Source organism: Lethenteron reissneri, chromosome 30 (assembly GCF_015708825.2).
Source record: "Lethenteron reissneri isolate LAM-NWPU_2019-01 chromosome 30, ASM1570882v1, whole genome shotgun sequence".
In the NCBI taxonomy this organism is placed as follows: Eukaryota; Metazoa; Chordata; class Hyperoartia; order Petromyzontiformes; family Petromyzontidae; genus Lethenteron; species Lethenteron reissneri.
This window is the reverse complement of record NC_083808.1, coordinates 7,336,506-7,408,594: the sequence shown is the minus strand read 5'-3', so window position 1 is coordinate 7,408,594 and position 72,089 is coordinate 7,336,506. Positions and strand designations below refer to the sequence as shown.

At 42.3% G+C, this 72,089-nt stretch overlaps 2 protein-coding genes across 4 annotated transcripts in view; both read right to left on the bottom strand.

Moving 5' to 3' along the window:
- Positions 1 to 20,466, bottom strand: part of LOC133349480 (dual specificity tyrosine-phosphorylation-regulated kinase 2-like) — a 25,847-nt gene extending 5,381 nt beyond the window's left edge. Inside the window, exons 1-4 of one of the 2 annotated variants that reach the window (XM_061562966.1) lie at positions 20,161 to 20,466; positions 19,776 to 19,976; positions 7,635 to 8,555; positions 3,320 to 3,728 (exon numbers count right to left, since the gene is read on the bottom strand). In XM_061562966.1, coding sequence (XP_061418950.1) covers positions 3,320 to 3,728; positions 7,635 to 8,555; positions 19,776 to 19,916 — 1,471 coding nt within the window. In that variant the 5' untranslated portion in view covers positions 19,917 to 19,976; positions 20,161 to 20,466. Of the gene's footprint in view, positions 1 to 3,319; positions 3,729 to 7,634; positions 8,556 to 11,330; positions 11,441 to 19,775; positions 19,977 to 20,160 lie in introns of those variants that run through there. The other variant, XM_061562968.1, reaches the window with a different exon arrangement.
- Positions 20,467 to 27,953: 7,487 nt separating this feature from the next.
- LOC133349479 (hyaluronidase-2-like) lies at positions 27,954 to 65,966 on the bottom strand. Of its 2 annotated transcripts, none has more exons than XM_061562965.1 (7): positions 65,788 to 65,966; positions 49,870 to 49,955; positions 37,594 to 37,742; positions 36,308 to 37,192; positions 35,037 to 35,126; positions 34,393 to 34,594; positions 27,954 to 33,503 (listed from the first exon to the last, which is right to left on the bottom strand). In XM_061562965.1, the coding sequence occupies exons 3-7, from the start codon at positions 37,714 to 37,716 to the stop codon at positions 33,301 to 33,303; spliced, it is 1,503 nt and encodes a 500-aa protein (XP_061418949.1). In that variant the 5' UTR covers positions 37,717 to 37,742; positions 49,870 to 49,955; positions 65,788 to 65,966; the 3' UTR covers positions 27,954 to 33,300. The 2 variants fall into 2 exon arrangements, with proteins under 2 accessions (XP_061418949.1, XP_061418948.1); XM_061562964.1 differs by having other exon boundaries at positions 37,594 to 37,738.
- Between the last annotated feature and the right edge of the window lie 6,123 nt (positions 65,967 to 72,089).

Below are 72,089 nucleotides of genomic sequence, written 5' to 3'. Positions count from 1 at the left end.
TTATTTCCCTTCTACGTGACTTTACTGAAAGAACCAAGAAGATTAATCCCTGCAGTCACGAAAGCTTTAAATCGAAGCGCTTATGCTTATTAAGCCCATGCTGCCAAGTTGCCAGCTGAAATCAATCTACGTATACGCACTTTGTAAAATCAGAGAGGCATCTGTGCGTCATTCCTGAAAACGCATTATCTCAAAATGAGTTAAAGGGCGACCTTTTAAGTTTTTTGTAGTTATTATCAGAGAACACACTGTTCGGTATGGAGTCAGGGGCAATGCATGGTTCGAATTTGTGATATCCATCTCGGGGCGATGTATCTATCGCTTCGGCTCACATCAAAGGGAAACACCTCACTGCAAGATATCCCAACAACTGCAGGAGCGCAGCTATCTTGAGAAAAAGATTGCGAGATTAACGTCAGCCTTGTCAGCCTCACATGTGTGAGTTTGTTTCATGAGAGCCTAAAATTGAGCGCAACTGCATTGCAGGGCTGAACGAATCACTTACACCCAAATATTCTGGTCTGCGTGGCTTCAGTTACCGACTTCATAACAAATTATGATGTATAACTGTAAGTCAGTCGTGTCGAAATCGGCACGTTTTCCTTCGCGAATTTACAAAAGGTAATTTCTGCATACGGAGCCGTGGAGAGAATCCGTTCATTCGCGAGAATTGGGCCTGCGTTAATCACATTTGCGATGCATTTTAAAGATACTCTGCAGCTTTCACCACACCGCAGAATCGTGTTAGTGGTGGCTTCATGCGTATTAATCCAGAATGTGAAGTGAACTCGCTTTGATCCTGTTTTTTTACTGTAAAATAACTTTGCCAGGGGGGGAGCAGATGACTGAAATCCACAGAGACGGGGGCGTTGGCAATTCCTACATGGAGACCTCGCTGTCAGAAATGCTCTGTGCTCAGCACACAGAAAAAAATAGGACACGGGGTGATGTCATGTACAGAGAGAACTAGGAATATTTAATTGTTTATTGTAGAGATAGTGATACTACTAATTTACAACCATCTGTTATAATACACTACTGGGCTAAGGCTTCTTCATGCCTTGTTAATTCGGTTGTTTGACCATACTTCACCACGCTGGTCAGTGCGTATTGGTGAAGGATTAGACGTGTACATGCTTCTGATATCACCTCGCCACTGACGTTAACAGTGATGAAAGATTAAAACGCAGGTCTCTGGATTGACAGCGCAATGTGCTAACCATTGTGCCACTGCTCCACACTATGCCCCTTTTTTATCAATGAAAGCCTCATTGGGTCTTAAAACTTGTTTTTATTCCATTCACGAGTTAGTTGGACTATGGGAGAAAATTAGAATACCTAGAAACCCATGCATTCAAGGAGACAACCCTCAAACGGTCACACAGATGGATTAAATCCATTGCTGTGTTTAAATTTTCCTGGCCACCTCACAGGCCAATTTTTTATATTTCATGTAACTTTTAGTCACTATTATGGAATTAAAATTCTCCAAATCAAAAACCTGGCAATAAATCGCAAGATCAAACCTCCGCTAAAGCAGAGGGCATCTTACGTATTTTTGGGGACGCAGTCTTGGTATGTGTGCGTTACTTCGACGTTACTCGACGTTTAATCACGTGTATTCGTGTGTGTGTGTGTGTACGTATCGATATCTATGGGACCTTTTTGCCAGTATCAAAATGATGGGGAAAAAATGAGAATAGGCTTTCACCTTTCTGGCAATAAAACAGGCGTTTCGATGTTCAAACGCCCAATAGATACCTATTGCGAGGTATCAGGTATGCATTAACCACACAAACTTGTGGCAAAACATACAAACAAGTGTGCTCTGATTATACTATATGCATTGGTTTTGAAACCGATTGGCCTACACCAGCGACAGTGTGTATCAAGTTTGTCAACGTCAGCATTAGGAAGACAGGCATCTGGGTGTGCATGGCGGTGGTCCCACCACCATCTCATCCGTCACACCAGTCATAATATCTCCTAATTTTCAAGCTTGCGTACCGTACCACGTCGTCGTCCACTCATTGACATGCTAATTTTTTCTCTGCCCCCTCCCTCTCTCCGCCCCTGCCCCCTCTCTATATTTAAGGCCTCGTCACAGAGACGATCCCTCTCTCTTTGTGCCGATACGCGCTCTCTCTCTATGTATCTTTATGATGTCTGTCTGCTTATATGTCTGTCTATAGTTTTCTGGTTAGATTTTTGTTGCTATTTCCTTTATACCTGATGATGATTGTTTGTGTTGCAATCGAAACGTCGTAGTATGCTATTATTTAATTTATTATTTTATCTTTATACGTGACTTTACCGAAAGAACCAAAGAATAATTCCTGCAGTCACGAAAGCTCAAAAATTAAGATAGTCATAATACACGCTGACGACAAACACCTGTCCCACCAGACTACACGGCCAGACAGGACATCTTTAATATGCATGCATATGCTGCCCACACATTATTGTGGGACTGCCCGTATACTGAAACATTACAAATCTTTAACGCGCTGTAAATAAAATATAATCTAAAAGAAATGTGAGTGCGTCCTGAACTATAATGTTGCTGTGGAATCTTGGCCAAAACAACATGAAGCATTGATCGAAATCTGCTCACAACACAAATGTAATTCCTCAAGAGAATAAAACATCGCCTCACATATCACAAGTGACATGATGATTAAAGACACGACGATAAGAGGTAGGTTAAGAGAAGAAGCATCTGAGTGCTAGCTGACACGTAAGAAGCCAAACTAAGTTGATACGGGCATTGGGTGAGAAAGGGTTCAGATCAGATTTTTCATGAAGTATTTTGAAAAAGATTAAGAGGGGCAAGGGAATTGAGGGCAACCAAAATGAATGTGGCTGGACTGTCAGGCAGAACCTGAAGACAATTGGGGTGAGATTGGACCAAGGAAGGAGCACTGCAAGAGACTGGAACAAGATGGACGAAGCTGACAAAGAGCCCGACCCCAGCTAATGGCAATTCAGGGAAGTAGGAGAATAGCGCGTTGTATGCCTGCGTGCACACACACACAATGCAATATTATTCTCGCACTGCACGCGAAGAAAACGCACAGATACATTCTGCTTGTATTCTGCATGTTGGGAATATTGGGTAGAAGACAATAAAAATATAATAACTTTATCGGTACCGAGGCTCCCACAAGGCCATGCAGCAGGTGCGTGCGGCACAGTTTGGCGCCAGCTATCCTACAGCGTGGTCGTGTCGCTAGCCCTGCAACTCGCACACATCTCAGAACAGGAAAGGGTTAACATCATTCCACCGCGCTCGCACGCTAAGAGATGCGCGCGACCTCACCCTTGAGGGCCGTGGTCCAGTCGCGGCTGGAGGGGGGGCCGCGCATCTTCCCGCGCCGCGTGCGCCCCCCGTTGAGCACGACGGAGCCGCCGGGCAGCGTGGTGATGGTGCAGTAGCGCGGGTGGCCCAGCGAGCTGAAGAACTGGCGCGCGCGCTTGCTCTGCTCGAGGAGGCGCGCCGGCGGGGAGCCGGCCAGCTCCATGGCGCAGGCCAGCTGGTCGCCCTCGTCCTCGCCGGGCAGCAGCGGGCTGCCCGTCAGCAGCTCGGCCAGGATGCAGCCCAGGCTCCACATGTCGATGGGCAGGCCGTAGCGACCGCCCAGCACCACCTCAGGTGCACGGTAGAAGCGCGACTGGATGTAGGTGTACACCCGCTGGTGCTCGTAGCAGCTGGAGCCAAAGTCGATCACCTGCGTGGCAGGGGGGGGGGGGGTTCCGTCACACGCACGCACACACACGAAAGTCCGATTAGCTCGTTTATCAAATTCATATTTATTAAAAAATTGTGCTCGTCTTGCAAAACACTCGCAGACCAAGCATATTTGCAATCCAAGGTTTTACTGTTATAGGAATGTTTTCAGATCCTATAGGTATCGTGGATCATGCGGGTAATAGGGTCATGGGTAATAGGGTCATGGGTAATAGGGTCACGGGTAATAGGGTCGTGGATAACCGGAGTACTCCTGTCATAGCAATGGGCGGGCAAAGGTTTGACCTGATTTTGTCATGGTGAATGTCAAATACAAGCGTTGTGTCTGGCAGCTGTGTGTGTGTGTGTGTACACAAGCTTCACTTGCTGTGGGAATTAACGTTTGTTAACTTTGCCACCATGCCTCCGCGGTTGGCTACGTACGGTGCAAAAGAAGTTCAACGTACATATACGCATGCATGAGCTGCGGTGGTTAATAAAGAGCAAAGCTCGGATGTCTCAACGTTTAAGTGATCGATTATCCGTCCGCTGATTTGTCGGTCAGATGGCTCGAGAGTAGTCGTGGAGAGAAATATCTTCGCCTCTGTTCCCGTGTGTGCCACTGGATGGGAGGCAATGGGTGTGGCTTGATGATGTCATCACGATAATCAGCTGATGATGTCATCACGATAATCAGCTGATGTCATCACGATAATCAGCTGTGCCAAGGTGTGTGTGCCTTGTAGGGGGTTTCCCACATTTGGCGGGCAGTATGTGGTCCTGAGTACAAGCAAAGAATTCTGCACCACTTCTGAAAAAGAAACTGCGTGATAAACCTCACGAACGGCCTCATGCAGTTCTGAGCCCTTGCTTTTGGCTTGCTCGTTGTTTTGTCGGTGTTGTTAAAGTTCTAGAAGCTCCCACAGGACCCAGCTGTTGAGAGCAGCAAAAACATTTAAATAAAGAATATGGCGGAGTGGGATTAAGTCACCTGCACAGGCTTGCAGGTGACTCAATGTTCGCCGAAGGAGGGTTTGAAACACACCCCCCCGAGACAACTTGGCACAGAAGAGATTGGCAGCGTCATAAAAAAATGGGAAACACGGTTAACAACTGATGAATCACGAGGAGCTGATGTGCGTCGTCTGCATTTCTAACCACCGCAAAAAAAACTCTTTCAACACACCTGCATTAATCACAGCTAGATGTGCACGGTGAATACGGAAATGTGAGGATGATATATTCACACCTAATGCACCTAACAATATAAAAAATTTCGATTTAAAGCTTTCGTGACTGCAGGGATTCATCTTCTTGGTTCTTTCGGTAAAGTCACGTAGAATGGAAATAATAAAATAATTAAAATAAAACATAACAAAATAATTCTCACGACGTTTCGGCCACAACGCAAGCAGCCGTCCTCAGGTGAAGAACAGGTCTCAAAAGAACAGGTCTCAACAGACCTGTTCTTCACCTGAGGACGGCTGCTTGCGTTGCGGCCGAAACGTCGTGAGAATCATTTTATTATGTTTTATTTTGCGTTGTGGCCGAAACGTCGTGAGAATTATTTTATTATGTTTTATTTTTATTATTTTATTATTTCCATTCTACGTGACTTTACCGAAAGAACCAAGAAAATATAAAAAATATGCATCTCATGTCCATGTAAATTTCGGTTAGATAGTTCAGTGCTTGCTAATGCTGATAGAAGATTTCTAAGGTGTACAGCAGCATTAAGTACTTAATGTCTTGTATTACAAAAACACCATTACATATTTTGCAAGAAGATTTTGATGAATAATTCATTTCATTACAGCCCTTTGCCAATCCACTTCTGGATGTAGGCCTCTCTGTGCCATGTCGGACACAGGGGTTGTTTTCACCATATTTCACCGCTGTGTCGGTGTGAGTGGGTGAAGTGGTTGGGGCAGCCAAAGACTCGTTCAGTTATCAATGTTGGCTGTGGCAGGTCACGAGGTTCATAGCTGAGTGCGATAACTAGTGCTCAACACTCCAGCCCTTGATCTGATTAAGCAGATATTTATTCCTCAATGTATGTGACACATACTACAGGTGATTCGATAACCCAATGAGCAACATGATTTTCCGTCTCTGTTGCTAAAGCCGCTTGGCAATAATCTCAACATCCGTGCTTTCAAAAGCCGTAATTTGTGGTCAGCGGTGTTCTTGTTTGTACGGTTAGAGAATAAATCGAGTTGAAAGTTGCGTTGTATTATGGTCAAATGACCTTGAAAATGCTATTTGGAGACACACCATGTTTATCCGAGATGACCAGAAAAGACCCCAGTAACGTAGGACTTGTATGAATTATAACATAATCTATTGAAGTGCACAGTTTCCACTGACGGTACATTATTATTTCGGCAGTAAAGGTGTAAACGTACTAATGAATCATGAGCATCGTTGCAATCTCCCAAGATGGAAAACACATGAATGACTTCTGGGTCCCAAGACACTTAATTTAATCCGCGGCTCATACAGATGACGTAAGTGGGTTAAGGAAAATTTGCAATTATTCTGTAATGTGACCTGGGCTCGCGTGACACCCGACTAATTTTCGGCATTCAACCCCACAGGCAACGCTGACGTAGCTCACGATTAGTCATTTCACCTGGGATGTCAATACGACGGAATAAGAGGCAAGGAAATTTTTTTCAGATGGCCAAAGGTAATTTGAATATTACACCATCCCATGATATTTTCTTCGGAATTGGTCCAGTCATCGGTTGTGGTGTCTGTAAAGTTTCCTCTATGATGCACACTAATATAAATACACTTAAATACATGATCCGGTGAAATGTACTTGATTCTATATAATCAAAATAGTTTTTGAATTGAATGCATTTTTCACATCTCATAAAAAACTGCTTTTTGATCTAGAATTGAATAACAATAATCATTTCTTGACTTGAAGCTTTCGTGACTCATTCTTTGGGTCTTTCGGTAAAGTCACGTACGACGTTTCGATCACAACACAAGCGGTCGTCATCATTTTCCTGATGACGATCACTTGTGTTGTGATTATTTTTGTTATTTCTTTGAACCTATCTACGTGACTTTACGGAAAGACCCAAAGAATAATAATCATTCCCACGTCAATGTCTTTCCAAAGCCTCAGGACTCCTTTTAAGGAGAGTTCTGTTTTGGATACTTGGCCACGTTCCTACTAGTTTTGCAAGGCACCATCATAGACTACCCTAATGCATTTGTGTGAGATTAATGCTTTTGCCAAGAACATCTGGTAGCCCAGCAGCATTTGTATAACAAGCCTGACTTGGCTGATGAGCTCCAGAGTGTTTAAACCAGTCGAGTTTGCTTGCTTGAACAAATGCTGTTGAATAATATTGGTCTGAAAAGCCAAGAGGTCGATGGACGAAAAACTATTTTTTTTGTTTAATTATAGGCATTGATTTGAAAAAATTCCAACACGTGGTGTTGGTACTGGTGGCTTAGACAGCACCGCTGAGATTTTGGCTATCAGGCCCTGCGTCTCCGTACGTGTGCGTGTGTCTCACGTGGGGAGCGGTAGTGCAGCGGTTAGCGCGCTGCAGTATGAAACCGGCGACCGGAGATCGATTCCCGCTCACCTTCAACACCAGTGACGATTATCTGTACCTGTCCTGGGCCTCCCCTAGGTCGACTCAGCCTCAAATAAGTACCCGGTTGCGGTGTGCAGTAACTATCGCTACTGGGGACACAAAGGCGGTCGGGCGTGGTGCTAGCCATCCACCCCCGTTGTGTGCCGTACCGGCCTTCACAGGTGCCACTCGCTGACAGTACTTGCCCCTACAGTCTGTTAAGGCTATATGGCTGACGTTTGTCTTTTGTGCGTCTCACTCTCCATCTCAGGGAGCTTCGTAATGCCCGAGCACCGCACGCGCCGCACCTTGATGCCGCTGCGTCCCTGCTGGCGTAGCAGGATGTTCTCGGGCTTGAGGTCGCAGTGGATAATGCGGTTCTTGTGCAACGCGTTGAGGCAGAGCAGGATGGAGTGCGCAAACTTGCGCACCACCTGCAGGCTGAAGCCTTGGAACTTGTTCTTCTTGATGAGCTCGTAGAGGTTCATGCTGAGCAGCTCGAAGGTCATGCAGATGTGGTTGCGGAAGTTGAAACTCTCGAGCATGTGGATGACGTTCATGGTGTTCTCCTTGTCCTGCTTCTTGAGGTGCTCCAGGATGCGGATCTCCTCGGCCGCCTGCCGGTGGAAGCGCTTCTCGTTGCGCACCATCTTGAGCGCCACGTACTGGTGCGTCCGGTGGTCGTAGGCCTTCACCACCTGGCCGAAGCTGCCCTTGCCGATGACGCGCAGCACCTCGTAGCGGTAGGCCACGTGGTCGTGCGGCACGTGGATGTACGAGCCCTGCTCGTCGTCGAAGCCGTTGTTGTTGACGCCGCTCAGCGTCGCCTGCCGCTTTTTGGCGCTGGGCCCCACGAAGTACACCTCGTGGTAGTTGAAGATCTCGTGGTGCTCGAACATGCTCAGCCTGTGCATGTACTTGCGCATCGCCTGCTCGGGCGACATGGCCGTCGAGTGGGGCTTCGGGGAGCCGTCGTCCGGACGCGGGGACCCGGGCACCGCGTCGTGCTGCGTGGCGGCCGCCGCCGCCGCCGCCGCGCGCAAGCAGCTGCCGAGCGCGGGCCGCTCCATCTGGAGGCTCTTGAGGCCATTGGCGAGGCTGCCGAGGTCGGAGGCGAGCAGGCCGCGCTTGGCATGCGCGTCCTCGTACAGCGGCTGGATGTGCACCGGCCGCGGCATGCCGGAGAACATGTGATCCGTGAGCCTCGCGTTGTTGTTGTTGCGGCCAACCTGCGGGGAGGTCGAGAGAGGGATTGGGAGAGGAAAGGACGATTTAAATCGAGCCCTGCAGCTGTCCATTTAGACGGTTTAATTTATTTACAACTAAACTACAAGATGCCCCAGATGTCTTGTGACCCCCATTTAATTCTCTAAAAACTTTAGATTTTTTTTAAGCAAGATGTATTTAACACAGAAATGAACATGCAATGGGAAAATATGTTACGGGTCACATCTTTGCCCGTTCTTTCATCATCATCATCAGCCATGGTCAATCCACTGCTGGATGAAGGCTTCCTAGTCACCACGCCTCTTGATCAAGCGATGCAGTAGCCAACTTGGCACCCGTGCGTGAGCTGATTTCATTGCTCCATCTCCTCGGCGAATTTTACATTGGATGCATTCTATTCATTCTGGATGGCACTGTAACGATATTAAACATTGGCCTCTATCCCTTTTTATCTTGCCAGGGTGCCACTCAAAATGTAAGTTTCCTATTATGAAGATCACTGCTTCCTCGATGTATTCATTTGCCTTTGAAACTGAACCACTGCAAGTTCAGTGATAATCCCTCAATATTTACTGGCTGTTCGATGGAGTTGAAAAGTGCATTACAGTCATTATATGCATAGGTATAGTGTACGCATGGATGCAGAGAGGAATAGAGGATTCCTGAGCAACCTGCATATATTAACATATTATATTGAAAATTTTGCTCCAAGGAAACTGACACTTCCATTTCCCATACGCACACTGAGTGGTACCATAATCTCGCTGAGACTTGCCCATCTTTAGGAACATGAAAAATCTATCTGTGCATCATCCCACAAAGCCATGTCCATGTTGTCGGATGACAATAGGGCGGCTACCGGGCCCTCTGGTTTCGTAAACACGTACACCTCCTGAAGGTGTGTTGAGTAAACAACAATATGCGCAAGCACGCACACACACAAAATACAGCCGAGCCCTAAGAGAGAAACTTGAGCACGTGTTATTTTGTTTAATATTGTGTCACGTACAGTTTGTACTTTGCCTCGTAGGCAAAGCACAAAGAGTGACAGGAGAGTCGTGCTCTTCAAGCTTCACTGCCTGTTACGTGTTGCAACGGAGGATGGGGGGGGGCAGTGGCGTAGCAGTCAACGCACTGCACTATGAATCCGGCCACCCGAGTTTGATTCCCAGCCATGGTTAGCATCACTGGTGGTGGTCTTGGGAAGCCCTCTCCGGAACCCCCACCCCTTCACCAATCCTACTGATGTATGGTCACAACAACCCCATAATCAATACGGTGTGGACAGGCCTCAACCAGCGGTGGGATGACAGTGCTGTAAATTATCATATATCGTAAATACATCGAAAATCCAGGGATTTTGCCGATACAGTAAAATCTATTTTAAATAACGACATTTTAAAAACTAAATAATGAGCAAAACCTCGGACAGGGCAAACCGGCTTGGGTATGACCTGAGTCATGAGACCGGTTTGTGGCTGAAGAAATATAAAATAACCAAGCAAGCAGATGCCTGCCTATTGTCTGAAACTTGAAAATGAAAACGACCCGCAGACATGACCGATGGGCAGACGTGACAGCCATGAGCAAGCCTGCGTCATCCTGAATCTGAAAACATTCGAGGTGTACACTCTTACAGGTGAGTTAGGCGTCACGAGGTGGTGCCGTCTTATTTCTGTGTTGGCGCAGTACGGATAATTACATACATTGTGGCAGGCAGGGCATCAACTGATTGTATGTTGTCTCAGCTCAACGTACTATATGTTCGACTTCTTTCGCACCGTACGTAGCCAACCGTGTTAATCGGAGCTCAAAGGTCTGACATTGACATTGGAGTTCTATTAAATAAGCAAACAAAACAATCCACATTGATCATTCACAACTACAGTATATGAACTACGAGTTAAGTCAGAGACGAATACTTTGATACTATTTTACAAGGCCCATATGTTATGGGACTGCACATAAAATGTTACGTACATTTTGTTTTTCATTTTCCTTCTACAGGCATACTATCCTATATAATGAGCAGTACAATAATATCACACATTCGTCATTACCTGTCACATTTTCACAACTGAGATATCGGTTTAAATTAAACTCTTAAGACCTACTCTTCGATATGAGCAGTAAAATAATATCACCCACCTATCATTACCTGTCACATTTTCACAACTGGGATATCGGTTTAAATTAAACTCTTAAGACCTACTCTTCGATATGAGCAGTAAAATAATATCACCCACCTATCATTACCTGTCACATTTTCACAACTGGGATATCGGTTTAAATTAAACTCTTAAGACCTACTCTTCGATATGAGCAGTAAAATAATATCACCCACCTATCATTACCTGTCACATTTTCACAACTGGGATATCGGTTTAAATTAAACTCTTAAGACCTACTCTTCGATATGAGCAGTAAAATAATATCACCCACCTATCATTACCTGTCACATTTTCACAACTGGGATATCGGTTTAAATTAAACTCTTAAGACCTACTCTTCGATATGAGCAGTAAAATAATATCACCCACCTATCATTACCTGTCACATTTTAAAAACGGTGGAATAATTATAGAATAATAATTTATTAAGAGCATAACATTCATGTACGCAGTCATAATATAACATAAAAAAATTGGGGTTAGATCGGGCAAATAGAAATGTGTCGTTTACGCGATCTAACCCCAAAAAACGTTATTATGGATAATATCGTACGTTTAAATATAATATGGCAGATAGTCGACAAAAAAACAGTAAGTGGGACTTACCCTCATTCTTTGGTTAGCCATGGGTACGTTCCAATTCCGAACTTGTGTTTTGAGCTAAAGAGCATCTCTCGTCAATATATAAGGCGCGTGGCATACTCCCTCAGCATTTTACGCCCCTTGTGATGAACTTCCTTTTCGAAATAGCATGTAATTGGTAAGCCGGGTCACACAATAGCTCATTGGTCACAAGCAGTAGCCAATCGTGTCTTGTTGCCCGCAGTGGTATGCAAGTCTGCAAATTACGCAACGCATAGAAGACATACGTGCGGTGGACCGCTCTAACTGGTCTTTCTTCTTAAAGTTTCCACTTAGTGTGCAACAGAGAGAGGTGGCATCTGCCCTGTGAATAAACGCATCACGATTGCCAAAGGTTCATCACAGAATTAGAAGCATTAAATGTGAAAAGTTGAAGAGGCTGCACCACATTTGCATTCAACGTGCTTAAGAATAACTGACTGAAGTATGCAACGGATCAAGTTGACATTCGGACACTGTTGTCTCGTATGGGTCTTCCTTTTACCATCGGCTGAAAATTGCAGCCAGTGGGCACGACACTTTGATGCGTCTTGCTGGGGTGCCCAGTCTTGGGTATAATTATTTATCGTTGCGTGAATTAAACTTTTAAAATACCATCGCAATACTTGCCGAGTGCCTTTTTTGCACATCAAAGCAGCACGATGCCCCTTTTTGAAACAACAGTGGCCATGGCTCACGGAGACGAGAGACAGAGGAGAGGCGTTATTGTGTTCACACTCTGCAGCTGTCAACGGGGACCTCCTTTATGGCAGGCAAGCTTCAGTTTTCGCTCGAGAATGACTTACGGCAGATTGAGCCTCGCCAGTGAGCATATGCCCAATTGAGTTTATGTTCGTGAGTTGTGGCAATGCTGAGCAGATCTGTCTTAAATTCAGCGATGCCCAGGTCTTGACTTACAGGAGCAATGGATACACATATTTAGAAAGTATACGAGGACCAAGGTAATTTGACCTAGGTCACGTGTCTCAATGACCTGGATTTGGATTAACTGGAACACAAGGATTAGCCTCCTGCTGTTCATCAATGAGTGCCAAGGGATCTGTCGTGTTCGCGTTGCAGTCAGGTCCCGACTTAAAGGTGAATGACATTGCCCCTTGCAGAGAAGTGTTCCCAAGTGCATAACTGCTCTCATTCTGGCCGAAAGGGGCGAGTGTTCTGGAAGGGGTAAGAGTAATCCTCATGTGCCACGGAGGTTCCTCATATTAAGTATTCGCTTCTAACAGCCAATATGGTCAGGTTCAACACACGGGCAAAAGCACATACGAGGTTGCAATCGTGCCATTGCAGCATGCCATGCGTAGGTTAACTAATTATGGGTTGTTGGCGAGGCTTACGGGTAAAGCATATATAAGCATGACTGCATTATGTCGTCACGTATAAAGTTCTGCTTATATATTTACTTTTCCCCCATAATGATAGATTCCCCATAATGATATACAACAATGCAGAATGGGTTTGTATAAAATATTGGTTTGTGCGTCGATTATTTTTTTACTCAACACATTTGTCAACACGTTCGCGTTTAATAGGGAAGCATAGTTTACATGAAGTGCTCTCTCCAATAAAATATGGTAACCAAGGAGCTTTTGTTTAACAAGCTAGACTGTTGAACAAAACCCATAGGCCCAAAGTGGTCCCGAGTTTGCTAGCTTAATTAAATGCTGCTGGATGATATTAGTCTCGAAAGGCAGTAGGCCAATCGACTAAAACATATTATTGTATCTATGTGTGGGGAGAGAAGGTTTTGTCTGTGCTTTTACCCATAATGCTCCAAAAAAACACGTAGATTATCTCACACATGGCATGCTATAATGACATCATTGCAACCTCTACTTTCAAAGAGCATCATTATTGCCCTATAAATAATGCATAGCTTAAAAGGCAACCTTTTGTCTGTTGTTAGATTTTAATAAACATTCATGATTTATTCATCGCATTTATTATTAATTTTATCTTAAGGTGCCATTGTTGGGTTAGGGTCAGTGATGGTGAAACCGGATCTGTAGGCTTCGGCTCACAGATGTCCACAAGTGATAAAAGGTCTGGGAGGGGTGATCGCCGATTGCAAATATGGGGAGAGAGCTTTGGGCATTAACAGCTGCTAAGGTGAAAAACCAGATTGTCCGTGACCCACTTTTGCTGAGTACATAAGGCACAGCGTTGCCATTGTCCATAATATTGTTATGTGCACAGTGCGCTTGACAAACACAGAGTGGGTGGCATTGAATAAAAGAAAGTGGGTGCGGTGTTTGTGCCTGTGAATGGACAGAATATTAAATATGACTCCTCGTGAAGAAATATTGTCAACTCAGGACCAAGACAAGAGCGGACACCTGGTCTCTTGTGCACGACTAACAATGATCCAATAGGCACACGATGGAACGGGGCTCAGTCAAATTGTGTGTGCTGCTGAACGAACGTGCGTGCGCGTGTGTGTATCTTTCCAGTGCTAGAAAGCCCTATCAACCGTACACATGAGAGAGAGAGTGTGTGTGTGTCTTTCCCATGCAGCAAAGCTAGGGTTGCCGCTTTTTTTGTTCCACAAACACGCCTTAAGATTATATTTTTCAGTTAGCCTAGGTCTACTGGAATAAGGTTCAACACAATACAAATATCTGCACCGGCCTGGGTTTCAGCGAATGTGGCCAGGAACTGGAATCTCTGTCAAAACCCAGACAGGGGTGGCAACCATATATATGCAAAGCCAATATCTCCTGTATATCTTGCTTCACTAGAAATTACGATAATTGCAGTAAATTTTTTCTGGGAACCCTCATGGCATTGGCCCATACATGAAATTAATATAAACATCTTGAGCATACGCCCTTGCTTATTTTGCGAACGATCACATTGACTCTACCAAAAACAAATAAATAACCAATCTTCAAAGGCGATTTCAGGAGCCGGATAACCGCATTCTTCCCGGTAGCTTGCCGTGTGCGAGCGTCAAGGGACCGATAAGCGAGGCTTTCCGTATTAGCCAACTCGCACGTTACGTGGGGTGAAGTGGTGAAGTGGAGGAGTGGCGGGCTCCGGTCGTTGGGGCTGTAATTTGCATGAACCCTCCATTATCGGCCCATCAGCAGCCACATCCTCTCACGGCCAGTTGGCCCCAGCACGTGACCTGAGTGACACTACTCTGGCCAGTAGCTGCTGCTGCGGCGTCTCTTGATACCAACTCTCGCGGAAATACCACATCCGCCTCTTTGTGGCAGGAGAGAGAGAGAGAGGGTTCTTGGCATGGACTGTATCCATTTGGATTTTTTTTTTGCAAAAAGAATGTGTGCGAAAAATGTAGAGGCCCTTTTTTCGTTTATGTATTGACTCCAACAGATGGTTGTCATTTTAGTTTCAAATCGCGGTTGCTGAGCGCAGGCCCAAAATTATCCTAAACGCCAAGCAGCCGGCAACGAACAGCACTATTGAAGGTCTAACCGCACCTCAGATTAGCACGGTTGGATACGTACGGTGCGGAAGAAGTTCAACATACGTACATAGGTAATATATGAGAGGAAAAGAAAGCATGCATACGTACACGATTCCTGCATTTTATTATACTGTAATTAATTTTAAAAAATTGTCATGATAATAAAGGCGATGAAGCATTGAGATTAGCCGATATGCAATTATCTTTTATTACATTGCAGGATTGTGAGATATGGTGGCCGCTGGGGGAGAAGCCTTCATCTAGCAGTGGACTAGCCAAGGCTCAAGATGGTGATTACGCATAATAGAGTGGTTAAAATTAGTACAACAATGTTAAACTATTTTTTATATTACCTTACCAGGTAAGGCCCACTGAGCTCTATAGCTCTCTGTCAGAAGAGACATGGCCACAAATGAGAGCCCAACGAAGTCGCTTATCATACGGAAATGTATTGCAGCCAAATACTCTAAACGCATGTTGATTCTAAATATGTAGGGAACATCTGGAGGAGTCGGGGGAAAATCCACGCGACCACGGGGAGAGAGACATGCAAACTCCAAATAAACAGACGTCAGGGTCAGGATCGAACCCGTAACCTTCTGCATACCAGGCGAGGTATTTAACATCTCCCCACCAATAGCCTCCCAACTAATTGAAACATTTAACTTTGGAATGCATTTATTGAATTTTTTTTTATCTGTCGAAAAAAGCCAATTATGGTAAAGCTAGTAAACAATTTGAAGCAAAAAATATATCTCGGGCACGTGACAACAACGGTGGTGAATCTGTAATTATTGAGTCTGCCCCTGCAACGTGGCTGGGCCACTAGGGGGCTGACGGGGCTTTGTTGTTAAGGGATGTGGCAGTGCTGCAGTTTGGCTGCCGCTTGTGGCTGCGTTTTTTTTACTATCCCATCGACGACCACAGGTCCGAGTACAGTGAAGTATCTAGCGCAGGGAACTTGCCGATCAATAAGTTTAGTAGAACCCTTATTACCCACAACTATTATATTAAACATGCCCCCTATTCCTATTATCGGTGGTTATCCGAATTTTCTTTGTTCGCTCACCCCCCCCCCCCCCCCCCACATACATAAGTGAAGTACATTTGTGGAGAGCCCGGTGGGATTCGAGGATTGGCGATGTTTGTCCACCAAATCGCAATGAATAAGGGGAGTTCTACTGTGAACACACGTACTATTCTTATACCACACGGATGCTCCCACCAAGTCTGCTGCTATATTTATGCCTTGCAAGCTTTACGAGAATTAGGGCAAGCGGACTGTGTTCAGTAGATTAAGACACGGCTGGAACATATGGACACTTCCCTGGCAGAGCCTTCTATAGGAACAACACTCCTGGTTACTTATTAGACAGTGTGATATAGAATAGTTCTCTATTATAGTCTGGGGAGGCAACATCTATTTATTTTACACACTTGGGACTTTATCTGGCCTTGCCTTGCAAGGAGAGTGTTGCCCTCGGCTAATATGTTGCGAGTTAGTAGCTGGCACATTACATATATACACAATGTGTAGTTGTGATCAAATAGTGTGTGGGAAACGGGACGGTGCTTTGTAAGAAACACAGGGAAATCCTGTTTGTAGTGTTTCATCGGGTGTTTTAGTAAATATATATTGTGCAGCTAATGAAACGTTTGCGTGCTTTGCAGCTGATTGTTATCTTGTTTTATGCAATTTTGGAAATCGTTACGTAAATATTTTTTTTCCCGTGGGACGTCGGAGGACCAACCCCCGATAGTGACACAATTCAATGCTTTCGTCGTCACACAGTGCCGACTGGCCGGCACTGTCAACCCACGGACCACAGCAAGTTTCAAGTTTCATTTATTTGGTATAGCCCTGTGAGCCATGCGGCTCTTAAGTCGGGTGCAACCGCAACAAACAAAATATGAACGGAGAACATCTTAAAGCGACGACGCGCAACAGAAACATCCTGGATAATTCTAGATTTGAAGCTTTCGTGACTGCAAGGATTCATATTCTTAGGTTTTTTCGGTAAAGTCACGTAGGTAAAAAATTTAAATTAATAAAAGTAAAATAAAAAATAAAATAAAAATCACGACGTTACAGAGGCAACACAAGCTTCCGTCTTCAGGTGGAACCGTCACAACACGATAGCTGTATCAAGTGAGAGAAATTCCAAGAAAACAGTCCTTGTATATATACTGGTTGAGGGTGGGAGGAGCCTGAATATTATTCCTTGATAAACCAGCAAATTTTCCCAAAAAAACTCAACAGCAACTGAAGCGAAACGACCGAAGCCAATGTGGTAGCCTGACCGAAGCCAGGTAAATGCTCCTGAAGCTACTCGCCGTGCTCACAAAGCCTCACCATGAACATGTAAACGTTCAAGACCAACTAAACCACCATACGAAAAAAAAAAACAATGCATAATTAAAATAGTACTTGAGGATTGCTTGCTTATCATGTGCCGTTTCACAGTCATCCCTTGCCAAAAAAACCTGCATTAGTTGACGCCGCCTTCTTAAATGTGAGATATTGTTTTATAGACCGCATGGGATGACTGTAGGATATCAATACCCATCTGCGGGGCACGTCCTGGATACAGTCATACGGATGAGTCCGTGCTTTTATAATTGCGCGCAACGCGTGGATCTGCAACAGGACATCCTGCCGTCCATTCCTTCCGAATAGCTCAGTGAATAAGTGGCCCTGACCTGCTTTTTGAGGGCCGATGAAAACGCGCGCACACACACACAATGCCACTGCCACTGCATTGACGGTGACTAAGGGCGACACAAGGACGAGACAATGGAGGGCAAGAGGGCAGGGCAGGGTATGTGTAGTCGTAGTAGCAGCACGATGTGTCGCCCCTTGTTAATGCAACCAAAGCTGAGCATATTGCAACCACGTTGCTCAAGGAATTTGCTTTTTTTGTATAAAGTGCCGTAAATTCCACACGCGCTTTGCTTTAAAGACTTGCGGGGGGGGGGGGTGTTTTGGCTTTGACGGACACGAAGGGTGGGGGGCTCGTTGAGGAACGGGGGGCTCCAGGAATGTCTGGGTTTGTCGCTACGCTCACCCCTTCGTCCTTATGGGCAGGATACTGGGATACGGAACTGAGGATCTGACACACGCACACACACGATTGCACATTACTACTACTAGGACATGTTGGAAAAATAAATAACCACCCCCCCACTGGGAGGAACTGCTTCCGGGGATGGGCACACGATAATAGCGGTATTTATTAGATTTTGCTTCCTCTCCAAAGTGAGATGAGTGAGATAGCAGTGCCAGGCTGCTGCACGTAATACACACTGCCAAATAAGTAGCAAGCGTATTCGCGCTTGCTCGCCACAGTGTCGTGGTGTGCAGTACCTGGACCATGTTATCATAGCAACATACTGCTTTGAGGGTTGCCATATGGGCACCCCAAGGGTACGGACTTCTATTACACGGGTTTGGTTCGAGACGTTTGGGGTTTTGGTTCTCCCCCTCCCAGCTCGAGCCGGGAAATATTTTCGTGCTGGCAAGCATCGAGGAAGCACAACGCCGAACTGACCCAAAAAAAAAAGAACACCTAACAACACCCATTCGCCTGCAAATGCTTGCCATTCCATTTCGGTTGCAGAGAATGCCGCAGTCTTACACAACCAAACTAAGGCATGGTGAAAGACGCTTAACAAAGGAGCATTTACAAATTCGACCGAGAAGAAACAAATCAATATAATGCGACAATTGTCCAGAACCCTCTAAATTAAACACACCTTGTACGGCGTTCACGTTGCCGTGTGCGTGTGCGATCCTGACAGGGACACACTTATCACGCTCAGATTCACATTCTTGCGAGATTACAACGGTGACGATGAATGGATGGATGGTGCTGGTGTCAACACAGGCGGAGGAACACATACTACACACAAGCGTGGGCTTGTATGTAGATCTGTCCATTATCAGTATCCCATAATGTGGTGACACATGCTGCTGCATGGTGGCACAGTGGTATGACACAGTGGTATAACACAGTGCTATAACACAGTGGTATAACAGTGGTATAACACAGTGGTATAACACAGTGGTATAACACAGTGGTATAACACAGTGGTATTGCACAGTGGTATAACACAGTGGTATGACACAGTGGTATATAACAGTGGTATGACACAGTGGTATAACACAGTGGTATAACACAGTGGTATAACACAGTGGTATAACACAGTGGTATAGCACAGTGGTATAACACAGTGGTATGACACAGTGGTATGACACAGTGGTATAACACAGTGGTATGACACAGTGGTATGACACAGTGGTATAACACAGTGGTATAACACCGCCTGGGTTTGATGCCCGACTCGGAATCCCTTTGCGTGGAGTTTGTTCAGTTCTGCCACCAACTCTGCATGGGTTCCCTCCGGGTTCACGGGCTTCCTCCCATATAAAAAACAAAGCCCCCAATGTAACTGGCATTGGTCAAACATCCCAACGACTCAATTAGGATTACACACATAGCAGCATCGCCCCCCGACTGTGAATAGCCCGCACCTCCGATGAGCATGGTTGGCTACGTACGGTGCGAAAGAAGTTCAACATACAGTGCAGCACATCCAATACTTGGCAGGACCCTCCTGAAAAATGGAGTCTTGAGACTCGGTGGGTAACAAAAAAGCAGAAGCTGTTGCTGGTGGCAGTGGTGGTGGTGGTGTGTGATGGTCTTCTCGACCTCAAATGAGTAACCCGGTGCACATTGTCACTGGGGAGACAAAGGCAGCCGGGCGTGGCGCTGGCCACCCACCCACCCCCAACAGCCCTTGCCCCACCAGTCCTGTCAAAAGGTTATCCGGTGACATCGTTGTCTTGTGTGTGTGTTGACCCGCCAATATTTGATGTCTGTTCAGACCCCCCCCCCCCCCAAAAAGAGCTTCACAGCTCATCGGATTCCAAGATTCCGATGCCGGTGTGACGAATCTCCCCGGTGTGCCCCTTCCTTGCTTACCATGTAGCTGGAGAGCGGGGGCAGGTGTGCAGGCGATGGGTCTCCGTAGCGTCGGACAGGGCTGTCAGTATCGACCCCGCTGTACATGCCGGTCCCCAGCGGGATGGACACGGGCAGGTCGAACAGCAGGCAGCTTTGCATTTGCAGATCTCGATTAGCTGGGAAGCTTCCACAATGCCGCCCGTCCCGACACCCTCCCCCCTAGCAAGGAAATAATAATAACAACAACAACAACAATCAATGTTGCGGGTAGTTGAGAGTAAGTGTGAGTTTGATAGAGCGCAAAACAAATAGCTCACGGGTGGGGCGGGCAAAATATAATGGGAAAACTTAATTAAAATGAAGAAAAAAATTTTAAAATAAGAAGAAGAAAGCAACTACTAACGGTGGTTGGAAGAGACGTGCCAACGTCTAGGCGCGAGACGCTAATGGCACGGGGCGCATGCCACTGCCGCTGATGCCGCTTGCTGCGCAATCTGCCTCCGGCCGTCTCAATCGCAGCGCACGAGCTCAGTGATGAACGTAGCCGATGTCCTTCCTCTGCAACCCCTCCTCCTTCCCCAAGCTCGCGCAGGCTATGATGGGGGGGGGTGGTGGTGGGGTGACGCGTCCCCAAGCAGGGAAGCACAGTGTTTGGTTGGTAGGGCACATGGGCAGGGTTAGCTCCGAGGATGGATGTTGGAGGTGGTTTGGCGGTTAGGGGGGGTGGTGTGTGTGCTGTGTACGTGGGTTTTTGGGGCTGGGAGTCACGCACGCGTGATAAGGAAGGAGGTGGAGTCTTAGCTCGGAGCACTGCAGAGAGCGAGAGGGAGGGAGGGGGATGGCTGTGATGGTGTGCTGTGTGTGTGTGTGAGCTGGAGCATGTATGCACGGCGCTGGTTTTTTTTGCCGTGGTAGTTGGATCATTGTAGGTGATTACACTGGTAACACGTGGTCACAGTGGAATGGACGGGTTCAGGCGGGGTTTTTTTGTTGCGTGTATCTTTTTTTCTCTGGTTGTAAAAGAATGCGTTTTAAGTTTGGTGCGCCTGTGACGAAAGGTCATGGCGCAGACATCCTGCTTGGCATCGCTGAGTGTGGCTGAGGATGTCCATTTGTTAAGCCAAGAAGGAATGGATGAGAGGGTAGGGATGGGTGCAGGGAGCTGTTCCCCCAAGAGATGTCAGAACAGATGGTCAGAAGGTCAAGCAATGCAGCTTTCAATGGAATCAAGGTCAACACTTTGAATCTATTCCAAAGCAGCCTTTGACGGTGATGTGGACGTCTGAATAGACACGATGTTACATAATGCAAGTGTATGTGTCTAAATACATTTATATAAGAGGGGGGCGTCAGCATTATAAATTGCGCAGGCGAACTCACTCTATGTTATTGAACAAAAATAACTCGCTGCCCTCCTTGATCAGCCAGCACTGGCCAGCATGGTGAAGTATGGTCAAACCGAGATGGCATGTGGAGTCCTTCACCCTGTAATGGATTTGGCAGAGGGCTGAAAATGATCAATTATCATATGAAATAGAAACTGTTCAAGAGGCCCCATAATATAAAATATTGGCCAGCTTAAAAAGCAGCAATGCTCAGACATCAAGCCTCTAAACAAATACCGTAGAATGTTTCCATGTACACGTATAGGCATAAGGTGAGCATTACACATTAGCATCGTGAATGTGGCAGTGGCTTGGGGAGGCCTTCGTCCAGCAGGAGATTGACCATGGCTGACGATGAGAAAGATAAAGAGAATCAATCCGTGCATGTTGTGTTTCATCTTGTCCCTATGAAGGAGCAGTTCGGTAACGGGAGTGGATTGAATCAACGCAAGCCCCATCAGGGGATTGCAGTGAGGGTTGGCAGGACTCCGAACGCTGTGCTCAGCACAATCTTCCCTTTCGGTGCACAGCATCACACTGTGCCTGCCGGGGAAGATGGATTGTCCATTCTGCAGCGTGCCGTACTGTATGTGTTAACCCTCTACTCCGCGCGCTCACGATTCTATTATTTAAGGCTCCAGGCACAGAATCAAGGGGCTCTTGCCACGGCGTTCAAATTGTGCCGCCTTTACACAATGTCGACCAAAACAAGGACTGTACAGCGACCTTGGTGCCTTGTTTATGTTTTTATTTTGTATATCAGTGGCATGTATTCAAAGGAGGCCTGAGAACTATGGTTATATTAACACTGGTTATTAATCATAATTGTATTGTGATTTATAGATGTAGCTATAGTCTAAATTGGATTTGTGCTATCACATGTATCTGTGACCTGCACTGAACATGTTTAGTCTGAGTACTTTTTTATTTTACTGGTCACATCCAACACTGCATTGCGCATATAATATCAGAATCTCTATTTAGACTGGAGGAATCCGATGATATGTGAAGCTCTTTTTTCACATGCCCAGTATGGGCGGGTCAGCAAATATCATCAGCCAGGTCATTCCACTGCTGGATGAAGGCCTCCACAAGCTGCCACCACCTGAACACGATCCTGCAACGTAATCATCCACCTAGCATCTGCACGTAGAGCGATTTCATTGCTCCATCGGACGTGTTCCATTTCTTGACACTTTTATTGATGAAAAATCTTGGCTAATGAACCTCATGTCCCACCCAACCTATTTTACAGTTCTTATGTCAGGATTAATTGAGTAAGCACAATGTGATGTGAGATGACAACGTTGACATTCGTTCAAGTTGGAAATGGGAATACAAAAACAAACACAATCAAATGTTATATTTACCTTGAGGCTTTTCATGTCGTTGTTATTTGTCATTCATTTTAAAGGTTGGAAACACGTGTACGTCCATTGATTTACACAGAATATACTGTGTGCGATAAAGTCGTAAATACACAGTGCCTATAAATTTATAAAGACAACGGTTGTGCCGTGCACTTAGCCTGCAATATATAATGCATGGTGTGTGCATACATTACTCATTTCATGTCCTTCATGTGCTTTTATTGCAGAAATAACAGATGAATCTCAACGTGCTAGTCGACATTAGTAGGGGGACCGTTTAGAATGCAAAATTAAAGCTGAGCGACACTAATTTATCATTCCCCTAAATAGAATAGAAACAGTTACGTAGTACCATACGGTTACTAGAAAATTAACTATTTTAATTAATAGTGCACGTTTACACCGAGTTCTTACTTTGGACCTTTTGTAAACGATACGAATCTCAAATAGATATGATAATAAATTGCAAGAGTGGTCAAACTTACAAGTTTTTTTCGATTGTTTTTACAGCTGCAGAAAATCTTTAATTTCATCTTCTGTCCAAATATGCCACTGTGTACTTGTACAAGTTAAAGAGAAAACACAGCCGGGTTCACAAAGCAGGGGTGCCTGTGCTGCATACCACATTACGTTTGTGGTGTCATCCCTAGCTGCATTATACAATTGAATCTAAAAGTAACATTGGATAGACGTATATATGCGCTTACCATTGACAGTAGGGTGAATAATGGAACATTTGCTTAGATTGGCAGGAAAAGTAAATTTCCCACATTACCAGAATCCGCATAAACAAAATATATATTTTTAGATTTGGCTTATTTGCAGCGTTATTTATAGAGAGAAAAAGTGTTTCGCCAACCGACAACGATGTCCATTTTTGAATATTTCTACCAAGAGGGACTGAAGGCTACGTTACTTGAGGCGTCTGATGAGTGAACTCTCCTTCTCAAATGCTGTCGAAGGCCCGTTGGAGAATGAAGTGGAGATTCATGTGAAAGTGTCATGTGCGACGTCTCATTTCAATGGCACTGTACATCCACCTCCACATCATGTGTGCTGGCACAGCAAGTAGCGCAGGAGGCTCAAAAGAAGCATGCGCTAACAAAATATGAACACTCATGGTTTGCAAAATCATCAACTGACACTTGGCCATATATGCTATCAGTGACCTACATGCAACAAACTACATTGGTATGAAAAGCCAAGCGGACAATGTTTACTATAATATATATCTTATGTATATATATTCACACACGGAATTTGAGTTTGGAATTTTTAGCCAGAAATTATCCACAACACAAAGAGTTTGTGTACAATACTGCCTCGTGCCTTGAAAGGACCCCGTTGTGGAGATAAAGTGTCCTTGCCAATGATAAATCGTAACCCAGCAGTATATGTTGAACAAGAGGGACTTTTAACAAGCTGGACTCTGGCTGATTAGATTCAAAACTGTTGAACCCGGTCCATGCGTTTCGGTTGCTTATACAAAGCTGCTGGATAATATTGGGCTGGAAATCCAATAGGCGGATGGACGAAACAATACAAGTTTCATCTTTCAAAGTTCTTATTGTTTAACCAGGTGATATTGCAAGATACCAGGATAGTCTTATTTACAAGAGCGACCTGGGTCACGAAAGTGACACCGACCAATGTTTTATTTCTATGTCAGGAGAAACGAGAGTTCTGCTGATACTGTGACGGTATATGTTTTTACACGGAAAAAGATGAGTAATTATATCTGCGTTGTGTGTGTGTTTTTAACACGTGGGAATCACACAAGGTGGGTGTCGGGAGGTGTTCAATGGAATTAAATTAAGGACAAAACGTGTGATTTTTGTCATGGATCCAAATGCTGCAGGGTATAATTTTATGAGCTTGGTAATGTGGGAAGGGTGCTGAGTTTACAGGCAGTGCGCGCTTGTAAAATGTTACCCTGTAGCACGTGCACCAGTTGAGTGATCCTTTTTGGCAAGTGTGTGCCATAAACGCAAGGAGCGAAGGGACTATCCTGTGTAAGTGTAGAGACCCTTGCGTGCTGAAGGTCATAACCACATAGCCAAAACACAGCGGCCCTTCAGTAACAATGCATAGATTCACGTATAACAATCTTTTTCTGCTCACAATACATGCATCGTGTGTTGTTGTTGTTATTATTATTGTGCTTGCTTACCAAGGGACACCCTCACTGAGTCTCCTGACTCGTTTTTTTCTCTGCAAACAGCAGCAAACGCCTCCTTGCTCGGCCATTTAGTAAGTTAGTTTTGTAATTTAATGATAAAAACAACCTATAAACAACGATCCTAAACAGCCCACGTATAGTTAACCCCACATGCATGAGTTTTGGCTAAGCATGATGTAAACATTTCCCCAATTTTCAACGATACAAGTTAGTGAATTGACGGTGCATTTTTATAGTAAACTTTCAGCCAATGTACAACAAACACATGGCATGATTACTGTAGTATTTGGCTGAGCAGCACATTTTTTAAAATTGAAAATAGGATGTTATAATAATCCTATTGAAGTATATCTTGTAAAGGTCTGTAATGTCCTGCCTCCACTGCCGTTGGGTGGGAAGGGCCTTAACGTGAGGGAGATCCAGAGGTTTTTCTTTTTCTTACTTTTCCACCTTCACCAGACATCTTGTGGGAGTACTCACGCTTTAGTCCACCACACGTGACCTGCCGATGGATGCACGAGCGGTGTGTACCTATTGATCCTGCTGAGTGGACATGAATTGCGGGATTCAACTGTCGCAACGCCGCAAGATCGAATCGGCAACCTCTGAATTGCAAGTCCAGTTTGCGAATCATTTACACCATGGGACGGTATTAAAGAGCGAACTTTCATTAATGCTGCCACTTCCTCTTGTTTCATGATGTGACATCATTAAGTCACTCTACATCATGGTGGGAATGGGCGAAGATGTACCGACGGTCAAAGGTAGACTGGTAATTGCGAATTGCATGAGCCAAGTGAATAAATTAGCAGTGTTTCTCAGCCTATTTCCACCTGGTTATGGAGAAGCAAAATGTACACGCAGTACCTTATTAAACCTCGCACAATTAATTTTCAATACTGCGAAGGAATTGCATGTGCCTGTAAAAGGAGATGTAATGATGATCTCAGTTCGTGTTCAGATGCTCGGTGATTGCATCACAGGATCGTGAGTGTTGGCAGCGACTTGGGGAGGCGTTCATCCAGCAGTGGATTGACTGGTTACTTATCATAATGCGTTCCATACACACCAGTATAATATACGCCTATATGTTCAAGCATAATGGCATTTGCAATTTTGTAATGTAGAGCTGCGAGTTACTAATGGGACAGTAAACAGGTTACAATTCGCCCCTAAAGCGATTCGAATCGTCACAAATCAGGGTCGTTGAGAGTTGTCACCTCCAGACGAAGCATGGACATTTCTCAGACATTTTACTCCTACCATCTAATTTCTTGGTCGTTTTTGCTGCTCCATTCGCAGAAATTCAAACATGTGTGCATATGCGTGTCCATATGCACAGATCATAAATAACATATCCTCACATCCACAATTTTATGCATGTAATGTGAATGTAATCTTTTATTTTAATCAACGAAACCAATCTTGAGAATGTCCCCAATGTGATGTAATTAGATTGGACGACGGTGTGGTGAGTCTAGATAGGTAGATACTACCCTCTAGTGGTAGCGTACCGGCAAACCCACCAAATTGAAAATTTCACAAATTCTCAAATATGTACCTGTTCTGGGCCCCCATGTCAGGAACCCACTATGACTAGCTTGGTGAAGTATGGTCAAACCCCAAGGACAAACACCCTTGTGATAAGCAGATTGTCAGAAATCCACTGTTGGATGGCCAGCAAAAGTGCTGTAAACTATTATTAAATTAAACGTATGAATAGTTTGCTCCACTTGCTCTCAAGAGTAATCGACATTTTCAGCAAACCAGCATGGCGCACACAATGTTTTGACACTCCCATCTCATAAGTGTAGCTTTAAATTCAAGGTGCAGATGTGCATCTGGTGCTCCAAGTCTCTAATAAGTTGCCTCCAGTTTTTGTAAGGCAATAGAGATGTTGCCGAATATATGTGCCAAATAAACATCCATCCACTAGAGTCAGTTGTAAGCCTCTTGAGATAGATGCTTGTGAAAATGTGGATTGCTAGTGATGCAGCTCATGGGGATGTAAATAAAAGAGTAATTGCCAGCAAGTGTGAGAAAAGAAGTTCAAGCTTCTTGGTTCTTTCGGTAAAAAACGTCGTGATAATTATTTTATTATGTTTCATTTTATTATTTTACTATTTCAATTCTACGTGACTTTACCGAAAGAACCAAGAAGATGAATCCCTGCAGTCACGAAAGCTTTAAATCGAAGTTCAAGCTGCGTGTGTTGACCTTCTTCTTTATAATAACGGTGTGGGAGGACACAAAAATAAGCACAAAGAACAGTTCAAAAGAAATGAGTTTTCAATCTTCGTTTAAAAGTGCACAGTTCCAGTGGTTTCTTAATTATTAAAAGAGCGTAATATAGGAAGAGCGTTCCAGACGTGCACAGAAGCGCATCTGAAAGCGCACGATGCAGTGACTGTCTGTTAGATGGTTAGCCAAAAGCCGCTGCGAGGATGAGGGAAATGGATAAAATAATCCATGTCATTCAATATTAATTTGGACAAATGCCAGTTCTATCAATTGAGGTGTATGGTGGAAACCAATTAGAGGGCTTTTTCTAGGAATGCCCCCACTAAGTCTCAAAGCTATTAAAGGAGGGCCCTGAATTAGAATGTTTGGCTAATTTCCTATTCTGAGTGTCCGAAACCCCAAGTATCCAAAGATAACACTCAAAAAGGTTCCCAGAGATGGGCTGGAGAAAGAATGCATTCGCTCTACCGCCATCTCCTGGCCATATGGCAGTACAGTGAGTTAATGATGACGTCACCCTGCTGCTGCTGCTCTATATAGAAACGGGAGACAGCAGAGCCTCACCATTCTGGCAAATTGCCCGATGATGCTGGATGCAATTACCAGCGAAACGTCGTACTACTCAAATTGTAAATGTTGTGGTTTCACGCTTCAACACACCGGTGGGCTAAAGCAGCGAACTATTTGTCTTTTGTCAACGTGACACTTTTTTACTGATTGGCCGTGTCGGGTGGTGGAGGGTTACGACACATTTATAAATAACGCGATCTAAACCCAAAAAACGTTGATTATGAATAATATTGGTCGCGAAAGCCTACGTGTTAAACTGACAGTGGGTTTATCCGTTTTGCAAATCTGTGTAATTCTCGACTCTCGCCTCCAAAGCACTGGATTGTATGTGCCAACAAGCTTGCCCTAGAATACGAAGAAAGTGCAGTATTCCCAAGTATGTTGGTATTAAAAGGTTGAATATTACATGGTACGTATTGCATAACTGAAACACAAAAACTCAAACACATCGTTGGTTTAAATAAGCCTTTAATTTACTGAAATTAGCATATTAATGTTACATGTCCATCAAAAATAAGTTAACAGATACCTACAAATGAACTTTTCATGCAAAACATCATTAACCTTTATCAAAAATCAAGTGTTAGCCAAATTAGTCTAAATTAAATGTGAATCGTTAATCAAATGTTACGTTTAAATCAATACATAATTCCCTAACCACACATGTGTATATATACAATCAATCAGTAGATTAATTTGACCAGATTAAAAGAATATTTTAAACAATCCAAAAGCTATTATAGCACTCCAAATATATATATTTTTATCACTTCTAATGCAATTTTAAACACAATTATGAAAATGTTGCCATCTGCTCTGTTTAAAAGTGCTCCATATTAGCTTTGGAAATTATAATACTATTCCAAGATCCATACTCAATTGCTTTAAGTAAAATGTACACACCAATACTGTATTGTTCGATATAAAATCCAGTGGGAATTGATCGATTTCAGCATCACCATATTATAAATCATTCTGAATCAAATTTATAACTGTAAACTATCCTGCTTATATTGTGGCTGTATTCAAATTGACCATTTAAAATTAGGATCAATAACGCTGCATCGCATAAAGGTGGCGTGTTTCAAACTTGATGTTGGAAAACCAAACCAGGTCGACGATATGCCTCCTCAGATGTCTGTAAGACCTCGAAAGTTACACAATAAATGTGAGCGTATTGTTAAAGAGTTCGAATGGCATATTATAACAGTTTAAACGCCTTGTTAATGGATCTTCAAAACACATTCCAGTAACGCATTCTATTTCACAGATAAAACTTGTTTAGATGTACAGAGTATGTGTGCTTACAACTTGTGTTTGGACATCACATCGGCAGCTCTGCTCAACTCATCGCACAGAGGACACACAATTAAATTACGTGAATGCTCCATTTCCTTTTCGGCTAAATCTGCATTCAACAATCATAAAGTAATGTCCTCTCAGCTACTAATAAGCTGAGTGGATAATAAAACAGCGAATGTGTTGTGTGGAGCTATGTTAACCAGACCCACATGTAGCACACATTTGCGCAGACTGCATTCAACGCTCCAAACTCACTGCGTTAACAGCACATACACATCGATGTGCCCGTACCCTCAAACGGAGCTCGGTTGAATGTCCAACCTGCAGTGGAACACGGAGAGATCAACCGGCCTCAACTCTGGATACGTTGCCTTCCAAGGTGACATCTCCTTCAGCTCGAAAGTGACTCCCATAAACTGCCGTCATGAATACCAGCTTTAAGTCGAAAGCAACGTAATGTGTTCGGCTCAAATTGTTTTATCACATGAAATAAGTTATTTTCATTTATGAATTAACCATTGTCAAGTTTAAACAGTATAGAAGCAGATCTTGGCCATGTTTCCACATACGTTTTGTTTTTTTATTCCACGAGTCTACTGGCTTTTAAAATGAACATTATCCAACGGCATTTGTTCGGATAATAAACCTCTTGACTTGGTTTGGACGTTCTAGGTCTCATCAGCAGTCCAGCGTGTTAAACAAATTCTGCTGGGTTACCAGATTTTATTGTAAAGAAAGCTCCAGCTAAACGATGGGGCCCTGTACAACACAAATACCAATATTGATTACAAATGCATGCGTGGTTATGGAGCATTATGGTTAGAAGCAGATATCAGCAGATCTCCGTTATGTCTACACATTCAGCATATTTTTTTGTCAAAATAAGATGGAATCTTGACTTTTTGAAATGTACGAGACACGGCAAAATACTGTGGTCTTAATCCAATATACAATACAGTATAAGAAAAAAATACTTGTGTCGCCGATGCATTTTCATGAAGTGTGTTTTAATATTGACAGTTACATCTGATCACGATACTATGGACTGACCCATGTATTCGACAAATGCAATGTGCACTCAAAATCATGTCCTTTGTTTTTTTTTAACAGAACGTGGCTCAATAGCTCCGAGTCAAACAACTGATATAAAAAAAAACGCCAACAATACATTCTAAACAAAAGTTACCAATGCAGTCATAACTCCATCTGTATTTAACTGTCAACCCTAGTGCAAACATCAGCTGTATACAGAGTTAGGGTCAGACCTCCAAGTCATTATTCCACAGGCTATTCAGCACAGTATATATTCAAAACCGTACTGCTTTCTTTTTAACAAAGCAATCGACACACACCCACAGGAGCAGTCATTTATCCAACACCTTTTTGATATGGTTTTTTTTACTACTATATGAATTAAAAATATTTTTTTAACATTTTCCCCGACTTCTGAATAACTTTAAACGCCATAAGAAACCAACTTTTACAAGTCACAGACTTGTAATATCAGTATGGATAAGTTAAATGCCTTATCCATATTTCTGACGACTACAATGCAATCTGATCTCTTTATGTAAACTTCCGCACACCATGATGGTCATGCTGTTTGCTTGACCCTACTTCACACTGGTCAGTGAGGATTGTTGACAGGGGCTGCCTCGGTCTGGTTGAGATATCGCTTGCCCACTGATGTTAGCCATGGACGGGAATCGAACTAGGGTCGATAGGCTGATAGTGCAGTGCGCTGTTGACTGTGCCCCCCTCGTTCCACCCCAATTACTTTAATTATACATAATTAAAATATGCTGGCCTTGGGTTTTGATGGATCATTACAGTAATGCATACACAGCCACGCATTACATAATACAAGCAAAAGCTAATGGTGTGAAACGAAATACTAACACACCCAACTAACTTGATAGCCTTCTGAAATCTCGCAAGTCTAAAGTTATCGCTGTAACACTATATTTATTCAAATATGATTTGCACTGCTTGTTAGGCACAATGTTGTATTTGTGGTATAGGTCAATAAAACAATCCTATGTACGTGGAGTTAACAAAAAGGTTTGCTTAACCCCCCCCCTCTCCCCCAGAAATATAAATTACACAAACAATGACAGTTAATTTTTACCTCCAGTGTGCAAGTTGGCTCATAATGTTTTTCAGTTGCCAATAAACGAAATGTACTTATCAATCACTGATAAAACCTTGTTACTTTCCTTCGGACATGCTGTAAAATAAAACTAAACAATGCTGCTGCTCACAATGTGTCATTTGTTTGGCTGTCGGGGCAATGGAGGGTCTTAACGACACAAACCTGGCCAGGTAATCAAGTGGCTCATCTAAAAAAATCAACGATGATTCAGAATATTGGCCATAAAAGCCATGTGTTCAATTAACATCGAGATTGCTGATATTCAATGTCAGAGTTAATCGTTTGGGCAGATTATTTTGCATCAGCCCGAGTGACACTTGACTATAGTTACTTTTTCAAGATGCATGCAATCGCCAGCTTTACACATGTAAACATCCCCCCACCCACTCCTCCTTTTTGTAAAGGCATCAAGGGATGATGCTGCTGCTGCTGCTGCGACACACTCGCAACAAATTGTATTGGTGATTTGTAACAATACTGCGTTCAATGTTATACAGCAGTGGCAGGATTAAATGTTAGTAGAGGCAGCTGCAAAACTATTGTGGTAACATTTCTCCAAAGTAAAAATAAGAGCTCTGAAGTTAACTAAAAATATTATAGCCTATTGCACAGATCGGGTTCCATAGCAGTATACAAGTATGACCACACTGTTCCAGTATCGTATAGACCGAGTATTATGAAATGACTACATTGACGAGACTACAATCGGAAGCTGCACTCTGCATATACGGTAGCTGAAGATTCAACGGAACTGTTAAATAGCTTGACGACTTGTGCATCTACACAAGTGCACCATCACAAATGATCATTTTCATACAACGAAAAGGTTGGCCACACGTACATAACCGTAGCCTTTTTTAACTTAGCAGTAGTTAAACATTGTCATATTTTTACATGTTTTGTTTTCATTACAATTGTTATCAATAGGTAAGTAACAATTCACTGTTATTTATTTAAGAAAACTATATGCCCATGTTAGAATAAGTTAACAGAGCAAATATTTTACACAACTGCACAGAAGACATGGGAAACAATTAAACAGCCTAACATACAAACACAATCAACACTTGAATCGCACGGTGACCAGGAATCACGATGTAATATCGAATCGCTGGCGAGCTCAGCGTTACATGTCTAATATTGATAATTAGACATGAGGCAATTCTCCCCGGGGAAAGCATTTCAAAAGTCAAGATGCAGGGGCATAATTGTAATTCAAGACTCAATATCATTTATTACTGCCTCATTGCTAATTTCATATCTTAAATGCAGTTGTGCCTACTCCATTAGCCTAAATGGACAATCTGTCTATAATTTGCATATGACTTGCATACATTATCAATCAATTCTCATGCGCATGATTTAGCATATATCGTAACTGCAAGAATCGATTTTAGCGATTAACCGTGGCACGTCAAATAAAATAAACGTCACTAACAACTTCACCCAGCGGAGGGCGCCACACTAAAGATGATAAAGACTTGCATCCGTTGCGTCTGGTTCACGAAATAAATGTACAACCCAAATAAACGGGAGGGGGTCTAGCCCACCTTACCTCGAACATTTGTGAAAACCTGTTTCACTTCAGCCGACTGCATTGAAAACCCCCTACGGACAATCGATTTTCACGTTAAGCAAGAATTATTTACTACTACGTATACAGATTACCGTACATGGGTTACACTCCAAGCCAGCACACAAATGGATATGGGATTGTATATGTAAATCAGACGCGGCGGGGGGGGGGGGGGTGGTGAAAAATGTCGTATTTTCCCCAGAGAAGAAACCCTTACCACCTGACGTGGTAAATCTGTCGTGGTACCGAGGACTTTATATGGTCAATAAAGGTGAAATATTTAAATTACTAAGTTAACACATACATCAACTTTATTGGCCATATACAACAAAAAACTGTACCCGTGATGTTTGCCTCCTCTGGCGGTAGGTATTACCCATGTCGATGATGGTGGTATGGACTTGTGATATGGACTTTGCCTATTCAATAATAAGAGGGTGTTGTCATTGCAGTATCATGTTATATAATTTACCACCGTTCAATGTGCATTCATGACTGAAGCAGCGCAACGACTCAAAAGTCAATTCCATCTACGCATGTTTGTAAGAATCCTCAAGTTAGACGGACACTCCAACACGCTTGCTTCTGAGATGTTGAAGAAAACCGAGCTGATCTTTCGACACCACTTTGTCCGATGTGCTGGGAAGCAGGAGCTCATAGCTAACAGATTAAGCGTGTGAGATCACGATTCTTCCTGTCTATGCGAATGCGAGCGTGGGAACATCGTCATGCGTTGAAAGCAATGTGAGCACGCGTGGTCCCTCTCTCTCAAAGTGCGGGTACTGCCAAGACAAGGAATGTGGCGATCACTCCAAGCAAAGCACACGGCATTGCGGTCAGTCTGGGCGAGCTGGAGTACGATCCCTTCTCGTCGCAGTACCGCCCTTTCCAGCCGGTGTAGCACTGACACATGAAGCCTGCCTGTAGCTTCAGCATGTCGGCACGCGACATCCTTCCCGAGACGGTGAACCCTGTTCATTGGCGCACAGAAACACGTTTCAGAGGTTAACATGATAAACTAAAACACAATATTACAATTACCGAATGTGAAATTGTACTTGTTGCTTTGCATCTATTAATTATTTACATATCTAGCATGCTTGAAATACAAGAGGTACCTCTCAAAAGGTTAAATAGAAAGGAGCTGCACTTTGTAACTGGAAAACGCAGCTGCAAAACTGTCCTGCGCTTGTACGGTGACAGATTTGTTACATGCTTCACCACACTCAATGTAAATGTTATGAAAGTAGTGATACGTAGTGTTGTGGAATGCCTTAGAAGTGACACCACAAGCATTTCACTCAATGTCTCGATATGATCTAACTCAACCGGTGACTGCAATCCCATCGGCAATGCAGACGTGAAAGGTTCACTCTGTGCCTCGCCAACAACATAAACCTTCGTGACCAGACTGATCAAATTTCAGCTCGAAGGGATATTCTTAGACATGACTCTGCTCGGGCTTGGGTCTGGCTCACGTATAAGTCAGCCCATGCTTAACTTGAACCATGATTGAGCCACCACTAACTCATGCCACTTTGGAAGCAACAGAGTGGCTCAAGCCTGAGTTAGGTCGCATTCGATTAGCACAGTCAGCTACGTACAGTGTGAAAGAAGTTCAACACTCGTACATACGTTAAGAGGCCAAGCCAGGTGCGAGTCGAGACTAAGAAGTATTTGACTGCTATAAATGTTCACGTTATAAGCCACTTCGTTGAGCTATAATTTGTGGTGGTCAGGTCGCTTTTGAAAAAGAGCGATAAAGCTCACTAGATTCTGCCTGGTAAAATAAAAAAAAGCTTCTCGTTTATTAAGAATGTATGGCCCTAAATGATGTCGGAGGCCGGCTGGCGAGCGTACCCTTTTGAGGCGGGCGGTTACGCTGGATGCTGAAGCTGTTGGGGTTGAGGTGCAGGTAGGCGTCGGACTCGTTGGAGATGCGCTTGCAGCGGCCCTGGGAGCCGCAGAGTGCGCGGCTGCACCACGTGGCAGCCGCCGTCACGTTCACCGTGTACAGCCCCACCGTGGACGTGATGTACTCCTGCAGCTGCGTGCAGCGTGTCTGAAAGGAACACGGCAAAACTAATACGTTAGCCACGTGGTTCAGTTGGTGCACCATCAGCTGGGATTGTTACTCAAGGCTCTCCTTCATAGTTTGCAGGTATCTGAAGAAAAACTTGGAGAAAGGTAGAGCTTCGAAGTCAAACAATTGCTAAGCACATCTTGGTTCTCCAAACTCTTCTTTGCATGTTTTAGGATAACACTGGTGTCTTTCAATAAAGCAGTTTACTTAGGTAATGTAATAACATAAAAAGCCCAAACAAGATTTTATACTTTCGATTTAAAGCTTTCGTGATTGCAGGGATTCATGTTCTTGGTTCTTTCGGTAAAGTCACGTAGAAGGGAAATCTAACTTAAAATCGAACTTAATGTTTACAATTCCTTTACGTATTCCAGTATTGCTCTCAATTGAAATAGTATTTCAAAGTACAGCAGGCACCCACCTTTGACTGCGAGTACCTCTTGTCACCCCACAACACAACTCCCGCAGCACCCATAGCTGCACTCTCCCCAATGCTCTGGATTAGATCCACCTGCACATGGAAACATGAACACAATGGAACGCACATCGTCAGCATGGAATTTAATTAATGCTGCCCATGTAATGCTATTTATTATTGGGGTTTTTGTTACCCAGGAAAGCTCCAACCAGTGTCAAGACTCTTTTTCAGGAGGGTCCTGCAAGTTTTCACAGCAGGGGGGCGATGTTGCATTGTGTAATCCAAATTGAGTATGTTGTGGGAAATTCTTCAGCATTGGGATTAGCACAGTTGGCTATGTACAGTTTAACATACATACAATACAAGTTACAATGTATCGGGGTTATTTTAGCTATGGGGGGGAGGGTCGGGAGGGAAACTGAAGAACCCAGAAGAAACCCAAGCCAAAGAAGGGAATCGTATACAAACTCCACGCAGAACGTCGCCCGAATCAGGAATTGGAAGTAGTAGCTTCTGGCTGTGAGGCAGAAGTGTAACTACTATGCCACCCTGCCAGTAAGTATGGCATTGACTTCATGCTGCCAATTCAGTGCTTTAGCCAGATTGTTCAACTGGTGACACGCAGGCCAGCGACCCAGAATCATAAACTTTATTTAGAGTGGAAGAATCCGATGAGCTACGAAGCTCTTTTTCACAGATGCCCAGTAGACCCATCGGGATATCGATGAGAGATACATTTCAGTAAGATGTGAGAGGGATTAACTAGGGACATGAGAGACCTGAAGTTGAGAAGTATAGATTAGTGGTCATATGTACAAACACCATGATGTCATGTGACGGCTTAACGTCTGTATATGTGCCTCATGATGTTACAAGGCCTACCAGCACACTCATTATTGTGGCCTGTCAAAAAATATAGTTGACGAACTCTGCTTTAGGCAGTGCAACAGTTTGAATAAAGTCTGTTGTAAGAGTTTATTCATGATCAGATTAAAAGTTGATTAATCTTAAGTAATGTAAAATTAGGTCAATATTATAATGCAAGTAAACCATAAAAACTTTGTCTTACACTGCAATGAAGCAGAATTTTTTTCTAAACAATGTGTTTATTGCGTTATAAAAAAACACACTTAATCAGCACTGAAAACATAAATTATAATTAATTGTAATAACGCAGCAAGACTATAATATGTACTTAACAAAGGTAAAACAATGTGCTTGACTATAACATTTCCAATACATCCGTCAACACATATTTTTGACTGTCAAATTACCTCCGACTTATAGTCCACCATCGAGTTGTTATCGGAGTTGATGTAAACCAACTGCGAGTACACGTAGATGGGAAGGGAGTTGTACGGATCCGGCCTGGTGGAGACCCGCATGGCCTCCATCACGCGGTAGCGCACAAACTTGCGCCCGTTGGCAGTGGACTCGAGCGCTTTGGGCATGTAGATGGAGGGGAAGAGCACCGTGCTGGCATTCCACAGCCAGTCCAGCTCGTTGTTGCGCGACAGCTCCACGTCGGGACACACGCCCGTGTACTTGTCCTCGCTGTCCTTGTAGTCGTGGTTGTAGCAGTCCGGGAAGAGGTAGAAACCCCACAGCACTTCGGGCCGCAGGTTCTTGCCCAGCTGTAGGGTCTCCACCATGAACTGCTGGGCCGCCGTCTCGAACTCCCACTGCGCCTGCTGGGTAATCATGACGTCCGTCCAATTGGGGTGCTTGAGGCGCACGAGGTCACGTGACCTCTGCCGGTACACGTCCTTCTTGTCCCAGTTGCGCAGCCACTGAGGCCGCCACATCTCCCAGTCGATGACGGCCAAGCGGCCCGTCTGGTCCATGGGGATGTACTTCTCGATGTCGACGAGGGCCTTGTCCAGGTGCTGCGTGATGCTGGTGTTCTGCGGGAGCCCGCCAAAGATGGTTTCCCCGTCGTCCGTGATGTAGGGGTAGATGCCGAGCCGGTCGGGGTAGAAGATGGTGACGTTTTGTCCGTAGAATCCCTCGTTTGGGGTCGAGTACATGTCGAACATGCTGAGGTCCAGGTCTACGCTGAAGCGCGACTTGCACTGCTCCGAGGGGATATTCCAGATGACCAGGAAGGGTCTGTCGTCCAGGAGGGGAGGGCTCGTGTGCACTCTCTCTTGAGCCATCACCTAGAGTTGCCACAAGTCAAAGCCGGTTTAGAGCACAACGCACAAATAAAATAACTCCTTTACCGCAATATTACGTAAGGAGCCCACAGCTCGTAAGCCATTTAAGGTTCTGACTGTAAAGGCAAAGAATATGTGCAAGTGGACACATCTTAATATGGGGAATGAAGCAGTGATTTTCCTATGCCTTTTAATACTTCAACACTTGTTGAGCACATACATCAAAATCTAATCAAGTATTATTTAATGAGCACGTGCAGCGGATTAGTTAACTACAAGTGGAATATTCTATTGGAATCATGGAATTTAATACATCCTAATTAAAAACGAATGCACATATCACAATACCACCGAGCGAGAAAGCAATTCAATATTAAGTATAATACAGTCCCTCGCTTCCTCACCGTAACTGCCAACAAAAGGCAGAGGGTGGCCAGCAGAGTCATGTGACCCCGACAAGGACGCAGAGCTTCCATGGCCATGCAGATGGGCACGCGGCGGCGTTTCAATCGCGGAGTCCTGAGCATCCTGCCGACACCTTTCCCATCACTGGCTGCAGCCAACAAGTCCAGGAGCAAAGTGGCATGTGAGTAGCGAAGTCAAGGGCATATAGCCGATATGTTATTGGCACGTTTCCAAGACTGTGTGTGCGCATGTGCGTGTGTGCGTATGCATGGGTGGTGGTGCAATTGCGCAGTGCTAAGGCGTAATGCCCGACAAAAACCGCGACCTAAAGTTCGATTCCGAGCGATGGCTAACATCAGTAGTGTAATCCAAACCGGTCCTGGGCCTCCATAAGCTTGACTCAATCTTAATTGTATACCCAGTGCAGGACTGGGCAGAAAGAGGCAGCCCAGGCTTCATGTTCACCACACCACCATCTCGTGCACCATGCTACCCTTCATAGATTCTCACAAACAGCACTTGCCCCAATAGTCTGTTCAGTATATACGGCGGATCTTTATCTTTGTTTAGTCTGCATACGTTTTTGAAAGCAAGATAAACATAAGCTCTATGTAACTTAGTAGGCTGAGAATCACCCATCTGTATTACACAAATAAGAATATCACATTTTATTTACACTTGAAAATGGGGGAGGGGGGGTGACTTAATCTAGCAGTGAATTGGCAAAGGGCAGTAAATTATCATAATTAATAAAGAGGACGTCATTTATATATATATGGTATAGGTAGTGTATTTTAAAAGCATCTCAATTTATTATATACATGTCCTATGTATTAAAATGTTGCTACTTACAATATCAGCACTGAAAAGTTAAGGCAGCATGCAGGGCTGTATCTTCTGGTTACAAGTGAAAAACTAATTAGATCTGTCAATCTAGCGTATTATAAACAGTGTGCACATTATTTTTTATTCTGCTGAATCACCGTACCACAATGATCAGAAACCTTACCGATGTCGGCCTTTTTCCACCGACAGGAAACCTAGGCACGCATTAATATTTTAAAGTGCAGCATTTTTTTTTTAGGAATTGAAAGTACTTGTTCTTTATTTGTGGTTTAAAACATTGCTTAGCCAACAAACGTGTGTTAAGAGTGCCCATATGTTTGATATTCACTCACGAATCTTGACAATAGAAGCAGTTACTCAAAAGATGTAAATACCCGTGGCACTCAATAGTTTTGAACGCCAAGTGTGGTGCGTTGAAACAACACTAAACCCAATGAACTACGAATACAGAAAATGCACATTTCTAATGTTTCAAGACGATTCACCATCGCTGCGTTGATGTTCTACGTTGCATCGTGTCCTCTATTGCACATCACATGGAAAAGAAAAAACCTTCCCCCACTGATAGAAAACACAATTGAAAACGGAACACAGTCTATAAATCATGAAAGACACAACGCATCAGTTATCTAAAAATGACACTATCTATTGGAACAATCTGCTACAATATAGGAAACATCTTTTATAGCTGGCAATGGAGAAAAATTAACAAGACATTGTCAACAGGAAAACCTACGGGTTTGCAGACTGCTAACATCCCCGACAGCCACCCTTCCCATTTCCTGGCGCCTTCAAACCAACACGACTGGGCCTGGGTGGCTGTAATATATCTGCACCGTGTATCACAGGCGTATGACCACCGCTTACTGATCACAGTCGTTCATAATGCTGCATTGTATGATAACAGCCACAAATAAAAAGCAACGGATCTGGCAATAATGTTAAATAACCCGCAATGCTAGCCATCTCGTAAATAATCAAAATATAAGTAGGCTGGAGCCTGGACAGAGCTTGGATGGGTGATAAGTAAGCAGGTGTAATAGACACTTAGCATTAGGTGGCAGTGCAGTAAAATCCATTGCAGTTCTGCACTCCAACAATTTTCACTGACCCCTGTGGTGAGGAATGAACAAATATCATAAGGTATGGCGAGGCCTTCATCCAATCCGGGCTGTACATATACATGTCATGCTAAAATCCCCTTGTGATATGTCTGCTTATGTATCCATGACCGCTAGAAATCCATGCCGGGTTGGTTTTTGAAGCAGGCTTTCGGCCCTATGATAGTGCTACTGAGCCAACTGACACAAAGTATGCTTGGGTAAGCAGGTCCAGCCAGGAGATAACCTTCACATGATACCCAACACGTTCACTTGCACTTACCTCGAAGCCAATAATGAGTTTACAGAGCCAACATGGACGCAGGATACACATATCAATGGTGTCCCACGCTTAGACTAACCTTTGGGTAAAAATACGGCTAAAATAAAACAATGCGTGTTATCTTGGGATATCCGAATATAACCGAGGCGGACAGTGAAAATGGTTAAGATCGCTTCCTGAGCAGCAGCAAAGGGTGCAGGGGGGTCAATCAAACGGACCTGCGCCGTGGTGCCAATCCGGACATAACAGGACTGTTCCTGGGCCGCCAAGTCTCATTCATGGTGGTAGTGGAAACGTATCGTGAAAGTAAAACCAGCACGTTTCCCCGCACGAGAGTAGCATGCAGCCAAGGTTGGATCCAAACATACGATTCCTGAAGCCAGTAGCAAACCATTAATCTAACCTCCAACATTTTCTATACGGTATATATAAAACTTGCAGCTCGTTTGTCAATCCACTGCTGGATGGCACCTCCCACACCGTGGTCAGTGGTGGGGGTTGTTAAGTCACACTTCACCGCACTTGTCAGTGCAGTGTTGGTGAAGTAGGGGGAATCAAGACTGGGTCATGTATCACTCGCTACCAACATCAACCGTGGCTGGAAATCGAACTCATGTGGCCAGGTTCATAACTCAATGTAGTAACCAGTTTGTATAGCATGACCTTTTCATTTGATTGAGCTCAAGATATTTCAGTAATAACCAAATATCTTGGAAATAATCCAAATACACTGTATAGTATTCATACTGGCAAAATCCCCTAAAGTAATGCACTCATTCATACTTAAGCAGTGAAAAAGAACATTTTTTGCGTATTAACGCTAAGAATTATTTCACTCGAAGGAACAGTCAGGTTTTTCATGCACAATAAAGAGGTGCACTGTGCAAAAATTCTTGAGGCATGTGCTTTGTCTTAGTTATATTGTAGAGCCAAGTAAAAAAAGTTAGATGAAAAACTATTACATTGCACGGAGAAGTCTGCTCACCACACTACTTTAAATGTATAAAAGCCACTGAGGTGCAGTTTAATGACATCGACTCCTACAACTTAGCAGACATTAAATAAGCTTTCTGCTGATTGTAAACAGGTGGAAAGTGTTCAAGTTGGAGCCACCTGCAATCCAGCCATTTAAAAAACTAAAATCCAAAACCTTGAACACGATCGCCATCCTTCCAAGTGTAGTGTAATCACTCGCACACCCTAGCCAGATGTTATGGTTGGGAACCAGATGTTATGGTTGGGAACGTGCACTCTTTGCTAAAACATCTACCAACCTCACCGCAATTGTTTAACAGATCCGACTGTTGATGAGGTCAAAACCAATTCAGATGTTTTTGTCAAGACAAATACTGCATTCAAATACCATATCGAAATTAATACAAATACTATATTGAAATCTCTGTATTTACACGAGGAATGACAACATTCTGTTTAAACATATACTTTTTTACACGCTTTTATTTAACTCATTCTGTTGTTGTTGTCGTTGTATCCTCAAATCTTGTAACTCAATTTTAACCCACTTCCCAATGTGGTATCGACTGCAAACTTGGTATACTTATGTCATACTGATGACAATACTATATTCTATCATAAAACATTAAAAATTTATAGTTTTAAACATTATTTTTTACATGTTATGTTTAGGCTTGGGTCTAATTGCCCACGGCCCCTTACGTTATGGCAAGTTTCGGGGCCACTTCCTGGAATCGTGGAGTTCTTCCATTACTAGAACATTTCATAAAAGCGTGTTTTAAAAAAAGTTGTTTTTTATATTACTTATTAAGCGAGTGAGCACATGTTATGAACAACAAACTTGGACTTTGAAAAACCGGTAGGTACAGTTCAGTTGCTACACATACACTTACATGCATGCCTGGGGGACAGAAATTAAGCATCCACTGAAACACAAGCTGGCAATAATAATGTGACAATGCAATACGATTTAACCAGCTTTGCATAATATGTGCCAATGACCAAATCACCAGAATGCCGCCCATACTCTTCACATCTCAGAAGCTAAAGCAGGGTACACGAGCCTGGATAGTGCTTCTATGGGCAAACACATTGAGTCGGAGGTTGCTGTGGGGCTATGTTGTCAGCAGAGGGCATTAGAGGGACATTCATTGTTGAGTTGTACCAATCTTCAACATCTACGTTCCCACGCTGACCAGAGCGATGGAGTGCGGTCAAATAAACCCCACCACCCTTATGATGATTTTGGGAAGCGGCCCTCGACCAGCCAAATACATTGACAAAAATTACTGCACACATGCACGTGAAGAATATGCATTCTTTACGTTATAAATGAGACCAGAGAATAGGTTTTCCCCTTTTTTCTGGCAACAAAACAGGTGTTAAGATGACGATTTAAAGCTTTCGTGACTGCAGGGATTCATCTTCTTGGTTCTTTCGGTAAAGTCACGTAGAAGGGAAGTAGTATTATTTTATTACTTCCCTTCTACGTGACTTTACCGAAAGAACCAAGAAGAGGTGTTAAGATGTCAGAACACCGAACAGAAATCTTTACAAGGAATCATGTCTGCATTAACCACAATACTTGTGGTCAGAATGCAAACAAAAAACACTGATAAAATATGCATTGTCCTTGAAACGGATTGGTCCACACCAGAGACAGCTTTCTTTGGAGCCGAGTCTCAAGTGGTGTTAGACCAGAGGACGCCATGCGGAACTGCACAGTGTACAAGAGTGAAAATAGAAAATACAGTAACTAACATATTTAGAATAACACATTTTTAGCCAGATTAACACGCATTTTGTTCAAGCAAATGTGTGAACAGGGGTTAAGCGAAGCGATAACTCATGGGCTTAAGCGCCCACTGAGATAAATCGGCATTTTTCACATTCCGTTCTATGAGGATGTAACCTGCGATAATGAAAAAAAATACTATAATTCCCAAACACATTTTTCGATGCATGTATTGTCAGCATAATAATATAGTTACATTTTTCCGAATGACTACCTGTCAAAAAGAACATTAAATGAAGCGTACAACTAAAATTGTGTTTTCCACTTAATTAAATAAACAACGATTCAAGCTGCCGAGACTTGTACATCACCACAAACATAATTACCATGAATGGGGTGCATTGCAGTTTGCATTTAATACCAGAAAAATAATGAGTCAAAGGTCGGCGTTAGAAATACTGCAAAAATGTGAACAGCGCCTATAAGAGGAGCACCCAAGCACACCATGCATCCCATTATATAAGATGTATACATTGGGGGCGAGGGGAAGCTGGGCGTTGGTGGCTATGCACGCCGGTAATCATGCACTGCGGAGATGAGTGTTGTTGGATTACACAAGTGTTGTGAAACTCCCTTCCCGTGTACGTCAAGGTGTCGTAACCATGGCTTAACATAAGGCGGTACAGCATAATACAGACAAATCTCCATCTGGTTCACCTGTGTGGGATAGAGTTTTGTTCACCCTACGTGACTTTACCAAAAAAACCTAAGAGTATGAATCCTTGCAGTCACGAAAGCTTCAAATCTATAATTAATGTATGGTTATCAATTGTATTTAAATGTAATTTTGTTCAACTATGTTTTCTTAAAAATAAAATGATCCACAGCAAGTTCGCTAAACAACTTCGAGATACCTGTAGGAGGGACACCTGGAAAACACAGGAGCGGTACATCCGGGGCAGTCATTGAAGTCAGATCAGGACTCAAGATGAAAGAAAGAGGTGGGTGAGAGCAGATTGAAGCACTTTGGGAAGACTGAACTTAATAATAAAAGGCAACATTCCAAAGTGCCAAAACAAGAACGTTTCGTTGAACAGTGTATGTTACCAGCGAGGATGTATGGATTATAAACATGGTCACGAATGAACGATAGCTGAAAAGTAGACAAAGAAGCACGAAGGTCCATGTTTTACTTTTTGGAAAGTGAACGTTATCATCGCTTTTTTAAAAAAAGTGGGCAGTGTTCTACAATATAGCAATTCTCTATTGAAACAGAACATCACATACACGGATAATAATTTTCAAACATGTGTATTTTATCATATCAGAAGTAACGCAAACCACAGGATTCGTATTGTACTTTGAAACTAAAGACTGCCAAGTCATTTGGGCCTAAACTGATATGCACTGTAAGTGATTTGGTAATGTTTCCTTTAATCAATGAATTCCAGATTTTCAGGTCAAATGGAGTAAACAACATGAAGTCATTTATTTGTATTCATCAGCTGACCACTTTGACGTCTCATTTGTCACTTGTGCATCGAGTACTTAATTCCAAGAAGCAAAACCCTTGACTACTAAAACCACACACTGCTGCTCTGTTCAAGCGACTTTGTGAACAGGGGTTCAGCAGAGAGCACCAATAGTACCAGTCCCTGCTTAGATAGCTTAGTATTTTGCACATCTGCAATGTGCGCCAGTACTTTTAGCAATACCCAGGAATACCCTGTTCTAGATTTGAAGTTTTCGTAACTGCAAGGATCTACACTTTTTGTTTTTTTTGGTAAGGTCACGTAGGTAAAAAAATTGTTTTTTAATGAAAAACTAAATTAAATCACGACGTTTCGGAAGCAACACAAGCCTCCGTCTTCAGGTGGAACCACCACAGCAAAATTACTATTTATTCACTACAGTAATATTTCTGCGGCGGTTCCACCTGAAGATGGAGGCTTGTGTTGCTTCTAAAACGTCGTGATTAATTTAGTTGTTTTCATTTTAATTTATTATATTTTTTACCTACGTGACCTTACCTAAAAAAAATAAAAGTAATACCCTGTTCTTTAGCAATACCCACTGCTGTATGCGCTTTTAGCAGGACTGGGTAATGTGAAGAACACACATGCTACTCAACAGGCACAGCAATAGCTGAGATACGCAACAGATGCTGGCCGTTTTAACGCATCTTAATCCGCAGCTCATGCTTACGTCAACCCCATCCTGCCAAACACCTAAAGTGTAAGCAGCTGAGGATTAATTGAAGTTACTGTCAGGGCTAACCCTACAATGACTCCACATGAACTCACAACACTACTCACTGCCTGACATAGTGGTGTGGGAAATGTTTCACATGCTAGAAGCACATTGCTGGTTCATTCACCATTTGGATATGGCTCTTTTGCTTGAATTAAAAAAACCTCGCTCGAATTTGGCTGCAGTCACCGCAGTGTTTTGGAGTAATACGTGAACGTGTATTGATGAGCATGAACATTTATAATAATTTTAGTATGTCTGGTATTCGCGCCATGCCAAAAGTCCAAGGCTATCATGAAGGTGATGTTTCACATTCTGCAGTAGTTCCACGGGAGGAGTGATGTTGCTATGTGTAATGTGAATTTTGTCATGTGGGCAATTTTTGGAAAATGGTAAATTTAGACCATGACCTTGGCACACAATGGCCTACTCATTTCGAGTGACATCAGCGGATCTTTAACATCCACTGAGAAGCAAACAGCGCATTTTTTACGGTTAATACACCCGCAGTAATAACTGATAACCGCAGTATTGTATCGTCTCTTTAGAGGGATCTTCATACATGTGCAATTTATGTTTTTTTTACTAATTTCTTTATAACTGCTTTTTGTGTTTAGTTTGTTGCCCTTTCCCCCATACCTCCCCACTGAGCACGGTTGGCTACGTACGGTGCAAAAGAAGTTCCACATACATACAAACATGCAAATGTTAAAGCTTGCCATACCATTGCTTTCTTGAACATATTTTGACAAACTGAATTTCCCCACTATATTTTGAGTGTTGGTTTATGAAAGCATGGCAATGCATGGGAAAAAAAGTTAGGTATAAGTACCCATAGTTCTGCAAAGAGCAAAATGTACGGTATATATAAGTGTCTATATTGATTTGAAGCTTCGTGACTGCAGGAATCTATACTCTTTGGTTCTTTCGGTAAAGTCACGTACGTGACGTACGTCACTTTACCGAAAGAATCAAAGAGTATAAGTGTATATATATACAGGTAGTCCTCTACTTACGATGGAGATGCGTTACGACAACCCCATCGTAAGTCAAAAATATCGTAAGTCGAAGATGGCCTAGCCTACCCAGGAGTCTTAAAGAATGGTGATAATTTAGCAAAACAGACCAATTTATCGTGGTAACCTTAAAATGAAATCGCTAAAGCTACGTATTATACATGCATTGAACATATCGTAACGTGTCATCTTGTACTGTACTCGCCAAGATTCTGTCCGTCGCCTGCATACTTGAACGATGTTAGGTTGTTGATGGCAAATTTTGTCGAATCGCCATGGTAAGATCGAAATATCGTAAGTCGGACCATCGTAACTCGGGGACTACCTGCACACAGTTTTCGGCACAGCATGGGAGACATTCATTATTCTGTGCTCCTGTGATAGTATGTTCTCGGTTATGCCCCTTCATGTGGCTCAGAAGACGCCGGTGGGGGCCACCACAGGACTAGTCTATTATCAAATCACTCGGAATGTGCCTGAACATATCAGATTTTTGGAAGCGGAATAGGTTTGAGCGGTACATTGTCAACATGGCTGTACAAATATACATATATCCACATATATCTTCTTGGTTCTTTCGGTAAAGTCACGTAGAAGGGAAATAATAAAATAAAAAATGTAAACATAATAAAATTTAAATGTATAATGTTATAGGTAAGATGTTTGATTTTTATTATTTTAATAAAAATACTAATTATTTTATGTTTTATTTTTTTATTTTATTATTTCCCTTCTACGTGACTTTACCGAAAGAACCAAGAAGATGAATCCCTGCAGTCACGAAAGCTTTAAATCGAAATCCACATATATATTAACGAGCTTTTTTGCCCGAGTGACGTCACCTGTTCATGGTTATTGTGGAGGGGTGCAGCATGTGGAGTTCACGACCTTGTGCGTTCGTGTAAATTTCCACTCAGATATGGATATTAATGAAGGTGGGGGGGGGACTCTTTTGCAGTGACGAAACGCACGGATTTAGCGATGTGCTGCTTACATTTATTTTTCACCGTCATTTTCTGTAAAGAAACGTCATATTTGAAGCGACTTTGCCTAATAAATTATTTAATTCAGCTCGACCTTCCTCTGCGCTAGTGTAAAAATACACCCATTCATGAATATTAATGAGGCGGGGGTAGGCCTCATGTGGAGTGACGTCACGTGGGGGGTGGGCCTTATGTGGAGTGACGTCACGTGTGGGACACACATTCTTGGCTAATTATAGTAGTATATTATTCAGCGCCAACACTGTTACAGCAATTGCACTCCACTGACAAATAACACATCATTAATCCCCATCTCAGCAGATGATTGCACTGGAGTTTATGTAACCGAGGATTGATTTTTAAATCAATATGGTAAAATGTCAGCACCGTCAGACAAGTTGTAAGGTTCAAAACCACCTAATTCCGCAATGAATAAGACCTCTGTTAAGTTATGCAACATTTTATTAGTGTTTTTACTGCCAAGAAACTCTGATGACAAAGCTTAATGAGGCACAATAATCTCTATATGTTGGCGCACTGGTAGGCCAATTTTAATAATTTAATTGATCTCAAGTATGCAGCTCGGACTGCACTTTATTGGCTATGTATTACATTTGGCGAACTTAACCATCACACAGCAGGCCGTCTTAGATTTACGTAGACAATGGAGTTGTCTTTGGTACAATTCCTAAATGATCCATTGAAAAATCATGAAACTATCACAAAAATATAAACCAAAACTAGGGCAAATGAACTAATTTGAAGCATATGCTACTTATAATTATTTAACAGTGGCACCCCACTATGCAGTGGCATGCTAACTGAACTGCGTAGAAAAGGTTTACATTGGTGACCATTCAATGTGTCTTTACTCTTTATATAAGTTGATTTATGTATTTTTTACATTTGTATACAAGCCACCATTAGATGTAGGCCTCCTCATTCCTTTTGGACATGGGGTTTGTTTGACCATACCTCACTATGCTGGTCAGTACAGGTTGGTGATGGTGGTGAACCCAGCACTCATTCAGATATCACTCACTGTGTGGCTGGGAATTCAAAGCAGGCGACTGGGTTCTTAGTACCGCACGTAAATAGAATGCAGCATGTACAATTTTACTTGCCATGGTTTCATAACCTTGATGTATAAATTACATTTTGAATCAATTACCGTTTACAACAAAAGCAAACGCTGTTCACTTTTAAAACTCTGCCGAAAAAAAACATAAATCATCTTTATTTTATAGCCATTTCATAAAACACTGCTATATGCAAGCACAAGTTAGCACCCTGGATTCACACAGTTGCTCCAAACATGTATTTGTCAAAATATGCGACTACGAAGTACAACAATTCATGCAGAAATGGTGACAACCCCAACTATGACTCATCTGACACTAGATCCCATATTTTCTATAATTCCAGACATCTAAATTTATAGAAATATTTTATACATTACCCCTATGCAGGAATCCTGCAATGGCATAATAGTTAGCACACTGAACTTGGAATTAAGAAGTCACCGGTACAATCTCCTGAAATGGCAGTTGAATTAACGAGCAAGTTTCTAGAGTCAGCCCAACTCTGTCCGTCCAATAGTATAAATGCGAACCCCACAATGAGTCAATTGGCAAGTCGTCTTGTGGTGGGATAAATTGTGGGTACGCCCACCTCTTCCAAGACATCTGGTTAGTACAGAAAAGTAGGCCAAATATCCTCTCGAGGGGTTCTTTAGAGGCCCTTCCACCACCAGTGGCATGAGCAAGTCATTGCGATGCTGCTCTTTACTATTTATGCAACAACACGTAATTTAGTTTTCCTTCTAATTGTATGCAGATAAGCCTTTGAAATCCTATCAGTGGCTGCTCATATTTCTCCAAGTAATGTTGTAAATGATGAGAAACATAAAAAAAATTTATTGTGCATATAATGGCACATTTATTCTTTAAAAAGCTGACATTCCTTTCCTTGCATCTCTAGGTATTTTGTTGAAATCCCATCATCCTATGGTGGTCCTTGCAACATTAAAATAACATGTGCTCTTTTTTATTAAAACAACAATAATTAAAACCATATGCCTCCAGAGCAGGGTGCTCTCATTTTTATTTCTATTTCGATCAAATAGAAGTGTATTTTGTTAACACGAGTCTTGGCCTAGCGTCTAACTGTATCAAACAGCATGCACACCATTTCCTTATAAAAACTATTTGACCGCAATTAAAATGCAATTTATAGTCAAGCATTTTAAATAATAAAAAAAATTAGACTTCTCCAACAATGCACTTCGCTTTGCATTGCACAGATTCAAAGTAAAAATGTAAAGCACCCTTTGAACCAGTTACCACCAAAAGGCATTTTTTGTTAAAAAAAGATAAAGGATTCACTGTATGAAACGGACGACAATTTGAAGTGTCCCCCATCTCACATGGCTTCCTAGGTTAACAGACCCCTCATTTCCTCCACCCATTAGGAAGCGGCATGAGGTCAGATGCGTGTGATCTAACCGTGCAAAAACCCTGAGAAGGCTACTGGTCCCCAGGGCTCGGCCAAGGGGTACAGTTTACCCACACATGTGACTGACTCACCGTGGGGAGATTCAAACCACCAGTGACTCGGTGGAAGGAAATCAGCTGTTGTAATGACGAGGGGCATTTGGTGGGGATACTAATGAAATTATGTAGAAGCCGAGTGCAGGCACTGATATTAAATACGACACAATAATTTTTGTGGGAGCGTGTGACAACTGGGACTCGAAAGCCCTTCGTTTTTGGACTCGCACAGTCTATGCAAAGGTTCTATATTAATCATTAAAATGTTTCCCTTTATAAAGGCATACATTAATATTGAAATTTACTAGCCTTACCATTACATATAGTTTATGTAGTTTATATTACCCAGAGTTGTGTTGCTTTAGGGAATATATTTAACGATTGTAATGTGAATTATACAACGTAAAGAGACGTGAATATACGCGTAATAAAAAAAATTGCTAGTGTGTATTAATGCAAATTAAACAAAGTGTGCGATACATTGAAATGCATGTTAAATGTGTGATATTGCAAAAACGATTTGAAACACTGTACTCACGGTAACATTGTTCTGTTGCACTGTTTTAATGAGGCACAGATGGAGACTGCGAGATTCACGCCCTTTCCAGTCGACTGCTGAGAATTCTGTTCGGTATAAAGGAAGAGGGGGGGACATACGGATGTGCTTGAGGAACAACGCACGCAAGAATGGCACTGCTCATGGACAGGGGAAGTATAACAAGGATCTATCGGTAGCCTGCAGGCAGTTTCTATTGGTGGACACACCCAAATAAGTGGCGGGTATTTGTGTTAATTCTTTAGCACACAGTGGTTGAAAACAAACACTTCGGTGTCTGATTTGACGATTCTATTAATGTAAAACTAATTTTTTTTGGAAAGTTACGCAAACATATGGCAAATAAATAATTGACCTTTGTCCATATACTTTTTAGTTCCACATAACATGCATTTAAAAATGTATTCAGAGGCATGTAATGATTCATGGATTGAATTCTATTAATAATCCCAACATACGTGCATCCAATAGTAAGTCAGAATAAATTATTAAATATGATTTAGAATTATAATCATTTACATCTGTGTGTTAATCCACTGCTGGATAAGTCAGCATAAATGATTAAATATGATTTGGAATTCTAGATTTGAAGCTTTCGTGACTGCAAGGATTCATACTCTTAGGTTTTTTCCGGTAAAGTCACGTAGGTAAAAAATTTATTATAAAAATAATAGAAATAATAGAAATAAAATAATCACGACGTTTCGGAGGCAACACAAGTCTCCGTCACCTACGTGACTTTACCGAAAAAACCTAAGAGTATGATTTTGAATTATAATAATTTACATATGGATGACAACCATCTCACACATTTTTGGCCATGAGTCTTGTTTAACCGTATACTTCACGCTGGTTCAGATGTCACTCGGACATCAAGTGGCCATGGCTGGGAATCAAACTCGGTTTGCCAGGCTTATAGCGCAGTACACAAACACAATGATTGCATCATGATAAGGCTAGAAAATGTATTTTAAAAACATTAATATATTGGTGACAGTTGTATTGGTAAGCATATGGTGCTGATAAACATTGTTAAGTACACACAATGCTCTAATCATGAATAAACATAAATAAACTATTTCTAGAATGGTAGAGCAAATTAATAGCACACATTGTATGGCGTTCAAATCGTTTTGAACGGCCTCAAATGCAATCTCACAACAATATACGGTAACTCGATAACACACATCACATTCCAACATACTACAATAATTTGATGAATTTACATTGCGTATATGTGCGCACTACACCCTGGTCACATTTGTACAAATGCCGTAAAATAGCAACACCTATTCAATCCGCAAGTCATTACATTCGCCATTATTTTTATGAAGCACATTTGCAGTCATAAACGTTTAGCTCTGATAAGAGCATAAAATGCAGAAGTAACACGCACATCCGTTTACTTTACTTCTTGTACCAATGTCCGCTGCTTGCATCTTTGTGAACATGACACATCCATGTGACGAAAAGCAATTCCTATAAGCTCACTGAACGTTACGCATACGTTTTCAGTGTGGGGACACACGAAGAAAAAATGACGTTTCATTGGTGTGCTAAACCTTTTATTGGCCCGGAGTAAAAGGGCGTAAACGTGGAATAATGGGATTTCTATAGCAACGTTCCATTGCTCTGTATAACTGCTGGAATATGAAACCTGGAAAATTTGGCTGGAAAGTAACTGTCAACCTGGTTGGTTTATTTCGTGACAAAACACACTTCTTGTGCGCATTTTCTTCGCATATTGTAATAGCGAGCAGCACTGGTTCATGCAATATTGAATGCAGATATGTATTCCCTTCCCAACACGACTTGGTAAATATGGTATTTGTGAATGAACACACTAACAAGTATACGCTTACATAAACGTGTAACAGAGAACCCATCTGTTTTGAAGTACGATAGGCCTATGATAATATGTGGCAAATGGTCACCGATATATAAATTCAATTAAACAGCCCTTTCAATTCATTCAAATAAACTTATGTCGTGTCCTTTCTCTCTCGCTCCACTGACTATTCAACGCACGTACACCTTGCCAAGCAGAAACACTTACAATAACATGGCGCCATTCCCCATGGCAGACAGCGTCTTTTGGAATTTAAGAAATAAAATGTATATGCCTGAGGCTTGGTAAAACAATAACACAGGTGGCTAGCAGGTGAATACACAAGGGCCTACTCTTCGTGGATTTAATGCACAAAGCCTCATATGCATGACGTAACAAACGAATGCACAGATAACAAACTCTTACAATGCGTGAACTATATACATGCTGCACATATTATAAAAATGTTGTTTATTCAAACTACGTTATATGACGCAAGAGTACATTTTGTGTATCAAAAAAACCACCCAAGACATACATGAGTCACTCTGGTTAGATGGCACCGATTAGGAACAGTTTATTTAAAGAGGCTGTTTTACTCACAAAACAATTATGAACAAGCAGTATTTTAGTTTATCTACGTAATTGCCCAATTAAGGTCTATAATGAGACTTTAAGCCAATTAAATTCAGGACCACTTTCTTACTTAAAAGATCAGCAGTGTTACTTATTTACCAACACCACCCTTGGTAATATGGACTGCTGCTCATAAAAAATCGCCACCTCAGAAAATCTAATGGCTTTTTGAAGTTGAATGACAGCTCAGTGACCCCAAATTTATGTTGGTACCACCAACACCATCTCCTGATGTTGTACCCAAAGACATATATATACTGGATGTGTACAGATGTATCACTCCATTTCACACAGATACCTTTCGCAAATCACACTCCAATGGACACAATAAGTGGGATCTATTGAAATTGTTATAAACTTCGTAAAATGTTGTAAAATGAATATTACTAGTTTGGTTTAGAATAGCGTTTCTTGCCATACTGTTCGTGAACTCCGTTTGGCTCGATGAGCCATATGTAGTTGTTTATGTTGAAACCTAAGCGTATTCTTGGCCCCCAAATGAAGGTGTCTTGCCCCAGTGTTCTTCCTTGTGTTTTTATTAAGACATCTAAAACATTGTAAACCCCCTGCAAGGGCCTGAATATACATAATAGGCTATGTTTCCAGTGGTCCCGAGGTTATTTTCCGATAGAATCGGAAAATCCTGCATAACTGAGAGGGTTGAGGCTTTTTTTATGAAACAGATCAGTTAAATCGAGAATAGATGACTTGGTGTTGGCCAACAGGTAACATTACATGTGTACGTAGCTTCCATTTTTCGCACTGCGATAACATAGCATACTGCTAGGAGATACATCTAGTGGGTCTAAGAGAAGCAAATAGATTCAGAGTTTATTTACTTTATTGCCCGTGTATAAAATGGTTTGTAGCAGCGACTTCTGTTCCGCTACTTCCAAAGCAAGTGCTTTGTTGAGGCACGTGAACCATCTGCCCAAACAAAAAACCTTTACAAATAATTCACCCAGTTCCAACCAAAGAAAATTAACTATGAAGGTGGCATCATATCTCCCAATCGTACATTCCACGTGTCATTTATCATGTTCGCAAGAGGTGTCAATATTTGGCCGTTAAGCCAAAGACCATTCTACTAAGCCCTGCAAATGCCACAAATCGTGACTACGTACGTCACAGCAACTGTCTTAAGCAATAAATAAACCCCTTGAGCATGGCATGTCACAGCAGTGGATTGACCGCCCACACGTTAGCAGCACATGTGCTCAAAGCCAATTGCCCGATGGCTAAATGGTGCTAAAAGAGTTATCGGCGTGCCAAGGTCAGAGTTGCTCCATGTAAGGCACTTGCAGGACACCAAAGCCCAAGAGCTCGGACCACAAGAACGGCAAGAGTGGATTCCATGGCTGACCGAGCAGTAGCGTCAAGGGAGGGAAGCGGTATTTTTATCCTCTGCCTGCATATGAACGTCGTGACATTTTTAGGTTTGTGTTTGCACTTCAATTTAGTTGCACTCAGTAGCCAATGGCTTGACCGATACTGGTATACAATGCTAATTGCAAGCATCAGTATACCATACATGTCACAGTAAGGCAATGTGAAACACAGAGATTATGACTTCTCGACCTGACCACATTCATATAAAATAGAGACGATAAGTGGCATGAGGAAGGAGGCATGAGAAATTGGTCCGATTGCACTGCTTTTGTATATAAAATAACTGTATGTTAACGATATTTATACTCTTTGGGTTCTTTCGGTAAAGTCACGTAGGTGAAAAATAATAATAGATCACGACGTTTCGATCGCAACACAAACAACCGTCTTCACTCCCACCTGAAGACATCTTCACTCCCACCTGAAGACGGTTGTGCTTGTGTGGCGATCGAAACGTCATGATCTATTGTTATTAAATCCTTTATATTAAGTTCACTTGCTTGCTTGCTTGCGCACTTACGACCGTGCAAATCTTTCGGTCGTTTTTTAACCCACTTCCCGTGATCCAATCGAGCTGACATTTTGCACACAGACTCGTTGTGCGTTTCAATTTCTTTTCGTGAAAAAAATGTCCAAAATTTTACACTTTTTAGGTAAAAAAAAACTATATTTAATTACCAATTGCTTAATGGTGGCAGGCAATCATCTGACCCATAGGTGGCAGCCATCTCAAGCCAGAGAACGAGAGGACTCTAGCCGCCCGTTTCAAAGACCAATGTGGGGGCTGGGTTGTGGCCCATTGAACACGCATATAAAGGATTTATAGTGAAAAACTTTGTTTTTACGGGTTAATTTTTTTTTCTGCCGACGTGACTTTACCGAAAGAACCAAAGAGTATGGATTCCTGCAGTCACGAAAGCTTCAAATCAAGGTTAACGATATTGTTTACACGTGTGTTCTATACTTGACCACTTTAGGGTATACGTGTTATCATTGACCAATGAGCAATACTACCTTTATCATAAGTTTGACCCTTTGGTATGCATAGTTTTTATGTTTTCATACTGTTAACCTTTGAGGTATAATGATTATTGATGGGTTCGTCTATTATTCAAAATGTCCATAACTTAACATAATGCTTGAGGTCCACAAATTCCTGCATATAGACGTTAATTCAGCACAGGGTGAATTAGCATCTTTTGATTGAGAATGAAAAATCAAGGAATTACTGAAATGGATAAAAAAGGTTAACTCGATATAAAAAAAAACTGACATTGTACAAATGATTTTACACCAACGTAACAATGGGAAAAGGCCATTGTAGTACCGATGGCCCAAGGCCATGTGTTTGAATGTCGATTCCATTGGGCCACCCATCTAGTCTGCACAGTCTGGACGCTCCCCCCCACCCCAAATCCTCTGACAATGCCACATCGATTCCAGGAGTGGAATCATGAAAATTGCCCAACTCTTGTGGAAGGTAAAGCCCTCATTATTAAATTATTTAGCCCCCAGTGTGCCAACGAAATGCAGTTATTTCTCACATTGGCATTTGGGGCAGAGGTCGCAAACAGGTACCCGTTCCCTACCCATACCCTACCCGAAATGAGTGACAAACGGTTACTCACCAGTGACTCACGGCCTACCCGTACCCGGCCGCACCAGGGTCGCAAACGGCTACCCGTACCCGTACCCGGCCGGGTACGGGTAGCCGGGTATCGGGTAGGGTACGAGTATCGGGTACCCGGTTGCGACCTCTGCCCTAAATCCTCTGACAATGCCACATCGATTCCAGGAATGGAATCATGAACATTGCCCAACTCTTGTGGAAGGTAAAACCCTCATTATTAAATTATTTAGCCCCCAGTGTGCCAACGAAATGCAGTTATTGCTCACATTGGCATTTGGGGAGATTGTTTATAAAGGTTTCTATTACATGTAAAAGTCCCCTTTTTAAAACTACAATTTCAGCAAAAAACTATTCTCAGGATATCTTTAATGAATAATTAAGATATTCTCAGGAGTTCTTTTTGAGGATGCAGGTGAGAGTAGCCAAAAAATATAACATCCGCATTTTATGCCCACAAAAGTATTGTATTCTTAAAGACACCAGCTGGCTGGTATATTTTTAATGACTGAGCAAAACAATCCATATACCATATAAGGCCAACAAATTCACATGCACTCGGTTTAATGACTCAGATTACATGGCAACTGCTTATTACTTAGTCTCTTCACAGGGAAGCTTATTTTCCATCAGGATCAGTTCAATAATTATGCCTATGAGAATGAAAGAGATCACCTCTGGGGACACAGTGGTCTTGTTCAGTGTCATATTTCTTGATCAAAGCATTTTGACCAAAATGTCAAACTCGTTTCCTTCCTGGTGTTATTCCAGCATCCCCATATTGTTCACAAAACTGCTGATCATGACCACTAACGTGTTTAACTCACGCATCATGCTATGTATAGCAAATGGGCACAAACTATTGCATACGTGATACATGGCTTGTATTAAATCTGTTTTATTTAGAAACGTGAGTAAATGTATTACACATTGTAAAATTTCCAACTTCACAATTAACAAATACCAGGCGTTTTACTGAACCGCATTGTTAACTTTCTAGCTTTCGATGTTTGGCAATCAACAATTACAATGCACATTATTTAATGAAGATTGTTAACATTTAAAAAGTTTACCTTTAATACAGTATAAAAGCAATCCCTTAAATATCAGCAAAATACCCATTCTACGTTGATTACACATTTCATGTGTTTACAATGTTATCGCATTTAAATGTATATACAACACCGTATTGCAAGTAAACTATGTTCCTGTATAGCTTTGAACACAACATTGAATCAGCACTTTGAAGTGCACAACATACACTTTAATTTATACAATAACAGGATGTTAAAATCCTCTTTTTAACATCTTGGTAAAATAATAAAAGGCAAATGACACAGGAAAGCAGGAACTATAGTTCTAACAATCCTGAGAATGTTGTAGTTTTTTGTTTTATTCAAACTCTTTTTAAAGATATGTTTTGGTAGTTTCAAGTTGCTTTTTATTCCAACCACCCACATTGACCAAAAACACCACAAATCACTTCAATGTGTACCATCAATGTTGCTCTTGGGACTATCTGAACAAATACAATACACTTTAAAATTAATCTTAATATTATAATAATAAAACGACTCTTATTATGGTCACCACTTCAGATTAATACTCACTTACGTAAGTGTAATATCCATTTTAGCTTGCAACATGCCAAAAATGTATCGGCACATCACATGTAAAGAGGCATTCAGTGGCCCACGCTTGAAATAATCATAAGGTCAGCAGTGATTCGGATCACTCTTGGATTATGAGAACATAATAATGGTTCATATATCCATGTAATAAGCTAAGTGGATTCTGCCCTCGGGCAAATGAAGGGCAATTGCCTCAATGAAGGGTTGTTGCTCAGAAAAAATGGACAAGAATGTCAAGCCATTACAAGTCTTGCAATGATTTTTGTTATGAAATCTGCAAATGAAAATGGTATATGTTTATATATATAGTATGCATATTCTTAGGTTTTTTTCTGTTAAGTCACGTAGATAAAAAAAATTAATGAAAGTAAAATAAAAATAAAATAAAAATCACGACGTTTCGGAGGCAACACAAGTCTTCAAGTGGAACCGTCACAGCACGCTTGCTGTATCAAGTAAGATTTTTTATCTACGTGATTTTACCGAAAAAACCTAAGAATATGAATCCTTGCAGTCACGAAAGCTTCAAATCTAGAAATATTGTATGCAGTCTTGTATTGACCCGATATACTCTAGATTCCAACACAGTGTTAATCATAGAAGTAAAAAAATATGAAACACTTCCATTTGTAAATTGTGGATAATATAATTATTAAAATTTGGCACTAACAGTGTCACAATGGGCATTTGTTGTGAACAAAGTCACGGATACTCTCCCCCCCAAAATTGCACAAGTAATGCTGATACACCCACATTGCATTACAGTATATTTTTTTATCAGGGTGGAGTTTTTAGTCAAACCCAAAAAACAAACAATGGTGCAATTATCACAAAAACAGATTAGCAACGTGACTAAAGTATACCTACGCGACTTTACCGAAAGAACCAAAGAGTACGGATTCCTGCAGTTACGAAAGCTTCAAGTCTAGCAATGTGCATGTTTTTTTACCCCCCCCCCCCCCCCCCGTTGTGCCATGAATAAAGGAAATCCAGTCACACCGCAGCAAGCCGGATTTGTTCTTTAGCCGCACAAGGCCAGCCAACAAATAAATGAATAAAGATTTGTAAAAAATAATAATCTCTGCGTAGTTTTTTCAGTGAAAAGGAATATAGTAAACATAATCAGGTAACCATACTATTTGGTTCTTTCGCTAAAGTCACGAAGGTAGAAAATAATAGATCACGACGTTTCGATCGCAACACAAGCAACCGTCATCAGGTGAGACCAACACAGCAGGGGAAATGCTGACGAAGGAGAAAGTGCTGCTGCAACAAGAGGTTATATAATTATTATTTTATTTTATTTCTTTCTACGTGCAGTCCCTTTCTGATCTATGCCCCACCCCCTCTCTATCCTCCTGCCTCCGATCTCCCTCTTGTCTGATGCGCAGCAGTCGTTTATGACTCTTGGGGTATGCCCATTTCTACCCTTAAGAACAGAGGTCGCAAACGGGTTTTGATTCCTTACCCGTACCCGTACCCGGCCGCACCAGGGTCGCAAACGGCTACCCGTACCCGGCCGGCTACCCGTACCCGGCCGGGTACGGGTAGCCGGGTATCGGGTATCGAGTACCCGGTTGCGACCTCTGCTTTAGAAGTAACCTGCATCAGCAGCTTTCCTCCTACCTTATATAACCTCTTGTCGCAGCAGCTCTTTCTCCTTCGTCAGCATTTCCCCTGCTGCGGTTGGTCTCACCTGATGACGGTTGCTTGTATTGCGATCGAAACGTCGTCATCTATTTATTTTCTACCTACGGGACTTTACCGAAAGAACCAAAGAGTAAAGATTCCTGCAGTCACGAAAGCTTCAAATTAAGATAATGAGGTAAATGTACTTTATAGTTGACTAGCTTTACTACCCGGCTTCGCTCAGGACTTGGATTCTTGTCTTGGATTAATACACGGCCTACGCGGAGGGTTGGGGGGGGGTGATGTCAGCAGGCACACTGCATAACACTGCCGCATAAAGGGTGACATCACAGATGTGACGTCACCGCTCACTTGTGCAATATATTATATCCATTATTTCGCCCCCCCCCCCCAATTAAAAAAGTATATTTTTATACTTTTAACATTGTGTACAGTATGGAAGCTACCCACATGCTAAATTTCAAGTTTGTTGCATGTCGGGAAGTATGCTAAACATTTCAACCAGACACACTCACAAATTTCCCTTTTATATAGATAGATTATGTAATATTACTTGCATAATAAAATACACTAAGCGTTAAATTGTGTATAATGTATCACACATATATAGTGAAAGTGCATGAGATGTTATGTACTTAAAGTAAAACGTTAGTGGTGGGTTGGAGTTGGTTCTTTTACGGTGGTTTGTATTGAATCCCAGCAAGCTGCACTTTTCAACTAGCCAGACCAGGGCTGTTACTTTTTTTAGCCTGGCTAGCTGTGGTTTTAGCATATTAATTACATAGTATTATACATTACGCTCATTTGTTCTTTGTTAAAAAGACTTCATATACTTTTTCAAATACAGTCCTGTTGAAGAGGCACATACGTTTACCACATTAGATTTCTCTAAGTAGCTTTCCTGTCATGCATGTTATTTTTAAAAAATTCAGTCTACATTTCAGTCATCTCAGCACCTGCTTGTACGGTACTCCTAACGGGCCCTGTTGCATAACGTACGTGTCTTGGTATCTTACTCAGCACCACCTCCACCGCTTACAGTGCTGTGGATTCTTGCAAAGACCAGATTAAGGGTCACTCATCTTCTTATCCCACCATGCCCTTGAGGTAGGCATCTAGATGGGATGTGGCAGGATTACCAATTATGTCTGGACTTAACAGCACAGGTTGACAGTCGTAACGGACCACCAGACTACACTGAAAATACTTGACTTATGACCGATGCCCAGTTATTTTGGCGTGCTCGATCGCTTTATAAATAAATTCAGGAACATCACACGATGACACGAGTATATTTCGATGCCAGTATAATTCATATGGGCAGCAGGGTGGCACGCTGCTAACACTTGTGCCTCAGCAAGAAGGCCCTGGGTTCAATACAAATTTCTGGCACATTTCTGTGTGGAGTTTGTACGTTCTCTCACTGTTCTGCATGAGTTTCCTTCGGGTTCTCCGGTTTCTGAAAATTTATCTGCACAATGACTCAATTAGGATTACATGCAGCAACATTGCAATCCTACTGACAAATACATAGACAGGACCCTCCTGAAAAAGAATTGAGGCTTTCATGGATATACACATACATAATAGCCCAGATCTGTCCTTCTGTGACTGTGATTAACACCCCCGGATTGGTTGAAGTGCGTCACGTGACCGCGAGCTAGCAGCCAACTAGAAGTGCGCCCCTCCCAAACATGTACGCTCCCGGATTGGTTGAAGTGCGTCACGTGACCGCGAGCTGGCCACTTCCTGTTGTCGTGCGCCCCGCACCTCGGAGGCCCGAGAAGCAGCAACATGACGACCACAGCGCCGGAGATGCAGCCAAGGAAAGCTGACGGTCGATCCACTCACACACGGCTCACTCATAGACACAGCTCACTTAAACTCACTCACACACAATCGCATGCAGCTCAGAGGAGACGGGTGAGTCAGAGTGAGGCAGAGCCGTGCTCCGTCCACTGCTGCCCTGAGGGACCCCCGTGCTCTCCACCCTGGCTGAGGGAAAGCCGCGCTGTCTCCACTGCTGTCCTGAGGCAGAGCCGTGCTCCGTCCACTGCTGCCCTGAGGGAGAACCGCGCTCTCTCCACTACTGCCCTGAGAGCCGTGCTCTCTCTACTGCTGCCCTGAGGGAGAGCCCTGCTTTCTCCACTGCTGCCCTGAGGGAGAGCCGTGCTCTGTCCACGGCTGCCCTGAGGGACCCACGTGCTCTCCACTGCTGGCTTGATGGAGAGCCGTGCTCTGTCCACTGCTGCCCTGAGGGAGAGCTGTGCTCCGAGTTTTTTTGGTGCTTAAATCCACTTCTGGATGAAGGCCCACCGCACGCTGTCTGAGTGGATCGTAAGGATTTACTTGACTAGTCTGTTGGGGGCCGCCACACGCTGTGGTTGTTAGGGGGTGCCGCAGGCTGTGGTTGTTCAGGGCCGCCGCAGGCTGTGGTTACTACTATAAGCCAAGAATGTGCGTGTGTCCCGCACGTGACGTCACTCCGCATGAGGCCCACCCTCCCGCGTGATGTCACTCCATATGAGGCCCACCCCCCCTCATTAATATTCATGAGTGGGTGAATTTTTACATGAACGCAGAGGATGGTCGTGCTGAATTAAATAATTTATTATGCAAAGTCGCTTCAAATATGACGTTTCTTTATAGAAAGTGACGGTAAAAAAATAAATCTAAGCAGCAGTGCTTCATCCGTGCGTGACGTCACTGCAAAAGAGCCCCCCCCTTCATTAATATTCATGCCCGCGTAGAAATCTACACTGACGCACAAGGTCGCACACTCCACATGCCCCCCCCCCCCTCATTAATAATCATGAGCTGATAAATTTTTCTATTGAATATTTCAGATTTCCTGCAATATACACCCGTCCTTGGACGGGCAAAAAAGCTAGTACAGTACAAACATAATAATAATATGTTACACTCAAGCCAATATGCCAACCAAATTTTCTATGCAAATATATGGCATTTCCTCATCACATTATTGTCCAAATTTTGTACTATTTTATTACCCAAATTATAATTTTCCTTTAAATTTCTGCTTTCCCATATTCTATGTACCTCGTAGTGTCTTGGTTGTAACGTAAGACTTTTGGCCGAGTTTTAAATAACTGCACTATCACTCAGAACATGCAAAAAAATATCATATAACATTCTAAATATACCACCAGTTGCACTGTGCTTCCAAAATATAAGTTTTTTCAATTACAAAATAATATTTAAGAGCTTCGCGTTTCACAGCCAAATCGTTACCTGCACTGTAACAAATCTTCAATAAAATTTTCGTGACTTAAAATTTTCGTGACTGCAGAAATTAATATTCTCTGGTTCTTTCGGTAAAATCACGTAGATATAAAATAATGAAATAATAATAATAAATTCAATAGAACCCCCAAAAGTTATGACGTTTCGATCGCAACACAAGCGGTCGTCATCCGCTTGTGTTTATTATTTTTATTATTTTTAAACTAGATTCTAAGCTTTTTATTTGATACTTTTCTATCTACGTGACTTTACCGAATGAACCAAAGAATATAAATCTTAAATTAATTGGATTTGCCATGCTTCTATAATCTACTTTAATGCTAAACTGTGCATTATAAATAAAGGGTTATATGAAGCCTAAAACTCTGAAGCCTTTCAAATTAGAGTATGCGGATATACCACAAACTCAACTACTCATTTTAGAAAACATGAAACCTCGCATGAATCTATTAAAAATATGTGCATGCATGTGATGCCCACATACTTCCATAACCTTGTATCAAGTTACAAGAGGTTATAAACCCTCGACAGCTGCAGCCTGTATTATTGGAACGCATCTTGACTCCACTTGTGTTAGTATTGCTCTGAATTTCTAAAATATGTCTCTTTTGTTGACATTAAACCTTTTAAATGGGTAGGCTTGTTCTACTGGTTTGACCCTGCATAATGAGTATTAGTGTGACTTTAATAAGTCATTAAAGTACTCCCATCATAAGACATGGGCGTAGTAATACACTACATTTGCCAAATGCGTCCATGTAACAAAAAATACACATTTCAATTGGTTACTGTTCGAGGCAATGGACGTTCTATCGAAATCAATTAATTGAAATGTTACCTTTATTTGTATACACAGTACTTGGTAAACATTTTAGGTTGTTTGTGCAAAAATGTCACAGTATTTCCTTAATTCGAATTTTTTAAATGTGCATACACTCTATACAATGTTGTTTTAAATTCCGCACTGTTAGAAGTTATTTGGTGCATTCTTGTTCATGTCAACATTATTTGTTGAACGTTCCTAAGACGGTATACACTGTAAGGCCACTTTATTTATGCAACTACCTCTATTATTTGCACAATCCTACAGCATGGCCAGCAACGTTGTATACACCTCTGTCCATGCAATTCAAAAGGACAGTTGCCTACATTTGAAATAAAGTAAAGTGATTTATTAATCGATTAGAGAACTACATTTGGCACTGTAATCAATCTTTCGTGAAAGCACTTTTAAACGTAGAGTCTTAAATATGCGAAAAGAAAATGCGCTAAGCAACAGCTGTTGCAACAAAAGTACATTGTGCATTCTAAGGGTTTCAGGTATAAATGCAGTTGAATGCCCAGCTGTGTTTGTGTGTGTGAATGTGGTCACAATGTGCTGGCCAGACTTGTAAACGTACCTACCAACAACGTCCCTTCAATATTTTTACATGTTAAGCAGATAACATCTTAATGGAAACAATTTTGTTCCACTTCCATATATTAACAATTCACCAAAAACCTTGGTCCCCCTTGCAAGAATCAGTGTTTCATGTGTCCCAATGGGTCTATTTCATCTGCTGGTTAATTAAAAGGATACAAAATAAAACCACCAAATTCATGTATGAAAAATTAAAAGTCGTACACAATGCCCTGGCTACAGTAATTCATCGATAAAGTTTACAAGTCAGTTGATCAACGTCAAAACTGACAGACTTCAGTGTGGATATTGGCAATGTTTCATACCAATTGTGGATTGGCAACAATTTAATTTAAAATAACAAGCCAGCAACTAAACACTCCGCTAATTAAAAATTCCCTCCACGCGGAAATTCCGTGTTCCTATGGCTCGGGACATGTCCTGCCATGGACAAGATAAACAATATACAGTGCAAGTCGTGCAGTATTATTATTCCACCTACTCAAGACTATTCGTGCCACACTTAAGTGCAAAGTGGAATGCGAATCCTGCATTCTAATAAACAACAGATGTACAACATTACAGTCCAGGACTCGTCGTAATACTGTAACGAGTTCAGGACAGTAATATCATAGCAATGCTGTACTAATCGCTGTACGGGCACACAATACAAAATAAATGCACACATTGTAAACTTATGCAGGAGTGTAGCACTGTAGCATCAGCGAGAAAGTAAAACAAGACCGCCGTATCGTCATTATTGCTATAACTAGAGTACTGTTGACAAGTACACTGCATATCGGACAGCTACATCACCAGTGCAGCATAGTTAGAGCACAGAGTAAACATACAATGATTAAGTAGCAGACATTATCAGACAGCCACACTATATTACTCGTGCCTGTAGTATGGTGCAATCCGTATTAGGCAGCTACAACACATCACTTGCGCTGCATTACAATAAGTACTGCACTAATAACCATATAATAGGCACTAAAGTGATGCTGTTAACATGTTAAGTACATTGTTCACGTTGAACATACTACAGTACACCACTAGTAATACATTAAAGTAAACAATAAGCATTATGTTGACGAGTTAAACTCCTGTTAGATCCAGTCATGGTGCACTACAGTACTAATAGTTACACACACGACATCACTATTGCTACATCACAACACGTACACAAGGTGCAAAGCTATAGACACATCCCCGACACCAGTAATGTATTACAAGAGGCAGCATGCTGAATTGTGACTAGTTAGGAACGAAACATCGTCACCGCTAGCTGCTGCACGAGTTGACAGCACCCGAAGCAATCACTGCAACTCACTGCAACATTTACAAACAAACTAAAACCTCAAGTTTTCTTATGCTTCGTCGTGTGAACGAGTACAAATGTAAACTCAATTGTAGCATAACCTTAAGTTGTACAGAAGCGCTTCAGTGACAAACATCACACACACACATTTGGTGTCAACAAAGCAAGCGAGTCAGTCAGTCCGGCGTGCGCGTCCAACCCAACAAACTCACCACCAATAATTGGTGTTTTACCCTTTTATCTGGCAACAAAACTGACACCTTTATAACAAGGAGTCATGTTTGCATTCACCACAATACAAACAAAAAACACAACTCTGATAATGTATGCACTGTCATTGAAGTTGATTGGTCCACCGCCGAGACAGCTTTTCTTAGAGCCTAGTCTCACATGGTGTTGGACCAGATGACGCCAAAAGGCGCACAACTCAAAGACAATGAACCATCAGAGTATGAGAGCTCGGGGTGAAGCATTTACACCATTGGAACCTCCTCTGCCAGCAGCAAAATATGATCATTTATTTTTTTACCCTTTTATCTGGCAACAAAACTGACGCATTTTTTACAAGGAGTCATGTTTGCATTCACCACAATACCTGCAGTCGGAATGCAAACAAAAAACAGAACTCTGATCATGAAATTGATTGGTCCACCCCCTAGACAGCTTTTCTTAGAGCCTAGTCTCACATGGTGTTGGACCAGATGACGCCAAAAGGCGCACAACTCAAAGACAATGCACCATCAGAGTATTGAGAGCTCGGGGTGAAGCATTTACAGAGACCTCCTTTGCCAGTAGCAAGGTATAGTAAAAGGTTTTTACCATTTTAACTGGCAACAAAACTGACACCTTTATACAAGGGATCATGTTTGCATTAACCACAACACTTGCCGTCAAAATGTAAACAAAACACACAACTCTGATAATGATATGCACTGTCATTGAAATTGAATGGTCCACACCCGAGACAGCTTTTCTTAAGAACCTAATCTCACATGGTGTTGGTCTAGATGACGCCAAAAGGCGCACAACTCAAAGACAATGCACCATCAGAGTAATGAGAGCTCGGGGTGAAGCATTTACACCATTGGAACCTCATTTGCCAGTAGCAACGTATGATAATTATTTTTTACCATTTTATCTGGCAACAAAACTCACCATTCAAACGCTCACCGCCATCACCGCCACCACCGCCGCCACCAGTCAACTACCCCGTGAGTCTCCCTCCCCACGGGAGGTCGAGGAGGAACGAAGCGAGGCCGGGAGACGAAGCTGAAGCCGCCGCCGTCGCCACCGCCACTGCCTCTTGCCCATGGGGGCCTCGCCGTCACCTGCAGCCCCCAGGTGTCGCCTATGGGGGGTGGTGGAGGCGTGGCTCGTTGCGCGTTAGCAAATCGCCCCCAGGGCGCGATGCTTACGCGGCAAATGCCCGGGCACCGCGGTCGCCGCAGTGTGAGGAGCGCCCCCAGGGCGAGTTGTTTACTTGAAGCGGAATCCGGCTGAGAGGGGGAGGGGGGCGGTCCATGACGTCACGGTGACGTAAGTTGTAAACCCCAGTGCTGTGATTGAAGGCGCGGATCGATTCGTCGATTCATAAAGTAATCGATGCGTTCACGGTTCTCTGATATGGAATCGATTACTTTAAATCGATTATGTGTTAACGAATCTAGAATAAGTGTCAACGATATGCTTACTTAAAAATATATCCAATGCCGGTGAGAATCGATTATTTTTCGATTCGATTACTTGTAGTAGCGGCTTACAGACACCGTCGTCAGCTGTGATCGATCCACTGCTGGATGAAGTTCCTCCTCCTCGCCACGTGACTCTCTCTCAGGATCAATGTGAATCTTTGTATAGACTTGAGGATAAATCCGATAAGCTACTAAGCTCTTCCCCCCATCCCACAGATGTCCAGTATGGGCTGGCCAGCAAGTTGCAATAGCAAACGATACAAACAAACGTAGCGGAGATTCACGATCCTGCCATGGAATAATCCATCCAGCAGCTGCACCGACGAGGCGTTTCCATCCATTGGGCTGCCCACCGTCATCATTCTTGACATATTCTTAGGTTTTTTACGGTAAAGTCACGTAGGTAAAAACATCAAAATTAATGAAAATAAAACAAAAAATCACGACGTTTCGGAGGCAACAAAACGTCGTGATTTTTTATTTTATTTTCATTAATTTTGATGTTTTACCTACGTGACTTTACCGAAAAAACCTAAGAATATGAATCCTTGCAGTCACGAAAGCTTCAAATCTAGAATCATTCTTGACCCTCTGCCCATCGTCCCGTTCATAATCCAGGGTCCTTCACTTAATAGGAACTCAATAGGCTCTTGAATCGTGGTAACTGGTGGGATAGAATTAACGGAGTGACTCATTGCAGGTGGTGCCAATGAGTCATGATTGACGAGACGACAGGATGAGGCTTTTCAGATGCCCTGCTGCGTCATTGCCATGCCCTCCCTAGCCAAAGAGTAATCAAGTGTACCCATACCTTAGCATTGGGAGTGGCCCATTACGCAAAGCAGCCCCGAGTGAGTGAGTCATCTCGGTCATCTCGGTCAGTCGACTCGTAGCACCTGCTGGGTCTGCCCCGTGACCTCCTCCTGCCAGCGGGCGTTCGACACTTCACGTGGTAGCCTCAAGGTGCACTTGGCCTGGCACAAGCGTCGTGGTGACGTCACCGCCACTTAGTGGCGAATGGCGGTTGTTGTTGGATTTATAGAATCGCATCACAAGGATCGTGATGAATGGGAATGGCTCGTGGAGGTCTTCGTCCAGCAGTAGGTTGATGATCGTGGCTGATGATGAATGATCTACTCTGTGGACTGTGGAGATGTCTAAGTACAGGAATGAGTGGAGCAAGAGGGGCATGAAGGAAGACCACACACGAGTGGGAAAATGCCAGGAACAAAAAACGACATCCTGTCCTCTCATAGGGGAAAGCCCGTGTTTATCTAAAGGGGCCGTCCATAAATGACGTCACGCGATTTTTGACCCCCCCCACCACCTCGTCACACGGCGTCACAAAAAGTCAGACCCCCCACCCTCAAATATGACGTCACAAAGCTCTGCCCCCCTCCTTCCCCAAAACCATATTTCCATTTTGAAAATTAAACATACTTCAAATCGCTTTAAAATATTGTCATTGTGCGTATTTAATGTGGTGCTGCACTCTGATGTTGTAGGAGAAAACATTTATTTAAAAAAGTATATTTAATTAAGTAGAACGTGTTGTCTATATTTATTTAAAGTTTCGCATTTTGATGTGACGTCACATTTCTCACCCCCCCCCCCCCTCTCGTCACACATCGTCACAAATGTCTGACCCCCCCCCCTAGGTGCGTGACGTCATTTATGGACGGCCCCAAAAGCCTTGTTCGCAAATCTTTAAATTATCTTCTTCAACTTTATTGAAATTGTGCTCTTGGCGTTGAGAAGAACCCATACGGAAATCGCAGAGAAGCAAACCACACTCTTTCTAAGAATGAAAGCAGACATCATAGAACTGCTTTTGATATACAGTACCTTCAAGTGACCGATTATTATTTACATTATATGGAGCACTTTTCCAAACACCCGCTGCAAATGAGTCTGGTTGCATCAAAGTTGACCGATAATTTAAATTCCCACTGGAAATAACCAAATTAATTTGAAACCGCAGAATTAATTTTAATCGGTGCTTTAAGAGTCATTGGTAATTAAGGTTACCGTGATATATTTTTTATTAAAAACTACGATCGCGAAATTCATATCTTACGAAAGTTAACCAAGGTTGAGAATCACAAATATTTTAAATGACCACAGGGCGGCAGCATACGCATTACAGTGGTGTAATATGGTAGCTACAGCGTTTGCTATGGCAAGTCCATTGGCTCTTGGCAGTCTCCCACTTTGTGTAATCTGGTTATTTATTCCCGATACATTTAACAGCATACGCTAGGAAACACGTTTCCACACAACGTTTCGTATTACTGTGTAGGTTTACGTGAGTGTGCCGTGTAGGTTTCCAGTATTTTTGTACCACATGTTTTTAGGCAAAGTGTCCAACATTTTGCTCCATGTGCCTGAGAGTTTCTAAAAAGGCAGACATGCCGAAAAACTGAATTCAGTTCCTGAAGAAGGTCCTACTGCGTGGATAGAAACATCAGAGGTCATGCCGGTACAATCCAAAGGACATCGGAGAGGAAACGTTTGCAAAAGTTGTCAGGAAAATTTTAAATCTGCCACATGACGACTGACAAAGGCTCGCAGAATAACCAAAGAAAATATATTTCTCACACTTAAACATAAAGCATACACGAGGATACATCTTCCTTGCAAATTCCATCTCTAACCCCACCCTTGGGTTGTACCTATCTCAAACCTATATAACCTTCGGCTGCAGGAGGTCTCTCGCTATATTTCTTCCTAACTCAGCAGTCCGCCTGCTGTATTTTTTCACCTGAAGACGATTGTTTGTGTTGCGATCGAAACGTCGTGATTTTTTTCTTATTTTTTCTATCTACGTGACTTTACCGAAAGACCCAAAGAGTATGCATTGCAGCAGTCACTAAAGCTTTTTTAAGTCAAGATTTCAACTTCAAATGTCAAATTAGCGACATCTAGCGACTGTTTGGGGTTTAATCTGTTTGGGGCTATGAATGTGCGGCAGAGCCAGCCAGGCTCGCTAATTAAGAGGATGAAGAGCAAGATTTTGAGCGATGGCTTGGGCAGAGGGCTTACTCGTGGGGCAAGGATCAGTTTCACCTCGTGTTTTGAACTCTTAGGGATTGCCGCATGTCATCGTTTTTATAACGCGAGTTACCTGAATTAAAGTTCTGCCCATTTGGGCCAAATAGAAGAGAGCCTATTCTTTGGTTCTTTAAGGTAAAGTCACGTATAAAGATAACATAATAAATTAAATTAAATACTAGCATACGACGTTTCGATTGCAACACAAGCAATCATCATCAGGTATAAATTATATCACGTATAAAGATAAAATAATAAATTTAATTAAATACTAACATACGACCTTTCGATTGCAACACAAGCAATCATCATCAAGTATCGAAACGTCGTATGCTAGTATTTAATTTAATTCATTATTTTATCTTTATACGTGACTTTACCGAAAGAACCAAAGAATAATTCCTGCAGTGCACGAAAGCTCCAAATTAAGCTAGAAGAGAGCCTGTGTGGCTAGTTGTTCCATCCCTGGCCCAATATTACACTGAGATGTCCTGAGTGGGCCACTTAACATGCGAAAACCCTCATTGCCTCTTGCCACTCTGAGGCCAATTACATTGGTCAACACACTTTTTCTGGCATAAGGTATTCCAACGGTTTGAATGTAATTTTGGGGTGCTGATTCCAAATCTGGCATTCAGTTTTTGTCTATCACATCAGGTTTTTGAGATATCAAATATTGCATTTTCAATAAAAACTGCAGAAGAAAAAATATTAAATAAATGTGGATATCTAAATAAATTGATATTATAAACACACTATCCTAAAAATACAGCACCATATTTTAACACTAAAGCAGTCACTGACTCGCAACAACTTGCAATCATAAGTGACAGAGTTAATTTCGGGTAAAATCAATGAAAATTGGGTATGCCGATAGCATAAAATGAGATGTGATAGAGCAAATCTGAGATCAGATTTGGAATCAGCACCCTTGAAATTAGTCTAGAACAGCTGCAAAAGTCCAGGCCAGAATTTTTTGTTGTTGTTGACCAGTGTTATAATAACTTCAAAGTTGATCGTTGCTACGTAACTTTTTTATATTATTTGTTGCCTATGTCGTACAAAATGCACTAGCTCCGAAGCTAATCAGGGTTAAACTTAGTGCTTCAGAATACGTGTTACTTGCGTTGTGACGACCAGAGGGCATTGGAACGCCGTCATATGCATGGGATTCAATAGGTACTCTGGGTTCTTACGATTCATTATTTAGTGAAGCCTAATACTCATACTCTTTGGTGTTATTCGGTAAAGTCACGTAGGTAAAAAAATATATATAAAATAAAAATGAAAAACAATTACATTTTATTTAATTTTTTTACCTACGTGACTTTATCTAACAAAACCAAAGAGTATGGATTCTTGCAGTCACGAAAACTTCAAATCTAGAAAGCCTAATACTTGATAATGGAATTTGTCCGAATGTACAATGTTATGACCCCCATGAGCAAAACTGTTGATACTTGGCCAAGCCTTCCAATTTAAATAAGTGATCAAATGTGCGTGGCATTACCACGTCAGAGGGTGGGGGCTATTATAATGGTGCTTGCTCAGAGCTGGTCTGACCACATTTGCTTCCACAATAGAAGTGTCCCATAAAAGAACGATTACACAGCACCGTCAAACCCACACGGGCTGACCAAGCCTCGGGAAACACTGGTAACTACACCCTTGTAATTCTAAACGTGCTGTGTATTCAAATTGTTTTGTACAATCATGTCCTTTCTGAACTTGAGGCTAAAATAATTAGCTTTGTCTGTATGGCTAATTTTCCATGTCTTAAATGTTACTCTAATATTTAGCCTCATGCATTATACAGTACATTGCTTTTATACTACAGTTGTGTATTTTCTGTATAGGACAAGATTGTATGTGCCAGAATGTCTAAAATTAATCCTTGCGCTCCAGGCATTTTACTGGATTAAATGTTACCAACATTCTTCATGCTAAGGTAGATCCAGTACAGACAGCACTGCAGACATTTTGTCCATTCAAAAAGACAAAAAACACGTCATGTTTAAAGAATGTATGACAATAAGGTAAACACTTAAATCTCAGGATATAAATACGTATACATCCTAAGTTACAGTAGCGCTTAATGTCAAGTATTGTACATGTGCCCTTGCTTTGTTTTCAATATTTAATGGTCTGCAAAAATACTGTAAGAAATCTGATCACACTGCTTCATGCATAGTTTGTTTTGTAGATAACGCCAGTTTGGTTATGCATCCACATGTAGTATTTTCAGAACGGTTGTTTAGAGGTGGCGTTTCCAACATACTTCCTTTCTAAACACATCACATGCGCACAACTAGTTTGTGCTTATGCAAAAAAAATTGCTCAAAAACAAATCTTAGCTTCTCGTTACCTGCATGCGTTATCCGCGTTCCTTTTCGTTTAGCGGACAGGGATGGGTTTTCAATCGACTGCATTTCACCTCTGCAGCTCCTCAATTCAAACAATTCATAGTGTTCACATTATGCAAATATATATATATATATTCCAGTTCACATTGGAAAGAGGCCGCCAGCATCTTTACAAATGTCAAATCTGTAATCGCGGAGCTGCTGAATGTGAATAGCGACGGAATTAAAACGAATCGCAGCCCGCAAACCACGACGCGTGGAAGTGGGTGGCCCAAACGCGGCGCTGCAGGTCTCACAGAGGTATATACATTTACTTTTGTTTATTTTGCGACTTTTTTAGCAGACAATTATT

Coding starts and splice junctions, on each gene's coding strand:
- LOC133349479 (XM_061562964.1), bottom strand. Junction 37,739..49,869: donor TGCAACAGAACAATGTTACC/GTGAGTACAGTG, acceptor GGCTGCAGCCAG/TGATGGGAAAGGTGTCGGCA. Junction 37,193..37,593: donor GCCTTTTGTTGGCAGTTACG/GTGAGGAAGCGA, acceptor TGGCAACTCTAG/GTGATGGCTCAAGAGAGAGT.